We start from the raw sequence: 72,089 nt of genomic DNA on the forward strand, positions 1-72,089 counted from the left end.
TGTTTCTTTGATTTCAATGTTTAATTTCAATACTCTTTGTTTTGTACGAATGAGGAATGGAAGAGAAGAGGGCCTAAACGTTCATACAATTCAAGTTTGAGTTGTTGGAATGTTTAGATGTTTCTTTGATTCCAATGTTTAAATTCAACTAAACCCCCCTTGGCTAGGGGGGGATTCGAAATATATGTTTATGCTTGCATTTTGATTTGATTACTTCTAATTGCGTTTCATAAGTTGTGGATTCAATTTGTTTAACCGTTTGATTGATAAATAAAATTTATGTATGTTTATTGAGAATGCGCGCTTAATTTTCATGCATGAATATGACGCTAGAATATAAGTGAGACTCCAAGTGCCGGCTGATTGCTTCTTTTACTTTGCCATGCAAGTAAGAACAAGGACAAAGAAAAAGACAGGGAAAGAGCATGATATGAGATACTTTTGTTTTTGACCTTGATGATATGAGATACCTTTGCTTTTGAATAAGCGGTGAATGAATCAGCACATGTATTTGTTGTGCCGTTTCCTCCTAGGTCATCTGTACTTGATGCAAGAATTATACGCACACAAATTAAACCCTCTTTTTGACAATTGTAGTATAAGTATAAGTAGGGATCGTTCTTAACCGGGGATTAGGAGGGATTGCACATCACTTGGAAACTGACTCAAAAACGTAAAAACACAATATAAAACACTATACTAGACTCAAAGAATGCAAAACTAAACTTTAAAACACTAAGACAAACCAAAAGACTCAAACATCACCCAAAACACTCAAAACTGCCTTAAAATCACTTTCTGGGCAGTTTTGAGCACTTTGGTGAATTTGGACGAATTTGTGTAACAAATTGAATCAAAACACTTATAAACACAAACTAAGACACTTTCTAACTAAATTGGACACTAAAGTAAAGGGGGATTAAGGTTTTGACGAAATTAAATTAAATGGACAGATTGTAATTAAGGCAGAATGTAAATATGAATATGATGAAAAGTATGGATGAATGCTAGCTAAGGGGTTCATCTCCACACATGTTACACTTGCATAATAAAACGATTTCCAATTGCATTTCAATAAACCATGAATTCTCAACACCCCGGGTTAATTAGGTCCGCTTAAATTAACCGTCAAGTTTTCCTTAAGTTAATGAATTGGATGATTGCATACGACAACCCAAAGCATTCCCCACAAGTTCCCTACATGAATTGCATAATAGAGATACAAGCAAGAATCATTAAGTTCTTTGAAAACTATAAGTGTTGACGAGGCATTCGTTACTATGATTGCATGAAACTTATGCCAAGAATTTATTTAACGCGATTGTTTATAAGCAACCTCCACTACTTGTGAATATAAGTTCATAACTATTAGGTGAAACTCACTTATATTCTAGCGTCATATTCATGCATGAAAATTAAGCGTGCACTCTCAATAAACATACATAAATAGGTTATCAATAAAACAGTTAAACAAATTGAATTCACAACTTATGAAACGTAATTAGAAGTAATCAAATCAAAATGCAAGTATAAACATATATTTCGAATCACCCCCTAGCTAAGGGGGGTTTAGTTCTTCATAACATTGAAATCAAAGAAACACCTAAACATTCCAACAACTCAAACTTGAATTGTATGAACGTTTAAGCACTCTTTTCTTCCATTCCTCAAACATACAAAACAAAGAGAATTGAATTTAAACATTGAAATCAAAGAAACACCTAAACATTCCAACAACTCAAACTTGAATTGTATGAACGTTTAGGCCCTCTTCTCTTCCTCTTTATTGTAGCACAAGGTCTAAGGATAGTTTGATGGTGTGAATGGTTTGGGGAGTGGTTGGAGTGGCTGCAATGGAGGAGAAAAGTGTTTTGGTGGCTGCTGCAAGGGTGTGGAGAGGTTTTGACGAATTTCTGGAATATGGAAGAGTGAATTGAGGTGTGAATGAGTGTGAATGAATGTTGTGTGAAGTGTGTATGGTTTTTATAGGGAGATGAATGGATGGGAGAGGGAACATGACAGCTAGGTTAAGTGAATGCATGTGCAAAACAGCTAGGATGGCTGAAATTGTAAGGGGAATGCATGTGCAATGTTGGAAATCTGATGGGAGAAAGGTGGATGCATGTGTTGGCTGATTTAAAGAATGTGAGGGAATGATGAAAGGGGAAACATGACAGCTAGGATGAATGCATGTGGAGTGCATGTGCAATGTTTTAAAGGATGGAATGCATGTGAATATGCTAGAAATCTGATGGGAATGAATGATTAAATGTGAATGGCTGATTAGAATCTAGGGTGCATGTGGGTTAGAAATGCATGTGGGTGAATGTTTGAATGATTAAAGGGGAAACATGACAGCTAGGTTGGTTGGTGGCTGCCATGGAGGTGTGGAATGATGGAATTGCACAAGGGGAATGCATGTGCACGGTTTTGGTGTGGAGAAATGATTATGGATGCATGCGTTGAATGATTTCTTGGTGAGGGAATGCATGTGCAAATGCATGTGGAATGTGGCTGCAATGATGAAAGAATAAAGGGTGCATGTGGGTTAATTAATGAAGGAAATGCATGTGCAATGACAATGTGTTAGAATGGATGTGTGTTATGCATGTTAAGTGATAAGTGATAAGTGATGATGATAAGTGATAAGTGATAAGTGATGATGATAAGTGATAAGTGATTATGATAAGTGATGATGATAAGTGATAAGTGATATGATATGTGGTTATGATATGATAAGTGGTGATGATAAGTAATGATATGTGGGAGTGTGGCTGAAATGAAGGAGTGGAATGTTGGAATGTTATGCACGGCTAAGGAAATTGGAAAGGTTTAAATGTCCTAAAACTAAAGGGAACAAGGTTCCAACACTTTGGTCTTCAATTAGGTCTTCAATTTCGTCCAACACTTTGGCGCCAAGCATAAACTATCCATCCTTAGCCCAAAAGTGCTCCAAAAGTCTCCAAAATGCATCTTTTTGCTCCTTTAGCCCTTTGGACCTACAAACACACGAAAATAGCTTAAAGTACTAAAATAACTAAAGAAACATAACGTAAATGCACGAGAACAAGCCATTTAAGTCGCATGAATATGCTCCTATCAAATACCCCCACACTTATCTTTTGCTAGTCCTCGAGCAAAACAAAACAACAAAAGAACACGAAACTAGACAAAACGAACAAAACACAACCTACACCTTCCAACAATCGTCTCACGGATTTCCAATGCACATGACAAGTTAAAAATCATTATTCCCACAGATTTTAGCCATCTTTACACTTAAGTACATTCTTAATCATAGTCACCACATACTAGTTCACAATTAAGCATTTAAAACACATTTCGAATGTAGTAACATGCCTTAGAGAATTTCCTCAATTCCTTACTAGAATGCACTCTATTTTCACACAGATTTTCTGACTACACACCCTACACTAGTTATATGTGAGAGATTGATGTAAACATGAAAGACTAGCATCTCACATATGTTATAACATAGAAAGCATTTTCTGGATTTACGATAATGACATGAATATGATCTCATGAATGGAATGCTACTACTTAGAATGAGAACCAGTGATTCCATAAGCTCATATCAATTCCAAACTCCACATATTGAACACATAACATCAAGATAGAAGTTGAGGGTTGTAACGGGGCTAAGGGTAATGGTTTAACAAAGAAAGGTAAAGTAAAACAAAGGTTCTTAAAGTAATAGGAAGCGAAGTAATGAAATTGACACTTAAACTCACTTTTAATGGCAGAAATCAACTTTTATTTCAATAACCAATGCTTGTGAGATCATTCTCACTTATTTTTCAACTCTTTTTTTTTTTCTTTCTTTTCAACAAATTTTTTTTTTTTTTATTTCATTCTTTGTCCGTGCCCTATTATCTTCCCCCACACTTATTTTCTGCAGTATATTGATCAAAAGGAGTTCATTCTAAGTCATGCTTCACCATCCTTTAAGTTCTAGCATTTAGTTCTATCATGATACAATTGCATTCTAAGTAGCAACCAAGCAAGGAATAATGAGATCATGCAACAACTTTAGAAAACAAAGAATCACAGAAAATAACTCTCCAAAGAAGGTAATGGCTCGAGTCTCACAGGGTCGTAGCGTTTGTTTGAGTTCCTTCCTTCAAGCATGTTACAAAAACGAATTTTTCTTTTATGATTGCATGTGAAGTCATACATTATAACCATAACCAAGCATATACCAAGAGTAAATCAAACTTTCATCTATGTTTATAACTCTTTTTAACAGTCATGCAATTACAAACCAAATCCTTATTATTGTGTTGGAAGGTACCCTAAGACACAAACACACAAAAACGACTCAAAACACTCTTTTTAGGCTTTTTAAAACATGTTTTTCAAATTTTTATGTGATTTTCGGAGTTATAAAAACAAAACACACTAAAACACTCTAAAACAACTTAAAAACACCTTAAAATAGCAAGGAACAACATTAGAAGTTATGGTGGATAAAACCCTACGAATTTGCATCAAAACACTTTAGTTACCCCCCCCACACTTAAATCAAACATTGTCCTCAATGTTTTAAGCATAGATTCACACAAAACATAAGTAAACACACAAAAAGCATTTAAACATACTAAACATGGCAAAATGTAATTAACAAAGAGAAGAGTTTAGGGACGCAAATCTGGTTATGGAGTGTAAATTCCCTCTTCTCCTTGGTGATTGCATTGAGGCATTGATCTTGGTGATTCCACAGGCATACTTTTGAACTGGTGATGCGAGAATTATACGCACACAAATTAAACCCTCTTTTTGACAATTGTAGTAATGATATAAGTAGGGATCGTTCTGGACCGGGGATTAGGAGGGATTGTTAATCACTTGGATTTGACTCAAAAACGTAAAAACACAATATAAAACACTATACTAGACTCAAAGAATTCAAAAATACTTTAAAACATAAACTAAATTGATTTCTAATTAAATTGAACAATAAAGTAAAGGGGGGATTGTGTTTGGACGAGATTAAATTAAATGGACAAATTGTAATTAAAGGCAAAACGTAAATATGAATGTGATGAAAATATGGATGATGGAATAGCCAAGGGGTTCTTCTCCACACATGTTACACTTGCATACAAGATTGATTCTCAGTTGGTCTTTCGATAAATTATGAAACTCAACGCCCCGGGTTAATTAGGTCCGCTTAAATTAACCGTCAAGTTTTCCTTAAGTTAATGAATTGGATGGGTTAGCGCAACGCAATTCACCACATTCTCCAAAAGTCCTTTACGTGAAAAGCACAATAAAGAAACAATCAAAGATCATTAAGCATTATGAAAACTATAAGTGTTGACGAGGCATTCGTTACTATGATGAGCATGAAACTCGTGCCAAGAATTCATTTAACGCGATTGTTTATAAGCAACCTCCACTACTTGTGAATATAAGTTCATAACGATTAGGTGAAATTCACTTATATTCTAGTGTCATATTCATGCATGAAAATTAAGCGCGCATTCTTAATAAACATTCATAAATAAGTTATCAATCAAACGGTTAAACAAATTGAATCCACAACTTATGAAATTCCAACGAAAGTTAATCAATTCATATTGCAAATATAAACATAGTTTCGAATCACCCCCTAGCTAAAGGGGGTTTAGTTCCTCATAACTTTGAAATCAAAGAAACACCTAAACATTCCAACAACTCAAACTTGAATTGTGTGAACGTTTAGGCACTCTTCTCTTCCATTCCTCATACGTACAAAACAAAGAGAATTAAATTTAAACTTTGAAATCAAAGAAACACCTAAACATTCCAACAACTCAAACTTGAATTGTATGAACGTTTAGGCCCTCTTCTCTTCCTCTTTATTGTAGCATAAGGTCTAAGGATAGTTGGTTTGGGGGAATGGAAGTGTGGAATGGAGTGAGGAGTGATGGAAATGGAAAGATGGTTTTTGGATTCTAAGGGAGACTCACGGCTAAGAGAGAAAGGGATGTGTTTGTGGTGTGTTGTGTATGAAATGAGATCTCCATGAATGAATGAATGCAAGGGTATTTATAGGAGTAGTGGAGGGAACATATGGCTATGTCATTTGTAGGTGAAGTAGGTGGATGTTGTAGGTGAAGTAGGTGGATGTTGTAGGTGAAGTAGGTGGATGTTGTAGGTGAAGTGGCATAAGCTATCCGTCCTTAGCCCAAAAGTGCTCCAAAAGTCTCCAAAATGCATCTTTTTGCTCCTTTAGCCCTTTGGACCTACAAACACACGAAAATAGCTTAAAGTACTAAAATAACTAAAGAAACATAACGTAAATGTACGAGAACAAGCCATTTAAGTCGCATAAATATGCTCCTATCAAATACCCCCACACTTAGCTTTTGCTAGTCCTCGAGCAAAACAGAAAAACAAAACAAAAAGAACAAAACACAACCTACACCTTCCAACAATCGTATCAGGGACTTCCAATGCACATGACAAGTTAAAAATCATTATTCTCACAGATTTGAGCCATCTTTACACTTAAGTACATTCTTAATCATAGTCACCACATACTAGTTCACAATTAAGCAATTAAAACACATTTCAAATGTAGTAACATGCCTTTAGAGAATTCCCTCAATTTCTTACTAGATGTACTCTCGTTTTTCACACAAATTTTCTGACTACACACCCTACACTAGGTATATGTGAGAAGATTGATGTAAACATGTAGACGAACACTCACATATGTTATAATAAGGAAAGCATTTTCTGGAGTTAATAAGCATGTTTAGATATGATCTCATGAATGGAATGCTACTACTTAGACGCGAGAACCAGTGACACCATAAGCTCATACCAAGTTCAAACTCCACAATTGAAATACATAACACTCAATATAGAAGTCAAAGGGTAGTAACGGGGCTAGGGTCTTGGCTAACAATGAAAGGTGAAGGATAAACAAACATTCTTAAAGCAATAGTGAGCAAAGTATTGAATTAGGCACTTAGAATTCCCTTAAGAACGCAGAAGTCAACTTTGAACACCCAAGGGAAAATCACACAAAACTTAGGGCCATATTCAACTTTTTGGACCCTTTCTTCAACCATCAACGCTCGTGAGTTCATTCTTACTTATTTTCACTCCTTTTTTTTTTTTTTTTTTTTTTTTTTTTTCTTCTTTTTCTTTTGAATCTCAAAACATACATATAAACGTAAGAACAAACTTTTACTCCCCCACACTCATTTTCTTGCATAATGTAACTCAAAAGGAATTCATTTAAGTCATGCTCACTAAACTTTAAGAACAAGGGTATAGGAAAGTCCTACTCTAAGCTAGGTAAGGGGTGATGTGGGTAAACAAGGAATAAAGGCAAAACGAGGCTCAACGGGGTTAAAACTTACAACATATACGAAGTATGGGAAGTAAGGCTATTTGGCTATGGTGGTGGTCACTACACAACTTGTTCTTGAATATGTGTTATGCAAATCAATAACATGCTTTGAATGAAATGGGCATGAGTTCTAGCATTTGGAACTATATGATGAAACGCCTTCTATGTAGTAACCAAGCAAAGAATAATGAGATCATGCAACGACTTTAGAAAACAAGAAATCACAGATTATACTCTCCAAAGAACGTTATAGGCTCAAGTCTCTCAGGGTTGTAGCGTTTGTTTGAGTTCCTTCCTTCAAGCATGTTACAAAAACGAATTTTTTTCTTTTATGATTGCATGTGAAGTCATACATTATAACGATAACCAAGCATATACCAAGAGTAAATCAAACTTTTCTCTATGTTTATAACTCTTTCTAACCGTCATGCAATTATAAACCAAATCCTTATCATTGTGTTGGAAGGTACCCTAAGACACAAACACACAAAAACGACTCTTAAAACAACTCTTTTTGGGTTTTTCAAAACAAAACACACTAAAACACTCTAAAACAACTTAAAAACACCTTAAAACAGCAAGGAACAACATTTGAAGTTATGGGTGATAAAATCCCACGAATTTGCATTAAATATACTTCGTTACCCCCCCCCCCCCCCCATACTTAAATCAAACATTGTCCTCAATGTTTTAAGCATATGGTTCACACAAAACATAAGTAAACACACAAAAAGCAACTAAACATACTAAACATGGCAGAATGTAATTAACAAAGAGAAGAGTTTAGGGACGCAAATCTGGTTATGGAGTGTAAATTCCCTCTTCTCCTTGGTGATTGTATTGAGGCATGATCTTGGTGATTCCACAGGCTTACTCTTGAACTGGTTTCCGCCCATCATTGATTTTCCTTTGTGCTACTCTTGAACTGGGCAGCAGGATTCCCTTTAGTGTCTCCCCCGAAGGTCTGAGCTTCCTCCTGCTATCTGTTTCTTTGTTCAATCTTTGCAGGAGTGGTCCCTTCTCTGGAAGTGTATCAACCGTTGAAGATGACTACTCGAGAGCAACGCTAGGTAAGCAATCAGGAATAGATTCCAGGCAGTTGGCTCCAGATCGGTAGACTGACTCCAAGTGCCGGCTGATTGCTTCTTTTACTTTGCCATGCAAGTAAGAACAAGAACAAAGAAAAAGACAGGGAAAGAGCATGATATGAGATATTTTTGCTTTTGACCTTGATGATATGAGATACCTTTGCTTTGAAGAAGCGGTGAATGAATCAGCACATGCTTCAATCCGCCGTTTTCTCCTGGGTCATATGTACTCCAGGCATCTGGTATCATCTTTGGGGAAGAAGAAAGAATTGAGTATTTCGAAAGGCTTTGCTGGGAGTGCGCCCTCAGAGGTGAGGGAGAGTTGGGCATTTTCTTCAGGTTTGCCCTGCCATAAAAGACGAAGGTCGACATATATAGAGATAATATCAAGTGGTGGTACTTTTTACCCTTGTCGACAAACGTTTTGATCCCGCAAATCCGGCTTTTTGAAATAGTGGCGCCTCTTCGATCTTTGAATACGCCTCTTCGATTTCTGAACGACGCCCCTTCGCTTTCTGAACGACACGTGGTAGTGCAGATGCGGCTCCTTTTGACAAAGCTGCACACGTCTTCTGAAAAGCAGAGAAAGCGTCGCCGAACTTTGCGCTTGTCGGCTAAAGATGTGTAGTTGCGATGATGGCCTCCACGTGTTTTCAGCTTTGTCAGAAATCTTTTGACAAAGTTGAACGCGTCTTCTGAAAAGCCGAGAACGCGTCGCCTAAATTACGCCGGAAATTCCGGCTTCTTGAATCGGTGGACGCGTCGCCTTGGCTTTTATAGAGCTATCGATCACCATAACAAACACACTCTGAAGAATTCCCATTCTTGAAAATCGACTCCGGCCCTTTGAGAATTAACTCCATCCGCCCCTCTCTTTGAACACTTTTGAAAAATGGCAAACCCATCGAACCTTAGCTTGGAATTGAGCCTTAGCAGTGATACGGGCGCGCCGCGTCAAGGTAACGTATGGCGGCCTTCTTTCTTATCTTCTAACGGTCCTCTCACAGGTGAAGACTCCGTGATGCAGGACGCCACAACAGCTACAATAGTAGCTAGGAACCTCCTCACTCCAAAAGATAGTAGGCTGCTGTCAGGACGGTCCGATGAGTTGGCCGTTCAAGAGTCCCTCGCACTTAGTGTTCAGTGTGCAAGTTCTGTGTCCAACATGGGCCAACGCCTGCTTGCCCGCTCCCGTCAGGTGGAATCATTGATGGCAGAGGTGGAAAGTCTTAAGCAGGAGATCAAACTGCTTAAGCATGAGAATAGAAGTTTGCACGTGCTTGCCAACAACTATTCGACGGGCATGAAGAGGAAGCTTGATGAACTGCAAGAGTCTGAAGGTCGGATTCAAAGTGACCGTCAAAGGTTTTCGTCTTTCCTCCAGAGGCACCTTTTTCCTGGATCATCCAGCGTTTGGCCAAGTATTGAGGCCTCGAATGCTCTATCTTCGATGCCTCCAGCTCCGATGCCTTCCTCTCCTATGTCTTCTGCCCCGATGCCTTCCGTCTCGATGCCTTCTGCTTCAAGAGTTTTGCCACGTAGTGGGTCTTTAAGTAAACAACCTTTGTAAAGCCTCCATCGTTCTGCCATGTTTTTTTTTTTTTTTTTTTTTTTTTTAAATGCATTGGGTTGCCTCCCAAGTAGCGCTTTCTTTTACGTCTTGCAGCCGGACGAAGAACCCAATCACTCCAGGATACGTTCACGAATCGGATGAGAACTCCGAGTCATAAACTAGTACCTAGAACAAGAAACAAAATAACATAAGAATCTGGAATAAAATAAAAACAAACGAAAATAAAACAATCCAAGGGATTAGCAAATTTTCTAATCCCCGGCAACGGCGCCAAAATTTGATGCGAGAATTATACGCGCATAAATTAAACCCTCTTTTTGACAATTGTAGTATAAGTATAAGTAGGGATCGTTCTGGACCGGGGATTAGGAGGGATTGTTAATCACTTGGATTTGACTCAAAAACGTAAAAACGTAATAATAAACACTAAACTAGACTCAAAGAATGTAAAACTAAACTTTAAAACACTAAGACAAACCAAAGACTCAAAATGCTTTTAAAAACACAAACTAAAATGATTTCTAACTAAATTGACATTAAAGTAAAGGGGGAATTAAGTTTATACGAAATTAAATTAAATGAACAAATTAAAACAGAATGTAAATATGAAATTGATGAAATGAATGGATGGTATGGCTAGCTAAGGGGTTCATCTCCATACATGTTACACTTGCATAATAAAATGATTTCTAATTGTATTTCAATAAACCATGAATTCTCAACACCCCGGGTTAATTAGGTCCGCTTAAATTAACCGTCAAGTTTTCCTTAAGTTAATGAATTGGATGATTGCATACGACAACCTTGCATTCCTCACAAGTTCCCTACATGAATTGCATAATAGAGATACAAGCAAGAATCATTAAGCATCATGAAAACTATAAGTGTTGACGAGGCATTCGTTACTATGATTGCATGAAACTTGTGCCAAGAATTTGTTTAACGCGATTGTTTAAAAGCAACCTCCACTACTTGTGAATATAAGTTCATAACGATTAGGTGAAATTCACTTATATTCTAGTGTCATATTCATGCATGAAAATTAAGCGCGCATTCTTAATAAACATTCATAAATAAGTTATCAATCAAACGGTTAAACAAATTGAATCCACAACTTATGAAATTCCAACGAAAGTTAATCAATTCATATTGCAAATATAAACATAGTTTCGAATCACCCCCTAGCTAAAGGGGGTTTAGTTCCTCATAACTTTGAAATCAAAGAAACACCTAAACATTCCAACAACTCAAACTTGAATTGTATGAACGTTTAGGCACTCTTCTCTTCCATTCCTCATACGTACAAAACAAAGAGAATTAAATTTAAACTTTGAAATCAAAGAAACACCTAAACATTCCAACAACTCAAACTTGAATTGTATGAACGTTTAGGCCCTCTTCTCTTCCTCTTTATTGTAGCATAAGGTCTAAGGATAGTTGGTTTGGGGGAATGGAAGTGTGGAATGGAGTGAGGAGTGATGGAAATGGAAAGATGGTTTTTGGATTCTAAGGGAGACTCACGGCTAAGAGAGAAAGGGATGTGTTTGTGGTGTGTTGTGTATGAAATGAGATCTCCATGAATGAATGAATGCAAGGGTATTTATAGGAGTAGTGGAGGGAACATATGGCTATGTCATTTGTAGGTGAAGTAGGTGGATGTTGTAGGTGAAGTAGGTGGATGTTGTAGGTGAAGTGGATGGATGTTGTAGGTGAAGTAGGTGGATGTTGTAGGTGAAGTAGGTGGATGTTGTAGGTGAAGTGGGTGGATGATATGTTAAGTGATAAGTGATAAGTGATATGATATGTGGTTATGATATGATAAGTGGTTAAGTGGTGATGATAAGTGATAAGTGATTAAGTGATATGATATGTGGTGATGATAAGTGATAAGTGCATGTGGGTTAACTAATGAAGGAAATGCATGTGCAATGACAATGTGTTAGAATGGATGTGTGTTATGCATGGCATGATTGGGATTAGGAAAGGTTTAAATGTCCTAAAACTAAAGAGAACAAGGTTCCAACACTTTGGCTCCAATTAGGTCTTCAATTTCGTCCAACACTTTGGCTTCAAGCATAAGCTATCCGTCCTTAGCCCAAAAGTGCTCCAAAAGTCTCCAAAATGCATCTTTTTGCTCCTTTAGCCCTTTGGACCTACAAACACACGAAAATAGCTTAAAGTACTAAAATAACTAAAGAAACATAACGTAAATGTACGAGAACAAGCCATTTAAGTCGCATAAATATGCTCCTATCAACTGGGCTGCATGATTCTTTTGGTCTCCTCCACTTGTTGATTTTCCTTTGTGCTACTGGGCTGGAGGATTCTTTTGGTCTTCCCCGAAGGTCTGAGCTTACCCCTTTGGTCTGTTTCTTTGTTCAATCTTTCCAATTCGTATTGAAAAGGGTTGGAGGATAACTCAGCCTATGTTTGTCTCCACATGCTTCAATGTATCATTTTCACTTGCCTTACTCGCTCCCCTTTGCAGAAGTGGTCCCTTCTCCGGAAGTGTATCAACCGTTGAAGGTGACTACTCGAGAGCAACGCTAGGTAAGCAATCAGGAATAGGTTCCAGGCAGTTGGCTCTAGATCGGAAGACTGACTCCAAGTGCCGGCTGATTGCTTCTTTTACTTTGCCATGCGAGTAAGAACAAGGACAAAGAAAAAGACAGGGAAAGAGCATGATATGAGATACTTTTGCTTTTGACCTTGATGATATGAGATACCTTTGCTTTTGAAGAAGCGGTGAATGAATCAGCACATGTATTTGTTGTGCTGTTTCCTCCTGGGTCATCTGTACTCCAGGCATCTGGTATCATCTTTGGGGAAGAAGAAAAAAATGAGTATTTCGAAAGGCTTTGCTGGGAGTGCGCCCTCAGAGGTGAGGAAGAGTTGGGCATTTTCTTCAGATTTGCCTTGCCATAAAAGATGAAGGTCGACATATATAGAGATAATATCAAGTGGTGGTACTGTTCCTTTACCCTCGTCGACAAACGTTTTGATCCCGCAAATCCGGCTTTTTGAAATAGTGGCGCCTCTTCGATCTTTGAAGACGCCTCTTCGATTTCTGAGCAGGCGCCCCTTCGCTTTCTGAACGACACGTAGTAGTGCGGATGCGGCTCCTTTTGACAAAGCTGCACGCGTCTTCTGAAAAGCAGAGAAAGCGTCGCCGAACTTTGCGCTTGTCGGCTAAAGATGTGTAGTTGCGGTGATGGCCTCCACGTGTTGTCTGAAAAGAGGAAATCTTTTGACAAAGTTGAACGCGTCTTCTGAAAAGCCGAGAAAGCGTCGCCTAAATTACGCCGGAAATTCCGGCTTTTTGAATTGGTGGACGCGTCGCCTTGGTTTCTTATAGAGCTATCGATCACCACAACAAACACACTCTGAAGAATTCCCATTCTTGAAAATCGACTCCGACCCTTTGAGAATTAACTCCATCCACCCCATCTCTTTGAACACCTTTGAAAAATGGCAAACCCATCGAACCTTAGCTTAGAATTGAGTCTCAGCAATGATACGGGCGCGCCGCGTCAAGGTAACGTATGGCGCCCTTCTTTCTTATCTTCTAACGGTCCTCTCACAGGTGAACACTCCGTGATGCAGGACGCCACAACAGCTACAATAGTAGCTAGGAACCTCCTCACTCCAAAAGATAGTAGGCTGCTGATGCGAGAATTATACGCACACAAATTAAACCCTCTTTTTGTCAAATTGTAGTAAGTATGTAAGTAGGGATCGTTCTGGACCGAGGATTAGGAGGGATTGTTAATCACTTGGATTTGACTTAAAAACGTAAAAACACAATATAAAACACTATACTAGACTCAAAGAATGCAAAACTAAACTTTAAAACACTCAAACAAATCAAAAGACTCAAACATCACCCAAAACACTCAAAACTGCCTTAAAAACACTTTCTGGGCAGTTTTGAGCACTTTGTTGAATTTGGACGAATTTGTGTAATAAATTGAATCAAAACACTTAGAAACATAAACCAAGACACTTTCTAACTAAATTGGACAATAAAGTAAAGGGTGATTGAGTTTTGACGAAATTAAACTAAATGAACAAATTGTAATTAAAGCAGAATGTAAATATGAATATGATGAAAGTATGGATGAATGCTAGCTAAGGGGTTCATCTCCACACATGTTACACTTGCATAATAAAATGATTTCCAATTGCATTTCAATAAACCATGAATTCTCAATGCTCCAAGTTAATTAGGTCCGCTTAAATTAACTTTCAAATCTTCCTAACGTTATTGAATTGGATGATTGCATACGACAACCCAAAACATTCCCCACAAGTCCCCTACATGATTGCATAATAGAGATACAAGCAAGAATCATTACGCTCTATGAAAATTATAAGTGTTGACGAGGCATTCGTTACTATGGAATACGCATGAAACTTATGCCAAGAATTCGTTTAACGCGATTGTTTATAAGCAACCTCCACTACTTGTGAATATAAGTTCGTAACTATTAGGTGAAACTCACTTATATTCTAGCGTCATATTCATGCATGAAAATTAAGTGTGCACTCTCAATAAACATACATAAATAAGTTATCAATCAAACAGTTAAACGAATTGAATCCACAACTTATGAAACGCAATTAGAAGTAATCAAATCAAAATGCAAGCATAAACATATATTTCGAATTCCCCCCTAGCCAAGGGGGGTTTAGTTGAATTTAAACATTGGAATCAAAGAAACACCTAAACATTCCAATAACTCAAACTTGAATTGTATGAACGTTTAGGCACTCTTCTCTTCCATTCCTCATACGTACAAAACAAAGAGTATTGAAATTAAACATTGAAATCAAAGAAACGCCTAAACATTCCAACAACTCAAACTTGAATTGTATGAACGTTTAGGCACTCTTCTCTTCCTCTTCGTTGTAGCACAAGGTCTAAGGATAGTTTGATGGTGTGAATGGTTTGGGGAGTGGTTGGAGTGGCTGCAATGGAGGAGAAAAGTGTTTTGGTGGCTGCTGCAAGGGTGTGGAGAGGTTTTGACGAATTTCTGGAATATGGAAGAGTGTATGAGAATGAATGAATGCATTGCATGGTTTTATAGGGAGAGAAAGGGGTGAATGTGCATGTGGCTGATTTGTGGTGCAATGATGAAAGGCAAAGTGCATGTGGCTGATTTGTGGTGAGTGAATGTGAATGCAATCTGAAATGGGAGAGCATGTGGATTAAAGGGGGAATGCATGTGGGTGAATGTGTGGCTGCATGGTTGAATGATTAAGGGGTGCATGTGGGTTGGAAATGCATGTGGAATGGCTGGAATGAAGGGTGAATGTGCATGTGCTTTGACAACTAGGTTGAATTAATTAAAGGGAGTGCATGTGTTGGCTGTTTTATTTGTTGGGAAAACATGTGAATTAAAGCTAGGGTGAATGATGATGAATGCATGTGGATTAAAGAGTGAATGGTGGCTGCAAAGTGAATGAATAATGAAATGGGAAAGCATGTGCAAGGTTTTGGTGTGAATGATTGAATGTGCATGTGGCTGATTTATGAAGAGTGAATGCATGTGGCTGCAAGGTGTGAATGATTATGGGTGCATGTGGCTGCAATGGATTAGGAATCCTTCAATTTCGTCCATCCTCTTGGCTCCAAGCATATGATATCCATTCCAATCTCTAATTTGCTCCAAAATGCTCCAAAATGCATCTTTTTGCTTCCTTAGCCATATGAACCTAAAAACACACGAAAATGGCTTAAACTACTAAAACAACTATGAATTAACAATATAAATGCACGAAAACAAGCTAAGTAAGTCGCCTAAATATGCTCCTATCAGCTGCTGTCAGGACGGTCCGATGAGTTGGCCGTTCAAGAGTCCCTCGCACTTAGTGTTCAGTGTGCGAGTTCTGTGTCCAACATGGGCCAACGCCTGCTTGCCCGCTCCCGTCAGGTGGAATCATTGATGGCAGAGGTGGAAAGTCTTAAGCAGGAGATCAAACTGCTTAAGCATGAGAATAGAAGTTTGCACGTGCTTGCCAACAACTATTCGACGGGCATGAAAAGGAAGCTTGATGAACTGCAAGAGTCTGAAGGTCGGATTCAAGGTGACCGTCAAAGGCTTGCGGCTTATCTCCAGAGGCACCTTTTTCCTGGGTCATCTAGCATTTGGCCAAGTATTGAGGCCTGGAATGCTCTAGCTCCGATGCCTCCCGCTCCGACGCCTTCCGCTCCTCTGTCTTCTGCTCCGATGCCTTCCACTTCGATGCCTTCCGCTCCTACGCCTTCCGCTTTAAGAGTATTGCCACGTAGTGGGGCTTCAAGCAAACAACCTCTGTGAAGCCTACATCTGCTTTATTTTTCTTTTTATCTCTATTTTTTTTTTTTTTTTTTTTTTTTTTAAATCAAACGGCATGGAATTGGTCTTTGAATGGACGGTGATACTTGAAATGATCCGGTAATAGTTTAAATTCTAGAGTGGATGCCTGAATCATTAACGACATATTAGTATAAAAGAAAATTGAAATTCGGGGAGGCGTCTTACCTTTGTGTTCCGATAAGAACTTAAGAATAAACACCCCTTCGAAAGTTATGACTTGTCCCGTATCATAAAATCCAACTTCCTTGGGAATTGTGGTTGCAAATATGTCCTCTTTGATGCCTTCATGAAATTCCCTATTTTGCACCTTTGGAAGGGGTTCCAAGATGTCTTTTTCACCTTCTTCTTCCTTGGAAGTCATGAATCTGCAAGGAATAGGGATATTTGTTGGAACGGGGTTAAAAATAATGAAATTTGGAACAACCATACCTGAATTAGATGGCATAGGAGCAATAGGTGCCTCCGGTAAAGGTGTTTCCACCCTTTCCGTGGGTTGGGTGTATTCCTCTTCCTTGTGATTTGATTTTGATGGTTGAGGGTCCGTTCCAACCTCTTTGTCACTTCTCAACATGATTTCCTTGGCAGTTTCAAAATCTCCCATCGGATTTGCAATGGTTGAACTAGGGAGTTCGCCTTGGTCTCGAAACTGTCCTACGAACTCCGCGATCTGCCCAATTTGCATTTCCAAGTGGTCCAACCTTTTGTCTTGATTTTGGCCCTCCTTGATTTGATTTTGTGAGCCCTGCACCAAACAAATTAATTCATTAAGCTTTTGATTATAATCTATTGACAAACTTGAGTTTGGTTGGGCATATTGAATATGAGGTGGTTGCCAATATCCTTCTTGTTGAACATTTTGAGGTTCCCACCACATAGAAGTTGAATGATCACTCCAATCCGAATTGTAAGTATTGGAAAACACGTTATTCCTTGATTGAAGATCAAATATATCAATGCTTTGCATTTGGGACCTTTCCATGAGCTGTGACAAAAGAGAAGCATTATCAAGTGCCATGTTATGCTTCTCTAGTACTTGAATTCAATAAACAAAACACAAATCACAAACTAAAACTAAAATATATAACAGAAACGAAAACTAAAACTAATAAGAAAACGAAAATAACAATCCAAAGGATTAGCAAAGTTGCTAATCCCCGGCAACGGCGCCAAAATTTGATGCGAGAATTATACGCACACAAATTAAACCTTCTTTTTGACAATTGTAGTATAAGTATAAGTAGGGATCGTTCTTAACCAGGGATTAGGAGGGATTGCAAATCACTTGGAAACTGACTCAAAAACGTAAAAACACAATATAAAACACTATACTAGACTCAAAGAATGCAAAACTAAACTTTAAAACACTAAGACAAACCAAAAGACTCAAACATCACCCAAAACACTCAAAACTGCCTTAAAATCACTTTCTGGGCAATTTTGAGCACTTTGGTGAATTTGGACGAATTTGTGTAACAAATTGAATCAAAACACTTATAAACACAAACTAAGACACTTTCTAACTAAATTGGACACTAAAGTAAAGGGGGATTAAGGTTTTGACGAAATTAAATTAAATGGACAGATTGTAATTAAGGCAGAATGTAAATATGAATATGATGAAAAGTATGGATGAATGCTAGCTAAGGGGTTCATCTCCACACATGTTACACTTGCATAATAAAACGATTTCCAATTGCATTTCAATAAACCATGAATTCTCAACACCCCGGGTTAATTAGGTCCGCTTAAATTAACCGTCAAGTTTTCCTTAAGTTAATGAATTGGATGATTGCATACGACAACCCAAAGCATTCCCCACAAGTTCCCTACATGAATTGCATAATAGAGATACAAGCAAGAATCATTAAGTTCTTTGAAAACTATAAGTGTTGACGAGGCATTCGTTACTATGATTGCATGAAACTTATGCCAAGAATTTATTTAACGCGATTGTTTATAAGCAACCTCCACTACTTGTGAATATAAGTTCATAACTATTAGGTGAAACTCACTTATATTCTAGCGTCATATTCATGCATGAAAATTAAGCGTGCACTCTCAATAAACATACATAAATAGGTTATCAATAAAACAGTTAAACAAATTGAATTCACAACTTATGAAACGTAATTAGAAGTAATCAAATCAAAATGCAAGTATAAACATATATTTCGAATCACCCCCTAGCTAAGGGGGGTTTAGTTCTTCATAACATTGAAATCAAAGAAACACCTAAACATTCCAACAACTCAAACTTGAATTGTATGAACGTTTAAGCACTCTTTTCTTCCATTCCTCAAACATACAAAACAAAGAGAATTGAATTTAAACATTGAAATCAAAGAAACACCTAAACATTCCAACAACTCAAACTTGAATTGTATGAACGTTTAGGCCCTCTTCTCTTCCTCTTTATTGTAGCACAAGGTCTAAGGATAGTTTGATGGTGTGAATGGTTTGGGGAGTGGTTGGAGTGGCTGCAATGGAGGAGAAAAGTGTTTTGGTGGCTGCTGCAAGGGTGTGGAGAGGTTTTGACGAATTTCTGGAATATGGAAGAGTGAATTGAGGTGTGAATGAGTGTGAATGAATGTTGTGTGAAATGTGTATGGTTTTTATAGGGAGATGAATGGATGGGAGAGGGAACATGACAATTAGGTTAAGTGAATGCATGTGCAAAACAGCTAGGATGGCTGAAATTGTAAGGGGAATGCATGTGCAATGTTGGAAATCTGATGGGAGAAAGGTGGATGCATGTGTTGGCTGATTTAAAGAATGTGAGGGAATGATGAAAGGGGAAACATGACAGCTAGGATGAATGCATGTGGAGTGCATGTGCAATGTTTTAAAGGATGGAATGCATGTGAATATGCTAGAAATCTGATGGGAATGAATGATTAAATGTGAATGGCTGATTAGAATCTAGGGTGCATGTGGGTTAGAAATGCATGTGGGTGAATGTTTGAATGATTAAAGGGGAAACATGACAACTAGGTTGGTTGGTGGCTGCCATGGAGGTGTGGAATGATGGAATTGCACAAGGGGAATGCATGTGCACGGTTTTGGTGTGGAGAAATGATTATGGATGCATGTGTTGAATGATTTCTTGGTGAGGGAATGCATGTGCAAATGCATGTGGAATGTGGCTGCAATGATGAAAGAATAAAGGGTGCATGTGGGTTAATTAATGAAGGAAATGCATGTGCAATGACAATGTGTTAGAATGGATGTGTGTTATGCATGTTAAGTGATAAGTGATAAGTGATGATGATAAGTGATAAGTGATAAGTGATGATGATAAGTGATAAGTGATAAGTGATGATGATAAGTGATAAGTGATAAGTGATGATGATAAGTGATAAGTGATTATGATAAGTGATGATGATAAGTGATAAGTGATAAGTGATATGATATGTGGTTATGATATGATAAGTGATGATGATAAGTAATGATATGTGGGAGTGTGGCTGAAATGAAGGAGTGGAATGTTGGAATGTTATGCACGGCTAAGGAAATTGGAAAGGTTTAAATGTCCTAAAACTAAAGGGAACAAGGTTCCAACACTTTGGTCTTCAATTAGGTCTTCAATTTCGTCCAACACTTTGGCGCCAAGCATAAACTATCCATCCTTAGCCCAAAAGTGCTCCAAAAGTCTCCAAAATGCATCATTTTGCTCCTTTAGCCCTTTGGACCTACAAACACACGAAAATAGCTTAAAGTACTAAAATAACTAAAGAAACATAACGTAAATGCACGAGAACAAGCCATTTAAGTCGCATGAATATGCTCCTATCAGTACTCCAGGCATCTGGTATCATCTTTGGGGAAGAAGAAAAACAATGAGTATTTCGAAAGGCTTTGCTGGGAGTGCGCCCTCAGAAGTGAGGGAGAGTTGGGCATTTTCTTCAGGTCTGCCTTGCCATAAAAAAAATGAAGGTCGACATATAGAGATAAGAACAAGTGGTGGTACTTTTTACCCTTGTCGACAAACGTTTTGATCCCGCAAATCCGGCTTTTTGAAATAGTGGCGCCTCTTCGATTTCTGAGCAGGCGCCCCTTCGATTTCTGAACGACGCCCCTTCGCTTTCTGAACGACACGTGGTAGTGCAGATGCGGCTCCTTTTGACAAAGCTGCACGCGTCTTCTGAAAAGCAGAGAAAGCGTCGCCGAACTTTGCGCTTGTCGGCTAAAGATGTGTAGTTGCGATGATGGCCTCCACGTGTTTTCTGAAAAGAAGAAATCTTTTGACAAAGTTGAACACGTCTTCTGAAAAGCTGAGAACGCGTCGCCTAACTTACGCCGGAAAATCCGGCTCTTTGAATCGGTGGACGCGTCGCCTTGGCTTTTTATAGAGCTATCGATCACCGCCAACATACACACTCTGAAGATTTCCCATTCTTGAACATCGTCTCCGGCCCCTTGAAATTTAACTCCATCCGCCCCTTCTCTTTGAACACTTTTGAAAAATGGCAAACCCATCGAACCTTAGCTTAGAATTGAGTCTCAGCAGTGATACGGGCGCGCCGCGTCAAGGTAACGTATGGCGCCCTTCTTTTTTATCTTCTAACGGTCTTCTTACAGGTGAAGACTCCGTGATGCAGGACGCCACAACAGCTACAATAGTAGCTAGGAACCTCCTCACTCCAAAAGATAGTAGGCTGCTGTCAGGACGATCCAATGAGTTGGCCGTTCAAGAGTCCCTCGCACTTAGTGTTCAGTGTGCGAGCTCTGTGTCCAACATGGGCCAACGCCTGCTTGCCCGGTCTCGCCAAGTGGAATCGTTGATGGGAGAGGTGGAAAGTCTTAAGCAGGAGATCAAACAGCTTAAGTACGAGAATAGAAGTTTGCATGTGCTTGCAAATAACTATTCGGCGGGCATGAAGAGGAAGCTTGATGAGCTGCAAGAATCTGAAGGTCGGATTCAAAGTGACCGTCAAAAGCTTGCTGCTTATCTCCAGAGGCACCTTTTTCCTGGGTCATCCAGCGCTTGGCCAAGTATTGAGGCCTGGAATGCTCTAGCTCCGATGCCTTCCGCTCCGATGTCTCCCGCTTCTATGCCTCCCGCTTCTATGCCTTCCGCTTCTATGCCTTCTGCTTCTATGCCTTCTGCTTCGACGCCTTGATGCGTGATTTATACGCACACAAATTAAACCCTCTTTTCGTCAAATTATAGTATATGTATAAGTAGGGATCGTTCTGGACCGGGGATTAGGAGGGATTGTTAATCACTTGGATTTGACTCAAAAACGTAAAAACACAATATAAAACACTAAACTAGACTCAAAGAATGTAAAACTAAACTTTAAAACACTAAGACAAACCAAAGACTCAAAATGCTTTTAAAAACACAAACTAAAATGATTTCTAACTAAATTGACATTAAAGTAAAGGGGGATTTAAGTTTATACGAAAATTGAAATAACGAAACAAGTTAAATAAACTAGACAGAATGTAAATATGAAATTGATGAAATGGAATGAATGGATGATAGAATAGCTAAGGGGGTCATCTCCACATATGTTACACTTGCATAATAAAAAGATTTCCAGTTGATCTTTCGATAAATTATGAAACTCATCACCCCGGGTTAATTAGGTCCGCTTAAATTAACCGTCAAGTTTTCCTTAAGTTAATGAATTGGATGGGTTAGCGCAACGCAATTCACAGCATTCTCCAAAAGTCCTTTACGTGAACAGCACAATAAAGATACAATCAAAGATCATTAAGCATTATGAAAACTATAAGTGTTGACGAGGCATTCGTTACTATGATGAGCATGAAACTCGTGCCAAGAATTCATTTAACGCGATTGTTTATAAGCAACCTCCACTACTTGTGAATATAAGTTCATAACGATTAGGTGAAAATCACTTATATTCTAGCGTCATATTCATGCATGAAAATTAAGCGCGCATTCTTAATAAACATACATAAATAAGTTATCAATCAAACGGTTAAACAAATTGAATCAACAACTTATGAAATGCAATTAGAAGTAATCAAATCAAAATGCAAGCATAAACATATATTTCGAATCACCCCCTAGCTAAGGGGGGGTTTAGTTCCTCATACAAAACAAAGAGAATTAAAATTAAACATTGAAATCAAAGAAACACCTAAACATTCCAACAACTCAAACTTGAATTGTATGAACGTTTAGGCCCTCTTCTCTTCCTCTTTATTGTAGCATAAGGTCTAAGGATAGTTGGTTTGGGGGAATGGAAGTGTGGAATGGAGTGAGGAGTGATGGAAATGGAAAGATGGTTTTTGGATTCTAAGGGAGACTCACGGCTAAGAGAGAAAGGGATGTGTTTGTGGTGTGTTGTGTATGAAAATGAGATGTCCATGAATGAATGAATGCAAGGGTATTTATAGGAGTAGTGGAGGGAACATATGGCTATGTCATTTGTAGGTGAAGTAAGTGTGTGAGGTTGGTGAAGTAAGTGTTGGTTGTAGGTGAAGTAGGTGGATGTTGTAGGTGAAGTACATGTGTTTAAATGGTTGAAATGTGTAGATGATTATGAGTGATAAGTGATAAGTGTATGATATGTTAAGTGATAAGTGAATGATTATGATAAGTGATAAATGAATGTATGATATGATAAGTGGTGAATGATAAGTGGTAAGTGATATGTGATAAGTGATATGTGGTGTGTGATAAGTGATATGTGATAAGTGATTGAGTGTATGATATGATAAGTGGTGAATGATATGTGATAAGTGATATGTGGTGTATGATATGTGATAGTGTGGAGTGTTGGAATGTTATGCACGGCTAAGGATAAAGGAAAGGTTTAAATGTCCTAAAACTAAAGGGAACAAGGTTCCAACACTTTGGTCTTTAATTAGGTCTTCAATTTCATCCAACACTTTGGCTTCAAGCATAAGCTATCCGTCCTTAGCCCAAAAGTGCTCCAAAAGTCTCCAAAATGCATCTTTTTGCTCCTTTAGCCCTTTGGACCTACAAACACACGAAAATAGCTTAAAGTACTAAAATAACTAAAGAAACATAACGTAAATGCACGAGAACAAGCTATTTAAGTCGCATGAATATGCTCCTATCACGCCTCGTAGTGGGGCTTCACGTAAACAACCTCTGTGAAGGCTCCATCTTTCTCCATGTTTAGTATTTTATTTAATAAATATTTTTTTTTTTTTTTTTTTTTTTTTTTTTTATCAAATCAAACGGCATGGAATTGGTCCTTGAATGGAAGGTGATACTTGAAGTGAACCGGCATTGGTTTGAATTCTAATGTAGGTGCCTGATGCGTGATTTATACGCACACAAATTAAACCCTCTTTTTGACAATTGTAGTAAGTATGTAAGTAAGGATCGTTCTAGACCGGGGATTAGGAGGGATTGTTAACCACTTGGATTTGACTCAAAAACGTAAAATAACAATATGAAACACTATACTAGACTCAAAGAATGCAAAAATAAACTTTAAAACACTAAAACAAAGGAAAAGACTCAAACATCACCCAAAACACTCAAAACTGCCTTAAAAACACTTTCTGGGCAGTTTTGAGCACTTTGGTGGATTTGGACGAAATTATGTAATAACTTGAATCAAAACACTTAGAAACATAAACTAAGACACTTTCTAACTAAATTGGACAATAAAGTAAAAGGGGATTGAGGTTTATACGAAATTAAATTAAATGAACAAATTGCAATTAAAACAGAATGTAAATATGAATATGATGAAATGGAATGAATGGATGATAGAATAGCTAAGGGGTTCATCTCCATGCATGTTACACTTGCATAATAAAACGATTTCCAATTGCATTTCAATAAACCATGAATTCTCAATGCTCCAAGTTAATTAGGTCCGCTTAAATTAACTTTCAGATTTCCCTAGATTCATTGGATTGAATGGAATACGCATTACAACCAAATTATTCCTAATCAAAGTCCCTAACTATGGAATACGCATGATAGAGACATTCAACAAAGATCATTAAGTTCAACGGAAATCATAAACATCGACGAGGCATTCGTTACTATGGAATATGCATGAAACTTATGCCAAGAATTCGTTTAACGCGATTGTTTATAAGCAACCTCCACTACTTGTGAATATAAGTTCATAACGATTAGGTGAAACTCACTTATATTCTAGCGTCATATTCATGCATGAAAATTAAGCGCGCATTCTCAATAAACATACATAAATAAGTTATCAATCAAACGGTTAAACAAATTGAATCCACAACTTATGAAACGCAATTAGAAGTAATCAAATCAAAATGCAAGCATAACTTTGAAATCAAAGAAACACCTAAACATTCCAACAACTCAAACTTGAATTGTATGAACGTTTAGGCACTCTTCTCTTCCATTCCTCATACGTACAAAACAAAGAGAATTGAATTTAAACATTGAGATCAAAGAAACACCTAAACATTTCAACAACTCAAACTTGAATTGTATGAACGTTTAGGCACTCTTCTCTTCCTCGTTGTTGTATCACAAGGTCTAAGGTGAGTTTTGGGATAGTGTGAAGTGTTTTGGAGGGATGGGGAGTGGTTGGATTTCTGGTGGTGTTTGGATTAATAGGGACTCACGGCCAAAGGGCAGTTTTGATGTGGGAATGGGTGAATTTCTGAAATGGAAGAATGAATGAGAATGAATGAATGTTGTGTGAAGTGTGTATGGTATTTATAGGGAGAAATAGAGGGAACATGACAGCTAGGAACTTGGTGGAAATCTGAAATGGTGATGGGAGATGCATGTGGCTGATTTATGCATGTGATTAAAGGGTGGGAATGCATGTGCTTTGATAGAAATGAAAGGGAATGCATGTGCAATGAGTGTGGAGTGAATGATTGAATGCATGTGGCTGATTTATGAAGAGTGAATGCATGTGGCTGATAGGTATGAATGATTATGGTTGTATGTGGGTGGAAATGCATGTGGAATTAAAACTAGAGTGAATGATGATGAATGCATGTGGATTAAAGAGAGAGAATGTGGTGTAATGATGAAGTGGAATAAGTGCATGTGGATGTGGCTGATTTGATTTATGGAAGATGCATGTGGATTAAAGATGAGTGAATGATTATGGGTGCATGTGGATGAATGTGCATGTGCAAGGTTGTTGTTGTGATAAGTGATAAGTGTATGATATGATAAGTGAATGATATGATAAGTGAATGATAAGATAAGTGAATGATATGATAAGTGGATGATAAGATAAGTGAATGATATGATAAGTGGATGATATGATAAGTGGTGAATGATAAGTGGCGAATGATATGTAATGATATGTGGGAGTGTGGCTGAAATGAAGGAGTGGAATGTTGGAATGTTATGCACGGCTAAGGATATAGGAAAGGTTTAAATGTCCTAAAACTAAAGGGAACAAGGTTCCAACACTTTGGTCTTCAATTAGGTCTTCAATTTCGTCCAACACTTTGGCTCCAAGCATAAGCTATCCATCCTAAGCCCAAAAGTGCTCCAAAAGTCTCCAAAATGCATCTTTTTGCTCCTTTAGCCCTTTGGACCTACAAACACACGAAAATAGCTTAAAGTACTAAAATAACTAAAGAAACATAACGTAAATGCACGAGAACAAGCCATTTAAGTCGCATGAATATGCTCCTATCAAATACCCCCACACTTAGCTTTTGCTAGTCCTCGAGCAAAACAAAACAAAAGAAACCAAAAACAAATCAAAACGAACAAAACACAACCTACACCTTCCAACAATCGTCTCAGATTTCCAATGCACATGACATGTTAAAAATCATTATTCCCACATATTTTAGCCATCTTTACACTTAAGTACATTCTTACTCATAGTCACCACATACTAGTTCACAATTAAGCATTTAAAACCATGATTTGAATGTAGTAACATGCCTTTAGAGAAATTGCTCAAATCCTTACAAGATATGCACTCGTTTTTCACACAGATTTTCTGACTACACACCCTACACTAGTTATATGTGAGAAGATTGATGTAAACATGAATTCTAACACTCACATATGTTATATCAAAGAAAGCATTTTCTGGATTTACGACAATGACATGAATATGATCTCATGAATGGAATGCTACTACTTAGAACGAGAACCAGTGATTCCATAAGCTTATATCAATTCCAAACTCCACATTATTGAACACATAACGATCAAGATAGAAGTCAAAGGTTGTAACGGGGCTTGGGGAGTTGGCTAACAATGAAAGGATAGGGAAAACAAACGTTCTTTAAGCAATAGTGAGCAAAGTATTGAATTAGGCACTTAGAATTCCCTTTAGAACGCAGAAGTCAACTTTGAACACCCAAGGGGAAGTCACACAAAACTTAGGGCCATATTCAAACTTTTTGGGCCCTTTCTTCAACAATCACACTTGTGAGTTGATAGGAGCATATTTATGCGACTTAAATGGCTTGTTCTCGTACATTTACGTTATGTTTCTTTAGTTATTTTAGTTCTTTATGCTTCTTTTGTGTGTTTTCAGGTTCTAAGGGCAAAGTATGCAAAAGGATGCCTTTTGGAGCCTTTTGGAGCAAATTAGAGATTGGAATGGATATCATATGCTTGGAGCCAAAAGGATGGACGAAATTGAAGACTTGAAGTAGGAAAGTTAAATCCTAAAAAGACCTCATGTTTGAGCATCATTGAAAACTCCTACGCATTTTAGAACACAAAAAAACAACATTCCTAGCAACCTTAGGACATTGTCGTGTGTTTCCTTGTGTCTCCCTTCCTTGCCATGCAAGGAAGGGCTTTGTTCCCTATTTTAAATACTTAAACACTACCACTTATCATTCACCACTTATCATATCATACATTCATTTATCACTTATCACTCATAATCATCTACACATTTCAACCATTTAAACACATGTACTCCACCTACTTCACCTACAACATCCACCTACTTCACCTACAACCTCCACTTACTTCACCAACCTCACACACTTACTTCACCTACAAATGACATAGCCATATGTTCCCTCCACTACTCCTATAAATACCCTTGCATTCATTCATTCAGGGACATCTCATTTTCATACACAACACACCACAAACACTTCCATTCCCTCATTGCCGTGAGTCCCCCTTCCCTTATAATCCAAACACCAATCCTCTTCCAATTACACCACTCCTCATCCACTTCCATACTTCCCCAATCCATTCAACACACCAACAACATTCCTTAGACCTTGTGCTACAATAAAGAGGAAGATAAGAGGGTCTAAACGTTCATACAATTCAAGTTTGAGTTGTTGGAATGTTTAGGCGTTTCTTTGATTTCAATGTTTAATTTCAATTCTCTTTGTTTTATACGTATGAGGAACTAAACCCCCCTTAGCTAGGGGGTGATTCGAAATATATGTTTATGTTTGCATTTTGATTTGATTACTTCTAATTGCGTTTCATAAGTTGTGGATTCAATTTGTTTAACCGTTTGATTGATAACTTATTTATGTATGTTTATTGAGAGTGCACACTTAATTTTCATGCATGAATATGACGCTAGAATACAAGTGAGTTTCACCTAATAGTTACGAACTTATATTCACAAGTAGTGGAGGTTGCTTATAAACAATCGCGTTAAACGAATTCTTGGCATAAGTTTCATGCGTATTCCATAGTAACGAATGCCTCGTCAAAACTTATCGTCAAAACTTATAATCTTCATAGAGCGTAATGATTCTTGCTTGTATCTCTATTATGCAATCATGTAGGGGACTTGTGGGGAATGTTTTGGGTTGTCGTATGCAATCATCCAATTCAATAACGTTAGGAAGATTTGAAGGTTAATTTAAGCGGATCTAATTAACTTGGAGTGTTGAGAATTAATGATTTATTGAAACGCAATTGGAAATCATTTTATTATGCAAGTGTAACATGTGTGGAGATGAACCCCTTGGCTAGCATCCATTCATCCATACTTTCATCATATTCATATTTACATTCTGTCTAGTTTATTAACTTGTTTTGTTATTTCAATTTTCGTCAAGTCTTAAACCCCCCTTTACTTTCTTGTTCTTTAATGCTTAGAATCTGTTTAGTTTATGTTTTAAAGTATTTTTGAATTCTTTGAGTCTAGTATAGTGTTTTATATTGTGTTTTTACGTTTTTGAGTCAAATCCAAGTGATTAACAATCCCTCCTAATCCCCGGTCCAGAACGATCCCTACTTATACATATACTATAATTTGACGAAAAGAGGGTTTAATTTGTGTGCGTATAAATCACGCATCAAATTTTGGCGCCGTTGCCGGGGATTAGAAAATTTGCTAATCCCTTGGATTGTTTGTTTCTGTATTGTCTTTTAGATTTAGTTTTTTTTTTTTTTTTTTTTTTTATTTGTGTTTTGTTTAAGAACAACATGGCACTTGATAACGCTTCTCTTTGGTCACAGCTCATGGAAAGGTCCCAAATGCAAGAGTTGATATATTTAATCTTCAATCAAGGAATAACGTGTTTTCCAATACTTACAATTCGGATTGGAGTGATCATTCAAACTCTATGTGGTGGGAACCTCAAAATGCTCAACAAGGAGGATATTGGCAGCCACCACAACCTCATATTCAATATGCCCAACCAAATTTAAGTTCGTCAATAGATTATAATCAAAAGCTTAACGAATTAATTTGTTTGGTGCAGGGCTCACAAAATCAAGACAATGAGGCTCGACAAGAAGACAAAAGGTTGGATCACTTGGAAAAGCAAATTGGGCAGATAGCGGAGTTCGTAGGACAATTTAGCGACCAAGGCAAACTCCCTAGTTCAACCATTGTAAATCCGAAGGGAGGATTTGAAGCACCTTTGCCGGAAGCACTTATTGCTCCTACGCCATCTAATTCAAGTAAGGTTGTTCCAATTAGTTCTAACCCCATTCCACCTAATATCCCTATTCCTTGCAGGTTCATGAATTCCAAGGAAGAAGAAAGTGAAAAAGACATCTTGGAAGACCTTCCAAAGGTGCAAAGTAGGGAATTTCATGAATTCATCAAAGGGGATATACTTGAGACAACAATGCCCAAAGAAGTTGAATTTGATGACATTGGACAAGTCATAACCATCACATGCAATCTGGCCAAGTCCAATATCCCTGAAACTTTCAAAGGAGTGGTGTTTGTCATTGAGTTCTTGTCAGACAAAACAAGTAAGTCATTTTTTTCAAATTCCATTACATTTTATACTAACTTGTTGTTTTTTATGAATCAGGCACCTACATTAGAATTCAAACTAATGCCGGTTCACTTCAAGTATCACCTTCCATTGAAGGACCAATTCCATGCCATTTGCTTTTATTTATGTTAAAAAAAAAAAAAAAAAGAAAAAAAAAAAAGAAAGATACTAAACATGGAGAAAGATAGAGCCTTCACAGAGGATGTTTACGTGAAGCCCCACTACGAGGCGTCGAAGCAGAAGGAATAGAAGCGGAAGGCATAGGAGCAGAAGGCATAGAAGCAGGAGGCATAGAAGCGGAAGGCATCGGAGCTAAAGCATTCGAGGCCTCAATACTTGGCCAAACGCTAGATGATCCAGGAAAAAGGTGCCTCTGGAGGAAAGACGAAAACCTTTGACGGTCACTTTGAATCCGACCTTCAGACTCTTGCAGTTCATCAAGCTTCCTCTTCATGCCCGTCGAATAGTTGTTGGCAAGCACGTGCAAACTTCTATTCTCATGCTTAAGCAGTTTGATCTCCTGCTTAAGACTTTCCACCTCTGCCATCAATGATTCCACCTGACGGGAGCGGGCAAGCAGGCGTTGGCCCATGTTGGACACAGAACTCGCACACTGAACACTAAGTGCGAGGGACTCTTGAACGGCCAACTCATCGGACCGTCCTGACAGCAGCCTACTATCTTTTGGAGTGAGGAGGTTCCTAGCTACTATTGTAGCTGTTGTGGCGTCCTGCATCACGGAGTCTTCACCTGTGAGAGGACCGTTAGAAGATAAGAAAGAAGGGCGCCATACGTTACCTTGACGCGGCGCGGCCGTATCACTGCTGAGACTCAATTCTAAGCTAAGGTTCGATGGGTTTGCCATTTTTCAAAAGTCTTCAAAGAGATGGGGTGGATAGAGTTAATTCTCAAAGGGCCGGAGTCGATTTTCAAGAATGGGAATTCTTCAGAGTGTGTTTGTTGTGGTGATTGATAGCTCTATAAGAAGCCAAGGCGACGCGTCCACCAATTCAAAAAGCCGGAATTTCCGGCGTAATTTAGGCGACGCTTTCTCGGCTTTTCAGAAGACGCGTTCAACTTTGTCAAAAGATTTATTCTTTTCAGACAACACGTGGAGGCCATCATCGCAACTACACGTCTTTAGCCGACAAGCGCAAAGTTCGGCGACGCTTTCTCTGCTTTTCAGAAGACGTGTGCAGCTTTGTCAAAAGGAGCCGCATCTGCACTACCACGTGTCGTTCAGAAAGCGAAGGGGCGTCGTTCAGAAATCGAAGGGGCGCCTGCTCAGAAATCGAAGAGGCGTATTCAAAGATCGAAGAGGCGCCACTATTTCAAAAAGCCGGATTTGCGGGATCAAAACGTTTGTCGACAAGGGTAAAAAGTACCACCACTTGATATTATCTCTATATATGTCGACCTTCGTCTTTTATGGCAGGGCAAACCTGAAGAAAATGCCCAACTCTCTCTCACCTCTGAGGGCGCACTCCCAGCAAAGCCTTTCGAAATACTCAATTCTTTCTTCTTCCCCAAAGATGATACCAGATGCCTGGAGTACATATGACCCAGGAGGAAACGGCGGATTGAAGCATGTGCTGATTCATTCACCGCTTCTTCAAAGCAAAGGTATCTCATATCATCAAGGTCAAAAGCAAAACTATCTCATATCATGCTCTTTCCCTGTCTTTTTCTTTGTCCTTGTTCTTACTTGCATGGCAAAGTAAAAGAAGCAATCAGCCGGCACTTGGAGTCAGTCTACCGATCTGGAGCCAACTGCCTGGAATCTATTCCTGATTGCTTACCTAGCGTTGCTCTCGAGTAGTCATCTTCAACGGTTGATACACTTCCAGAGAAGGGACCACTCCTGCAAAGATTGAACAAAGAAACAGATAACAGGAGGAAGCTCAGACCTTCGGGGGAGACCCTAAAAGGAATCCTGCTGCCCAGTTCAAGAGTAGCACAAAGGAAAATCAACGATGGGCGGAAACCAGTTCAAGAGTAAGCCTGTGGAATCACAAAGATCAAAGCCTCAATGCAATCACCAAGGAGAAGAGGGAATTTACACTCCATAACCAGATTTGCATCCCTAAACTCTTCTCTTTGTTAATTACATTCTGCCATGTTTAGTATGTTTAAGTGATTTTTGTGTGTTACTTATGTTTTGTGTGAATCTATGCTTAAAACATTGAGGACAATGTTTAATTTAAGTGTGGGGGGGGGGGGTAACTAAGTATATTTGATGCGAGATTTATACACGCACAAATTAAACCCTCTTTTTGTCAAATTATAGTATAAGTATAAGTAGGGATCGTTCTGGACCGGGGATTAGGAGGGATTGCAAATCTCTTGGAAACTGACTCAAAAACGTAAAATAAAGTTTAAAACACTAAACTAGACTCAAAGAATGAAAAATTAAAGTTTAAAACACTAAGACAAACCAAAAACAAAAAAATACTTTAAAACATAAACTAAACAGATTCTAAGCACTAAAGAACAGGAAAGTAAAGGGGGGGTTTGATTTGACGAAATTAGCTAAATTGCACAAATTGTAATTAAAGGCAAAACGTAAATAGAAATGTGATGAAAATATGGATGATGGAATAGCCAAGGGGTTCTTCTCCACACATGTTACACTTGCATACAAGATTGATTCTCAGTTGGTCTTTCGATAAATTATGAAACTCAACACTCCGGGTTAATTAGGTCCGCTTAAATTAACCGTCAAGTTTTCCTTAAGTTAATGAATTGGATGGGTTAGCGCAACGCAATTCACAACATTTTCCAAAAGTCCTTTACGTGAACAACACAATAAAGATACAATCAAAGATCATTAAGCAACATGAAAACTATAAGTGTTGACGAGGCATTCGTTACTATGGAATACGCATGAAACTTATGCCAAGAATTCGTTTAACGCGATTGTTTATAAGCAACCTCCACTACTTGTGAATATAAGTTCATAACGATTAGGTGAAATTCACTTATATTCTAGCGTCATATTCATGCATGAAAATTAAGCGCGCATTCTTAATAAACATACATAAATAAGTTATCAATCAAACGGTTAAACAAATTGAATCAACAACTTATGAAATTCCAACGAAAGTTAATCAATTCATATTGCAAATATAAACATAGTTTCGAATCACCCCTAGCTAAAGGGGGTTTATTTCCTCATAACTTTGAAATTAAAGAAACACCTAAACATTCCAACAACTCAAACTTGAATTGTATGAACGTTTAGGCACTCTTCTCTTCCATTCCTCATACGTACAAAACAAAGAGAATTGAATTTAAACTTTGAAATCAAAGAAACACCTAAACATTCCAACAACTCAAACTTGAATTGTATGAACGTTTAGGCCCTCTTATCTTCCTCGTTATTGTAGCACAAGGTCTAAGGTGAGGTTTGGGGGATTATGGAAATGGTAGAGGAGTGGTGGAAATGGAAGCAATGGAGGAGAAGTGGAAGGGGGACTCACGGTTTGGATTCTAAGGGGAAGATGGGAAGCTCACGGCTAGGGAATAATGGAAGTGTTTGAGGGGTGTTGTGTTGTGAATGAGATGTCCATGAATTAATGAATGCAAGGGTATTTATAGGAGTAGTGGAGGGAACATATGGCTTATGTCATTTGTAGGTGAAGTAAGTGTGTGAGGTTGGTGAAGTAAGTGGAGGTTGTAGGTGAAGTAGGTGGATGTTGTAGGTGAAGTAGGTGGATGATATGTTAAGTGATAAGTGATAAGTGATATGATATGTGGTTATGATATGATAAGTGGTTAAGTGGTGATGATAAGTGATAAGTGCATGTGGGTTAACTAATGAAGGAAATGCATGTGCAATGACAATGTGTTAGAATGGATGTGTGTTATGCATGGCATGATTGGGATTAGGAAAGGTTTAAATGTCCTAAAACTAAAGAGAACAAGGTTCCAACACTTTGGCTCCAATTAGGTCTTCAATTTCGTCCAACACTTTGGCTTCAAGCATAAGCTATCCGTCCTTAGCCCAAAAGTGCTCCAAAAGTCTCCAAAATGCATCTTTTTGCTCCTTTAGCCCTTTGGACCTACAAACACACGAAAATAGCTTAAAGTACTAAAATAACTAAAGAAACATAACGTAAATGTACGAGAACAAGCCATTTAAGTCGCATAAATATGCTCCTATCAAATACCCCCACACTTAGCTTTTGCTAGTCCTCGAGCAAAACAGAAAAACAAAACAAAAAGAACAAAACACAACCTACACCTTCCAACAATCGTATCATGGACTTCCAATGCACATGACAAGTTAAAAATCATTATTCTCACAGATTTGAGCCATCTTTACACTTAAGTACATTCTTAATCATAGTCACCACATACTAGTTCACAATTAAGCAATTAAAACACATTTCAAATGTAGTAACATGCCTTTAGAGAATTCCCTCAATTTCTTACTAGATGTACTCTCGTTTTTCACACAGATTTTCTGACTACACACCCTACACTAGGTATATGTGAGAAGATTGATGTAAACATGTAGACGAACACTCACATATGTTATAATAAGGAAAGCATTTTCTGGAGTTAATAAGCATGTTTAGATATGATCTCATGAATGGAATGCTACTACTTAGACGCGAGAACCAGTGACACCATAAGCTCATACCAAGTTCAAACTCCACAATTGAAATACATAACACTCAATATAGAAGTCAAAGGGTAGTAACGGGGCTAGGGTCTTGGCTAACAATGAAAGGTGAAGGATAAACAAACATTCTTAAAGCAATAGTGAGCAAAGTATTGAATTAGGCACTTAGAATTCCCTTAAGAACGCAGAAGTCAACTTTGAACACCCAAGGGAAAATCACACAAAACTTAGGGCCATATTCAACTTTTTGGACCCTTTCTTCAACCATCAACGCTCGTGAGTTCATTCTTACTTATTTTCACTCCTTTTTTTTTTTTTTTTTTTTTTTGTTTTTTTCTTTTCTTCTTCTTTTTCTTTTGAATCTCAAAACATACATATAAACGTAAGAACAAACTTTTACTCCCCCACACTCATTTTCTTGCATAATGTAACTCAAAAGGAATTCATTTAAGTCATGCTCACTAAACTTTAAGAACAAGGGTATAGGAAAGTCCTACTCTAAGCTAGGTAAGGGGTGATGTGGGTAAACAAGGAATAAAGGCAAAACGAGGCTCAACGGGGTTAAAACTTACAACATATACGAAGTATGGGAAGTAAGGCTATTTGGCTATGGTGGTGGTCACTACACAACTTCTTCTTGAATATGTGTTATGCAAATCAATAACATGCTTTGAATGAAATGGGCATGAGTTCTAGCATTTGGAACTATATGATGAAACGCCTTCTAAGTAGTAACCAAGCAAAGAATAATGAGATCATGCAACGACTTTAGAAAACAAGAAATCACAGATTATACTCTCCAAAGAACGTTATAGGCTCAAGTCTCTCAGGGTTGTAGCGTTTGTTTGAGTTCCTTCCTTCAAGCATGTTACAAAAACGAATTTTTTTCTTTTATGATTGCATGTGAAGTCATACATTATAACCATAACCAAGCATATACCAAGAGTAAATCAAACTTTTCTCTATGTTTATAACTCTTTCTAACCGTCATGCAATTATAAACCAAATCCTTATCATTGTGTTGGAAGGTACCCTAAGACACAAACACACAAAAACGACTCTTAAAACAATTCTTTTTGGGTTTTTCAAAACAATTTTTCAAATTTTTATGGGATTTTCGAATTATAAAACAAAACACACTAAAACACTCTAAAACAACTTAAAAACACCTTAAAACAGCAAGGAACAACATTTGAAGTTATGGGTGATAAAATCCCACGAATTTGCATTAAATATACTTAGTTACCCCCCCATACTTAAATCAAACATTGTCCTCAATGTTTTAAGCATATGGTTCACACAAAACATAAGTAAACACACAAAAAGCAACTAAACATACCAAACATGGCAGAATGTAATTAACAAAGAGAAGAGTTTAGGGACGCAAATCTGGTTATGAAGTGTAAATTCCCTCTTCTCCTTGGTGATTGTATTGAGGCATGATTTTGGTGATTCCACAGGCTTACTCTTGAACTGGTTTCCGCCCATCATTGATTTTCCTTTGTGCTACTCTTGAACTGGGCAGCAGGATTCCCTTTAGTGTCTCCCCCGAAGGTCTGAGCTTCCTCCTGCTATCTGTTTCTTTGTTCAATCTTTGCAGGAGTGGTCCCTTCTCTGGAAGTGTATCAACCGTTGAAGATGACTACTCGAGAGCAACGCTAGGTAAGCAATCAGGAATAGATTCCAGGCAGTTGGCTCCAGATCGGTAGACTGACTCCAAGTGCCGGCTGATTGCTTCTTTTACTTTGCCATGCAAGTAAGAACAAGAACAAAGAAAAAGACAGGGAAAGAGCATGATATGAGATATTTTTGCTTTTGACCTTGATGATATGAGATACCTTTGCTTTGAAGAAGCGGTGAATGAATCAGCACATGCTTCAATCCGCCGTTTTCTCCTGGGTCATATGTACTCCAGGCATCTGGTATCATCTTTGGGGAAGAAGAAAGAATTGAGTATTTCGAAAGGCTTTGCTGGGAGTGCGCCCTCAGAGGTGAGGGAGAGTTGGGCATTTTTCTTCAGGTTTGCCTTGCCATAAAAGACGAAGGTCGACATATATAGAGATAATATCAAATGGTGGTATTGTTCTTTTACCTTTGTCGACAAACGTTTTGATCCCGCAAATCCGGCTTTTTGAAATAGTGGCGCCTCTTCGATCTTTGAAAACGCCTCTTCGATTTCTGAGCAGGCGCCCATTCGATTTCTGAACGACGCCCCTTCGCTTTCTGAACGACACGTGGTAGTGCAGATGCGGCTCCTTTTGACAAAGCTGCACGCGTCTTCTGAAAAGCAGAGAAAGCGTCGCCGAACTTTGCGCTTGTCGGCTAAAGATGTGTAGATGCGATGATGGCCTCCACGTGTTTTCAGCTTTGTCAGAAATCTTTTGACAAAGTTGAACGCGTTTTCTTGAAAAGCCGAGGGGGCGTCGCCTAAATTACGCCGGAAAATCCGGCTCTTTGAATCGGTGGACGCGTCGTCTTGGCTTTTTATAGAGCTATCAATCACCCCAACACACACACTCTGAAGATTTCCCATTCCTGAAACTCGACTCCGGCCCTTTGTGAAATTTTAACTCCATTCACCCCTTTTCTTTGAACATCGTTGAAAAAAAAAATGGCGAACTCATCGAACCTTAGCTTAGATTTGAGTCTCAGCAGCGATCCGGTTGCGCCCCGTCAAGGTAATGTATGGCGCCCTTCTTTTTTATCTTCTAACGGTCCTCTTTTAGGTGAAGACTCTGTGATGCAGGACGCCACAACAGCTACAATAGTAGCTAAAAACCTCCTCACTCCAAAAGATAGTACGCTGCTGTCAGGACGGTCCGATGAGTTGGCCGTTCAAGAGTCCCTCGCACTTAGTGTTCAGTGTGCGAGTTCTGTGTCCAACATGGGCCAACGCCTGCTTGCTCGGTCCCGCCAAGTGGAATCGTTGATGGCAGAGGTGGAAAGACTTAAGCAAGAGATCCAGCAGCTTAAGTACGAGAATAGAAGTTTGCATGTGCTTGCAAATAACTATTCGTCAGGGATGAAGAGGAAGCTTGATGAGCTGCAAGAATCTGAGGGTCGAATTCACAGTGACCGTCAAAGGCTTGCGTCTTATCTCCAGAGGCACCTTTTTCCTGGGTCATCCAGCGCTTGGCCAAGTATTGAGGCCTCGAATGCTTTATCTTCGATGCCTCCAGCTCCGATGCCTTCCGCTCCTATGTCTTCTGCTTCTATGCCTTCCGCTTCTGCACCTCGTAGTGGGGCTTCACGCAAACAACCTTTGTGAAGCTCCACCTTTCTCCATGTTTAATATCTTTCTTTCTCTCTTTTTTTATTTTTTTTATTTTTTTTTATTTTTTTATTTTATTAACATAAATAAAATCAAACGGCATGGAATTGGTCCTTGAATGGAAGGTGATACTTGAAGTGAACCGGCAATGGTTTGAATTCTAGTGTAGGTGCCTGATTCATAAAAAACAGCAAGTTAGTATAAAATGTAAAGGAATTTGAAAAAAACTTACTTGTTTTGTCCGACAAGAACTCAATGACAAACACCACTCCTTTGAAAGTTTCAGGGATATTGGACTTGGGCAGATTGCAAGTGATGGTTATGACTTGTCCAATGTCATCAAATTTAACTTCTTTGGATTTTGTGGTTTCAAGAACGTCCTCTTTGATGAATTCATGACATTCCCTACTTGTCACCTTTGAAAGGGCTTCCAAGATGTCTTTTTCACTTTCTTCTTCCTTGGAAGTCATGAATCTGCAAGGAATAGGGATTCTTGTTGGAACGGGGTTAAAAATAATGAAATTTGGAACAACCATACCTGTATTAGATGGCATAGGAGCAATAGGTGCCTCCGGTAAAGGTGTTTCCACCCTTTCCGTGGGTTGGGTGTATTCCTCTTCCTTGTGATTTGATTTTGATGGTTGAGGGTCCGTTCCAACCTCCTTGTCACTTCTCAACATGATAGCATTGGTGTTTTCAAATTCTCCCTTCTGATTTGCAATGGTTGAACTAGGGAGTTCGCCTTGGTCTCGAAACTGTCCTACGAACTCCGCGATCTGCCCAATTTGCTTATCCAAGTGGTCCAACCTTTGTGGTGGCTGCATAGGCGTTGAATAGAACTCCTCATATGGCTGCCAATATCCTTCTTGTTGAGCCTCATTGTCTTGATTTTGTGAGCCCTGCACCAAACAAATTAATTCATTAAGCTTTTGATTATAATCTATTGACGAACTTGAGTTTGGTTGGGCATATTGAATATGAGGTTGTGGTGGCTGCCAATATCCTCCTTGTTGAGCATTTTGAGGTTCCCACCACATAGAGTTTGAATGATCACTCCAATCCGAATTGTAAGTATTCGAAAACACGTTATTCCTTGATTGAAGATTAGATATATCAACTCTTTGCATTTGGGACCTTTCCATGAGCTGTGACAAAAGAGAAGCGTTATCAAGTGCCATGTTGTTCTTAACAAACAAAACACAAATAAAAACTAAATCTAAAAGACAATACAGAAACAAACAATCCAAGGGATTAGCAAATTTTCTAATCCCCGGCAACGGCGCCAAAATTTGATGCGTGATTTATACGCACACAAATTAAACCCTCTTTTTGACAATTGTAGTAATGATATAAGTAGGGATCGTTCTGGACCGGGGATTAGGAGGGATTGTTAATCACTTGGATTTGACTCAAAAACGTAAAAACACAATATAAAACACTATACTAGACTCAAAGAATTCAAAAATACTTTAAAACATAAACTAAATTGATTTCTAATTAAATTGAACAATAAAGTAAAGGGGGGATTGTGTTTGGACGAGATTAAATTAAATGGACAAATTGTAATTAAAGGCAAAACGTAAATATGAATGTGATGAAAATATGGATGATGGAATAGCCAAGGGGTTCTTCTCCACACATGTTACACTTGCATACAAGATTGATTCTCAGTTGGTCTTTCGATAAATTATGAAACTCAACGCCCCGGGTTAATTAGGTCCGCTTAAATTAACCGTCAAGTTTTCCTTAAGTTAATGAATTGGATGGGTTAGCGCAATGCAATTCACCACATTCTCCAAAAGTCCTTTACGTGAAAAGCACAATAAAGATACAATCAAAGATCATTAAGCATTATGAAAACTATAAGTGTTGACGAGGCATTCGTTACTATGATGAGCATGAAACTCGTGCCAAGAATTCATTTAACACGATTGTTTATAAGCAACCTCCACTACTTGTGAATATAAGTTCATAACGATTAGGTGAAATTCACTTATATTCTAGTGTCATATTCATGCATGAAAATTAAGCGCGCATTCTTAATAAACATTCATAAATAAGTTATCAATCAAACGGTTAAACAAATTGAATCCACAACTTATGAAATTCCAACGAAAGTTAATCAATTCATATTGCAAATATAAACATAGTTTCGAATCACCCCCTAGCTAAAGGGGGTTTAGTTCCTCATAACTTTGAAATCAAAGAAACACCTAAACATTCCAACAACTCAAACTTGAATTGTATGAACGTTTAGGCACTCTTCTCTTCCATTCCTCATACGTACAAAACAAAGAGAATTAAATTTAAACTTTGAAATCAAAGAAACACCTAAACATTCCAACAACTCACACTTGAATTGTATGAACGTTTAGGCCCTCTTATCTTCCTCGTTGTTGTAGCACAAGGTCTAAGGTGAGGTTTGGGGGATTATGGAAATGGATGAGGAGTGGTGTTTGGATTATAAGGGAATGGATGGGAAGCTCACGGCTAGGGAAGGGAGAATGTGTTTGTAATGTGTTGTGTATGAAATGAGATCTTCATGAATGAATGAATGCAAGGGTATTTATAGGAGTAGTGGAGGGAACATATGGCTTATGTCATTTGTAGGTGAAGTAAGTGTGTGAGGTTGGTGAAGTAAGTGGAGGTTGTAGGTGAAGTAGGTGGATGTTGTAGGTGAAGTAGGTGGATGATATGTTAAGTGATAAGTGATAAGTGATATGATATGTGGTTATGATATGATAAGTGGTTAAGTGGTGATGATAAGTGATAAGTGCATGTGGGTTAACTAATGAAGGAAATGCATGTGCAATGACAATGTGTTAGAATGGATGTGTGTTATGCATGGCATGATTGGGATTAGGAAAGGTTTAAATGTCCTAAAACTAAAGAGAACAAGGTTCCAACACTTTGGCTCCAATTAGGTCTTCAATTTCGTCCAACACTTTGGCTTCAAGCATAAGCTATCCGTCCTTAGCCCAAAAGTGCTCCAAAAGTCTCCAAAATGCATCTTTTTGCTCCTTTAGCCCTTTGGACCTACAAACACACGAAAATAGCTTAAAGTACTAAAATAACTAAAGAAACATAACGTAAATGTACGAGAACAAGCCATTTAAGTCGCATAAATATGCTCCTATCAATATTTAATGCAAATTTGTTGGATTTTATCACCCATTACTTCAAATGTTGTTCCTTGCTGTTTTAAGGTGTTTTTAAGATGTTTTAGAGTGTTTTTAGTGTGTTTTGTTTTATAACTCCGAAAATCACATAAAAATTTGAAAAACATGTTTTAAAAAAGCCTAAAAAGAGTGTTTTGAGTTGTTTTTGTGTGTTTGTGTCTTAGGGTACCTTCCAACACAATGATAAGGATTTGGTTTATAATTGCATGACAGTTAGAAAGAGTTATAAACATAGAGAAAAGTTTGATTTACTCTTGGTATATGCTTGGTTATGGTTATAATGTATGACTTCACATGCAATCATAAAAGAAAAAAAATTCGTTTTTGTAACATGCTTGAAGGAAGGAACTCAAACAAACTCTACAACCCTGAGAGACTTGAGCCTATAACGTTCTTTGGAGAGTATAATCTGTGATTTCTTGTTTTCTAAAGTCGTTGCATGATCTCATTATTCTTTGCTTGGTTACTACTTAGAAGGCGTTTCATCATATAGTTCGAAATGCTAGAACTCATGCCCATTTCATTCAAAGCATGTTATTGATTTGCATAACACATATTAAAGAAGAAGTTGTGTAGTGACCACCAGCATAGCCAAATAGCCTTACTTCCCATACTTCGTATATGTTGTAAGTTTTAACCCCGTTGAGCCTTGTTTAGCCTTTATTCTTTGTTTACCCACATTTTCCTCACCTAGCCTAGTTTAGGACAATCCCCACCCTTGTTCTTAAAAGATAGTGAGCATGACTTAATTGAATTCCTTTTGAGTTACATTATGAAAGAAAATAAGTGTGGGGGAGAGAATGTTTAAGTGTTGATGTTTTGAGATTCAAAAGAAAAGAAAAAAAAAGAGAAAAGAAAGAAAGAAAGAAAAAAGAGCTTGAAAAAAAAAAAAAATGGAAAGAATAAGTGATTGAAGAAAGGTTCCAAAACACCAATTCTGGGCGTAAATTGTCTAAATTCTCCCTTTTTGTTCAAAAGTTGAGTTTTCATTCAAAAGTGAATTCTAAGTTGATTCAAATGCTTTGCTCACTATTTCTTTAAGAACCTTTGTTTTCCATATCCCTTCTTTGTTATCCACACACCCCAAGCCCCATTACAACCCGTGACTTCTATCTTGAGTGTTATGTGTTTCAATTTGTGGAGTTTGAACTTGGTATGAGCTTATGGTGTCACTGGTTCTCGCGTCTAAGTAGTAGCATTCCATTCATGAGATCATATCTAAACATGCTTATTAACTCCAGAAAATGCTTTCCTTATTATAACATATGTGAGTGTTCGTCTACATGTTTACATCAATCTTCTCACATATACCTAGTGTAGGGTGTGTAGTCAGAAAATCTGTGTGAAAAACGAGAGTACATCTAGTAAGAAATTGAGGGAATTCTCTAAGGCATGTTACTACATTCAAAACATGGTTTTAAATGCTTAATTGTGAACTAGTATGTGGTGACTATGAGTAAGAATGTACTTAAGTGTAAAGATGGCTCAAATCTGTGAGAATAATGATTTTTAACTTGTCATGTGCATTGGAAGTCCCTGATACGATTGTTGGAAGGTGTAGGTTGTGTTTTGTTCTTTTTGTTTTGTTTTTCTGTTTTGCTCGAGGACTAGCAAAAGCTAAGTGTGGGGGTATTTGATAGGAGCATATTTATGCGACTTAAATGGCTTGTTCTCGTACATTTACGTTATGTTTCTTTAGTTATTTTAGTTCTTTATGCTTCTTTTGTGTGTTTTCAGGTTCTAAGGGCAAAGTATGCAAAAGGATGCCTTTTGGAGCCTTTTGGAGCAAATTAGAGATTGGAATGGATATCATATGCTTGGAGCCAAAGGGATGGACGAAATTGAAGACTTGAAGTAGGAAAGTTAAATCCTAAAAAGACCTCATGTTTGAGCATCATTGAAAACTCCTACGCATTTTAGAACACAAAAAAACAACATTCCTAGCAACCTTAGGACATTGTCGTGTGTTTCCTTGTGTCTCCCTTCCTTGCCATGCAAGGAAGGGCTTTGTTCCCTATTTTAAATACTTAAACACTACCACTTATCATTCACCACATATCATTCACCACTTATCATATCATACATTCATTTATCACTTATCATAATCATTCACTTATCACTTATCACTCATAATCATCTACACATTTCAACCATTTAAACACATGTACTCCACCTACTTCACCTACAACATCCACCTACTTCACCTACAACATCCACCTACTTCACCTACAACCTCCACTTACTTCACCAACCTCACACACTTACTTCACCTACAAATGACATAGCCATATGTTCCCTCCACTACTCCTATAAATACCCTTGCATTCATTCATTCAGGGACATCTCATTTTCATACACAACACACCACAAACACTTCCATTCCCTCATTGCCGTGAGTCCCCCTTCCCTTATAATCCAAACACCAATCCTCTTCCAATTACACCACTCCTCATCCACTTCCATACTTCCCCAATCCATTCAACACACCAACAACATTCCTTAGACCTTGTGCTACAATAAAGAGGAAGATAAGAGGGTCTAAACGTTCATATAATTCAAGTTTGAGTTGTTGGAATGTTTAGGCGTTTCTTTGATTTCAATGTTTAATTTCAATTCTCTTTGTTTTATACGTATGAGGAACTAAACCCCCCTTAGCTAGGGGGTGATTCGAAATATATGTTTATGTTTGCATTTTGATTTGATTACTTCTAATTGCGTTTCATAAGTTGTGGATTCAATTTGTTTAACCGTTTGATTGATAACTTATTTATGTATGTTTATTGAGAGTGCACACTTAATTTTCATGCATGAATATGACGCTAGAATACAAGTGAGTTTCACCTAATAGTTACGAACTTATATTCACAAGTAGTGGAGGTTGCTTATAAACAATCGCGTTAAACGAATTATTGGCATAAGTTTCATGCGTATTCCATAGTAACGAATGCCTCGTCAAAACTTATAATCTTCATAGAGCGTAATGATTCTTGCTTGTATCTCTATTATGCAATCATGTAGGGGACTTGTGGGGAATGTTTTGGGTTGTCGTTTGCAATCATCCAATTCAATAACGTTAGGAAGATTTGAAGGTTAATTTAAGCGGATCTAATTAACTTGGAGTGTTGAGAATTAATGATTTATTGAAACGCAATTGGAAATCATTTTATTATGCAAGTGTAACATGTGTGGAGATGAACCCCTTGGCTAGCATCCATTCATCCATACTTTCATCATATTCATATTTACATTCTGTCTAGTTTATTAACTTGTTTCGTTATTTCAATTTTCGTCAAGTCTTAAACCCCCCTTTACTTTCTTGTTCTTTAATGCTTAGAATCTGTTTATTTTATGTTTTAAAGTATTTTTGAATTCTTTGAGTCTAGTATAGTGTTTTATATTGTGTTTTTACGTTTTTGAGTCAAATCCAAGTGATTAACAATCCCTCCTAATCCCCGGTCCAGAACGATCCCTACTTATACATATACTATAATTTGACGAAAAGAGGGTTTAATTTGTGTGCGTATAAATCACGCATCATGAGTCCATTCTCACTTATTTTCATTCTTTTTCTTTCTTTTCTTCTTCTTTTTGGTTCTCATATGTTTTTCACAATTTTTTTTCTTCTCTTTTGACTCTCAAAACATACAAACTTAAGAACAAACTTTCCCTCCCCCACACTCATTTTCTTGCAAAATGTAACTCAAAAGGAATTCAATTAAGTCATGCTCACTATACTTCAAGAACAAGGGTACGGATGGTCCTACTCTAGGCTAGGTAAGGGGTGATGTGGTTAGCAAAGAAAATAGGCTAAACGAGGCTCAACAGGGTTAAAACTAATATATACGAAATATGGGAAGTAAGGCTATTTGGCTATGGTGGCAACTACACAACTTCATCTTGATATATGTTATGCAATTCAATGTCATGCTTTGAATGAAACGGATATAAGTTCTAGCGTTTAGTTCTATCATGATACAATTGCATTCTAAGTAGCAACCAAGCAAGGATAATGAGATCATACAACAACTTTAGAAAACAAAGAATCACAGAAAATAACTCTCCAAAGAAAGTAATGGCTCGAGTCTCACAGGGATGTAGCGTTATTATGAGTTTCTTCCTTCAAGCATGTTACAAAAACGATTTTTTTCTTTTATGATTGCATGTGAAGTCATACATTATAACCATAACCAAGCATATACCAAGAGTAAATCAAACTTTCATCCATGTTTATAACTCTCTTTAACAGTCATGCAATTACAAACCAAATCCTTATCATTGTGTTGGAAGGTACCCTAAGACACAAACACACAAAAACGACTCAAAACACTCTTTTTAGGCTTTTCAAAACATGTTTTTCAAATTTTTATGTGATTTTCGGAGTTATAAAATAAAACATACTAAAACACTCTAAAACAACTTAAAAACACCTTAAAACAACAAGGAACAACATTTGAAGTTATGGGTGATAAAATCCCACGAATTTGCATCAAAATATACTTAGTTAGCCCCCCACACTTAAATCAAACATTGTCCTCAATGTTCTAAGCATAGATTCACACAAAACATAAGTAAACACACAAAAACAACTAAACATACTAAACATGGCAGAATGTAATTAAAAAGAGAAGAGTTTAGGGACACAAATCTGGTTATGGAGTGTAAATTCCCTCTTCTCCTTGGTGATTGCATTGAGGCTTTGATCTTTGTGATTCCACAGGCTTACTCTTGAACTGGTTTCCGCCCATCGTTGATTTTCCTTTGTGCTACTCTTGAACTGGGCAGCAGGATTCCCTTTAGGGTCTCCCCCGAAGGTCTGAGCTTCCTCCTGTTATCTGTTTCTTTGTTCAATCTTTGCAGGAGTGGTCCCTTCTCTGGAAGTGTATCAACCGTTGAAGATGACTACTCGAGAGCAACGCTAGGTAAGCAACCAGGAATAAATTCCAGGCAGTCGGAACCAGATCGGAAGACTGACTCCAAGTGCCGGCTGATTGCTTCTTTCACTTTGCCATGCGAGTAAGAACAAAGACAAAGAAAAGGACAGGGAAAGAGCATGATATGAGATACTTTTGCTTTTGACCTTGATGATATGAGATACCTTTGCTTTGAAGAAGCGGGGAATGAATCAGCACATGCTTTAATCTGCCGTTTCCTCTTGGGTCATATGTACTCCAGGCATCTGGTATCATCTTTGGGGAAGAAGAAAGAATTGAGTATTTCGAAAGGCGTTCCTGGGAGTGCGCCCTCAGAGGTGAGGGAGAGTTGGGCATTTTTCTTCAGGTTTGCCTTGCCATAAAAGACGAAGGTCGACATATATAGAGATAATATCAAGTGGTGGTATTGTTCTTTTACCTTTGTCGACAAACGTTTTGATCCCGCAAATCCGGCTTTTTGAAATAGTGGCGCCTCTTCGATTTCTGAACGACGCCCCTTCGATTTCTGAGCAGGAACCCCTTTGCTTTCTGAACGACACGTAGTAGTGCGGATGCGGCACCTTTTGACAACGCTGCACGCGTTTTCTGTAAAGCAGAGAAAGCATCGCCGAACTTTGCGCTTGTCGGCTAAAGATGTGTAGTTGCGATGATGGCCTCCACGTGTTTTCTGAAAAGAAGAAATCTTTTGACAAAGTTGAACACGTCTTCTGAAAAGCCGAGAACGCGTCGCCTAAATTACGCCGGAAATTCCGGCTTTTTGAATCGGTGGACGCGTCGCCTTGGCTTCTTATAGAGGTATCGATCACCGCCAACATATACACTCTGAAGATTTCCCATTCTTGAACATCGTCTCCGGCCCTTTGAAATTTTAACTCCATCCACCCCTTCTCTTTGAACACTTTTGAAAAATGGCAAACCCATCGAACCTTAGCTTAGAATTGAGTCTCAGCAGTGATACGGGCGCGCCGCGTCAAGGTAACGTATGGCGCCCTTCTTTCTTATCTTCTAACGGTCCTCTTACAGGTGAAGACTCCGTGATGCAGGACGCCACAACAGCTACAATAGTAGCTAGGAACCTCCTCACTCCAAAAGATAGCAGGCTGCTGTCAGGACGGTCCGATGAGTTGGCCGTTCAAGAGTCCCTCGCACTTAGTGTTCAGTGTGCGAGCTCTGTGTCCAACATGGGCCAACGCCTGCTTGCCCGCTCCCGTCAGGTGGAATCATTGATGGCAGAGGTGGAAAGTCTCAAGCAGGAGATCCAGCAGCTTAAGTACGAGAATAGAAGTTTGCACGTGCTTGCAAACAACTATTCGACGGGCATGAAGAGGAAGCTTGATGAGCTGCAAGAGTTTGAAGGTCGGATTCAAAGCGACTGTCAGAGGTTTTCGGCTTATCTCCAGAGGCACCTTTTTCCTGGGTCATCCAGCGTTTGGCCAAGTATTGAGGCGTGGAATGCTCTAGCTCCGATGCCTCCCGCTCCGATGCCTTCCGCTCCTATGTCTTCTGCTCCGATGCCTTCCGTTCCTACGCCTTCTGTTCCGATGCCTTCTGTTCCTACGCCTTCCGCTTCAAGAGTAATGCCACGTAGTGGGGCTTCAAGCAAACAACCTCTGTGAAGGCTACATCTGCTTTATATTTTTTTTTTTTTTTTTTTTTTTTTTTGAATCAATCGGCATGGAATTTATCTTTGAATGGGCGGTGATACTTGAAATGATCTGGTAATGGTTTAAATTCAAGATTGGATGCCTGAATCATTAACAACATGTTAGAATAAAAGAAAATTGAAATTGGAGGAGGTGGCTTACTTATGTGCTCCGACATGAACTCAAGGATAAACACATCTTCTTTGAACATTTCAGGAACTTTGCTCTTGGACAGATTTGATGTGAGGATTGGTCCTTGTCTTGTGTCATAAAATTCAACTTCTTTGGGGTTGTTTGCCACAAGAACGTCCTCTTTGATGAATTCATGACATTCCCTACTTTGCACCTTTGGAAGGGCTTCCAAGATGTCTTTTTCACTTTCTTCTTCCTTGGAATTCATGAACCTGCAAGGAATAGGGATATTAGGTGGAATGGGGTCAGAATTAATTAAATTTGGAACAACCTTACTTGAATTAGATGGCGTAGGAGCAATAGGTGCCTCCGGCAAAGGTGTTTCCACCCTTGCCGTGGGTTGGGTGTATTCCTCTTTCTCAAATTGCAACTCCTCATCCACTTCTAGGCTATGTTTGGACATTTTTAGGTCAGCTCCAACCTCCATAGCACTTCCCAAAGTGATAGCATTATGGATTTCAAAATCTTCCTTCGAGTTTTCAATGGTTGAACTAGGGAGTTCGCCTTGGTCTCGAAACTGTGCTACGAACTCCGCGATCTGCCCAATTTGCTTTTCCAAGTGGTCCAACCTTTGTGGTGGCTGCATAGGCGTTGAATAGAACTCCTCATATGGCTGCCAATATCCTTCTTGTTGAGCCTCATTGTCTTGATTTTGTGAGCCCTGCACCAAACAAATTAATTCATTAAGCTTTTGATTATAATCTATTGACGAACTTGAATTTGGTTGGGCATATTGAATATGAGGTTGTGGTGGCTGCCAATATCCTTCTTCTTGAACATGTTGAGCTTCCCACCAGATAGAGTTTGAATGATCACTCCAATCTGAATTGTAAGTATTGGAAAACACGTTATTCCTTGATTGAAGATCAAATATGTCAACGCTTTGCATTTGGGACCTTTCCATGAACTGTGACAAAAGAGAAGCATTATCAAGTGCCATGTTGTTCTTCTCTAGTACTTGAATTCAACAAACAAAACACAAATCAAAAACTAAAACTAAAATACATAACAGAAACGAACAATCCAAGAGATTAGCAAATTTGCTAATCCCCGGCAACGGCGCCAAAATTTGATGCGTGATTTATACGCACACAAATTAAACCCTCTTTTTGACAATTGTAGTAAGTATGTAAGTAGGGATCGTTCTAGACCGGGGATTAGGAGGGATTGTTAACCACTTGGATTTGACTCAAAAACGTAAAATAACAATATGAAACACTATACTAGACTCAAAGAATGCAAAACTAAACTTTAAAACACTAAAACAAACGAAAAGACTCAAACATCACCCAAAACACTCAAAACTGCCTTAAAAACACTTTCTGGGCAGTTTTGAGCACTTTGGTGGATTTGGACGAAATTATGTAATAACTTGAATCAAAACACTTAGAAACATAAACTAAGACACTTTCTAACTAAATTGGACAATAAAGTAAAGGGGGATTGAGGTTTATACGAAATTAAATTAAATGAACAAATTGCAATTAAAACAGAATGTAAATATGAATATGATGAAATGGAATGAATGGATGATAGAATAGCTAAGGGGTTCATCTCCATGCATGTTACACTTGCATAATAAAACGATTTCCAATTGCATTTCAATAAACCATGAATTCTCAATGCTCCAAGTTAATTAGGTCCGCTTAAATTAACTTTCAGATTTCCCTAGATTCATTGGATTGAATGGAATACGCATTACAACCAAATTATTCCTAATCAAAGTCCCTAACTATGGAATACGCATGATAGAGACATTCAACAAAGATCATTAAGTTCAACGGAAATCATAAACATCGACGAGGCATTCGTTACTATGGAATACGCATGAAACTTATGCCAAGAATTCGTTTAACGCGATTGTTTATAAGCAACCTCCACTACATGTGAATATAAGTTCATAACGATTAGGTGAAACTCACTTATATTCTAGCGTCATATTCATGCATGAAAATTAAGAGCGCATTCTCAATAAACATACATAAATAAGTTATCAATCAAACGGTTAAACAAATTGAATCCACAACTTATGAAACGCAATTAGAAGTAATCAAATCAAAATGCAAGCATAAACATATATTTCGAATCCCCCCCTAGCCAAGGGGGGGTTTAGTTCCTCATAACTTTGAAATCAAAGAAACACCTAAACATTCCAACAACTCAAACGTGAATTGTATGAACGTTTAGGCACTCTTCTCTTCCATTCCTCATACGTACAAAACAAAGAGAATTGAATTTAAACATTGAGATCAAAGAAACACCTAAACATTCCAACAACTCAAACTTGAATTGTATGAACGTTTAGGCACCCTTCTCTTCCTCGTTGTTGTATCACAAGGTCTAAGGTGAGTTTTGGGATAGTGTGAAGTGTTTTGGAGGGATGGGGAGTGGTTGGATTTCTGGTGGTGTTTGGATTAATAGGGACTCACGGCCAAAGGGCAGTTTTGATGTGGGAATGGGTGAATTTCTGAAATGGAAGAATGAATGAGAATGAATGAATGTTGTGTGAAGTGTGTATGGTATTTATAGGGAGAAAGAGAGGGAACATGACAGATAGGAACTTGGTGGAAATCTGAAATGGTGATGGGAGATGCATGTGGCTGATTTATGCATGTGATTAAAGGGTGGGAATGCATGTGCTTTGACAGAAATGAAAGGGAATGCATGTGCAATGAGTGTGGAGTGAATGATTGAATGCATGTGGCTGATAGGTATGAATGATTATGGTTGTATGTGGGTGGAAATGCATGTGGAATTAAAACTAGAGTGAATGATGATGAATGCATGTGGATTAAAGAGAGAGAATGTGGTGTAATGATGAAGTGGAATAAGTGCATGTGGATGTGGCTGATTTGATTTATGGAAGATGCATGTGGATTAAAGATGAGTGAATGATTATGGGTGCATGTGGATGAATGTGCATGTGCAAGGTTGTTGTTGTGATAAGTGATAAGTGTATGATATGATAAGTGAATGATATGATAAGTGAATGATAAGATAAGTGAATGATATGATAAGTGGATGAGAAGATAAGTGAATGATAAGATAACTGAATGATATGATAAGTGGATGATAAGATAAGTGAATGATATGATAAGTGGATGATATGATAAGTGGTGAATGATAAGTGGCGAATGATATGTAATGATATGTGGGAGTGTGGCTGAAATGAAGGAGTGGAATGTTGGAATGTTATGCACGGCTAAGGATATAGGAAAGGTTTAAATGTCCTAAAACTAAAGGGAACAAGGTTCCAACACTTTGGTCTTCAATTAGGTCTTCAATTTCGTCCAACACTTTGGCTCCAAGCATAAGCTATCCATCCTAAGCCCAAAAGTGCTCCAAAAGTCTCCAAAATGCATCTTTTTGCTCCTTTAGCCCTTTGGACCTACAAACACACGAAAATAGCTTAAAGTACTAAAATAACTAAAGAAACATAACGTAAATGCACGAGAACAAGCCATTTAAGTCGCATGAATATGCTCCTATCAGTGCCTGATTCATAAAAAACAACAAGTTAGTATAAAATGTAATGGAATTTGAAAAAAATGACTTACTTGTTTTGTCTGACAAGAACTCAATGACAAACACCACTCCTTTGAAAGTTTCAGGGATATTGGACTTGGCCAGATTGCATGTGATGGTTATGACTTGTCCAATGTCATCAAATTCAACTTCTTTGGGCATTGTTGTCTCAAGTATATCCCCTTTGATGAATTCATGAAATTCCCTACTTTGCACCTTTGGAAGGTCTTCCAAGATGTCTTTTTCACTTTCTTCTTCCTTGGAATTCATGAACCTGCAAGGAATAAGGATATTAGGTGGAATGGGGTTAGAACTAATTGGAACAACCTTACTTGAATTAGAAGGCGTAGGAGCAATAAGTGCTTCCGGCAAAGGTGCTTCAAATCCTCCCTTCGGATTTACAATGGTTGAACTAGGGAGTTTGCCTTGGTCGCAAAATTGTCCTACGAACTCCGCTATCTGCCCAATTTGCTTTTCCAAGTGGTCCAACCTTTTGTCTTCTTGTCGAGCCTCATTGTCTTGATTTTGTGAGCCCTGCACCAAACAAATTAATTCGTTAAGCTTTTGATTATAATCTATTGACGAACTTAAATTTGGTTGGGCATATTGAATATGAGGTTGTGGTGGGTGCATAGGTCTTGAATAGAACTCCTCATATGGCTGCCAATATCCTTCTTCTTGAACATGTTGAGGTTCCCACCACATAGAGTTTGAATGATCACTCCAATCTGAACTGTAAGTATTGGAAAACACGTTATTCCTTGATTGAAGATCAAATATATCAACACTTTGCATTTGAGACCTTTCCATGAGCTGTGACAAAAGAGAAGCATTATCCAGTGCCATGTTGTCCTTCTCTAGTATTTGAATTCAACAAACAAAACACAAATAAAAAACTAAAACTAAAATACATAACAGAAACAAACAATCCAAGAGATTAGCAAATTTGCTAATCCCCGGCAACGGCGCCAAAATTTGATGCGTGATTTATACGCACACAAATTAAACCTTCTTTTTGTCAATTGTAGTATATGTATAAGTACGGATCGTTCTGGACCGGGGATTAGGAGGGATTGTTAATCACTTGGAAACTGACTCAAAAACATAAAAACAAAGTTAAAAACATTCACAAAGACTCAAAGGACTCAAAACAAGTTCAAAAGACTCAAAACTGCCTAAAAACACTAACTAGGCAGTTTCTGACCTTAAACCCAATGTTGGACGAATTTAAGATTATGGCTTGATTCAAACGTAAAATAACAATATAAAACACTATACTAGACTCAAAGAATGCAAAACTAAACTTTAAAACACTAAAACAAACCAAAAGACTCAAACACTCAAAACTGCCTTAAAATCACTTTCTGGGCAGTTTTGAGCACTTTGGTGAATTTGGACGAATTTGTGTAATAAATTGAATCAAAACACTTAGAAACATAAACTAAGATACTTTCTAACTAAATTGGACAATAAAGTAAAGGGGGATTGAGTTTTGGACGAAATTAAAATAAATGAACAAATTCTAATTAAAACAGAATGTAAATATGAAAATGATAAAATGGAATGAATGGATGATAGAATAGCTAAGGGGTTCATCTCCATGATAGGAGCATATTCATGCGACTTAAATGGCTTGTTCTCGTGCATTTACATTATGTTTCTTTAGTTATTTTAGTACTTTAAGCTATTTTCGTGTGTTTGTAGGTCCAAAGGGCTAAAGGAGCAAAAAGATGCATTTTGGAGACTTTTGGAGCACTTTTGGGCTAAGGATGAATAGCTTATGCTTGGAGCCAAAGTGTTGGACGAAATTGAAGACCTAATTGAAGACCAAAGTGTTGGAACCTTGTTCCCTTTAGTTTTAGGACATTTAAACCTTTCCTAATCTCATTCATCCACCACACATTCCAGCCCATTCCTACACATGTGCCATACATCTCCACAATCCCATTCATCAACACATGCATTTACATGCTTTCACATGCATTTTTCACATGCATTCCCTTGCACACTCCAACCATTGTCGTCCACATTCACATCAACACATGCACCACAGAAAACTCCTTTTGTGCCGTGCCTAATTCCATGCATTCCATCCATATTTCAGCCATGCACATTTAATCATTTCACTCCACTTAATGCCGTGAGTTTCCATCAGATTTTCAACCTAATTCACATGCATTCCATCCTTTAATTCATCCACATGCAACCATAATCATTCATACCTATCAGCCACATGCATTCACTCTTCATAAATCAGCCACATGCATTCAATCATTCACTCCACACTCATTGCACATGCATTCCCTTTCATTTCTGTCAAAGCACATGCATTCCCACCCTTTAATCACATGCATAAATCAGCCACATGCATCTCCCATCACCATTTCAGATTTCCACCAAGTTCCTAGCTGTTATGTTCCCTCTCTTTCTCCCTATAAATACCATACACACTTCACACAACATTCATTCATTCTCATTCACTCTTCCATATTCCAGAAATTCGTCAAAACCTCTCCACACCCTTGCAGTAGCCACCAAAACACTTTTCTCCTCCATTGCAGCCACTCCAACCACTCCCCAAACCATTCACACCATCAAACTATCCTTAGACCTTGTGCTACAACGAAGAGGAAGATAAGAGGGCCTAAACGTTCATACAATTCAAGTTTGAGTTGTTGGAATGTTTAGGTGTTTCTTTGATTTCAATGTTTAATTTCAATACTCTTTGTTTTGTACGAATGAGGAATGGAAGAGAAGAGGGCCTAAACGTTCATACAATTCAAGTTTGAGTTGTTGGAATGTTTAGGTGTTTCTTTGATTCCAATGTTTAAATTCAACTAAACCCCCCTTGGCTAGGGGGGGATTCGAAATATATGTTTATGCTTGCATTTTGATTTGATTACTTCTAATTGCGTTTCATAAGTTGTGGATTCAATTTATTTAACTGTTTGATTGATAACTTATTTATGTATGTTTATTGAGAATGCACGCTTAATTTTCATGCATGAATATGACGCTAGAATATAAGTGAGTTTCACCTAATAGTTACGAACTTATATTCACAAGTAGTGGAGGTTGCTTATAAACAATCGCGTTAAACAAATTCTTGGCATAAGTTTCATGCAATCATAGTAACGAATGCCTCGTCAACACTTATAATTTTCATAGAGCGTAATGATTCTTGCTTGTACCTCTTCTATGCATTCATGTTGAGGACTTGTGGGGAATGTTTTGAATTGTCGCATGCATCATCCAATTCAATAACGTTAGGAAGATTTGAAGGTTAATTAGTGCATCACGGTTAACTTGGGGTGTTGAGTATCATAGTTTATTGAAATGCAATTGGAAATCATTTTATTATGCAAGTATAACATGTATGGAGATGAACCCCTTAGCTAGGTTCCCATCCATTCAATTCCATCAAATTCATCTTTACATTCTGTCTAGTTTATTAACTTGTTTCGTTATTTCAATTCTCGTCAATTTAAAACCCCCCTTTACTTTCTTGTTCTTTAGTGTTTAGACTTTGTTTAGTTTATGTTTTAAAGTGTTTTGATTCAATTTATTCCCCAAAATTCGTCCAAATTCACCAAAGTGCTCAAAACTGCCCAGAAAGTGATTTTAAGGCTGTTTTGAGTGTTTTGGGTGATGTTTGAGTCTTTTGGTTTGTTTTAGTGTTTTAAAGTTTAGTTTTGCATTCTTCGAGTCTAGTATAGTGTTTTATATTGTGTTTTTACGTTTGAATCAAACCATAATCATAAATTCGTCCAACATTGGGTTTAAGGTCAGAAACTGCCTAGTTAGTGTTTTTAGGCAGTTTTGAGTCCTTTGAGTCTTTGTGAACGTTTTTAACTTTATTTTACGTTTTTGAGTCAGTTTCCAAGTGATTTGCAATCCCTCCTAATCCCCGATTAAGAACGATCCCTACAAACTTATACTACAATTTGACGAAAAGAGGGTTTAATTTGTGTGCGTATAAATCTCGCATCAAATTTTGGCGTAATGGCTCGAGTCTCACAGGGTTGTAGCGTTTGTTTGAGTTCCTTCCTTCAAGCATGTTACAAAAACGAATTTTTCTTTTATGATTGCATGTGAAGTCATACATTATAACCATAACCAAGCATATACCAAGAGTAAATCAAACTTTCATCTATGTTTATAACTCTTTCTAACAGTCATGCAATTACAAACCAAATCCTTATTATTGTGTTGGAAGGTACCCTAAGACACAAACACACAAAAACGACTCAAAACACTCTTTTTAGGCTTTTTAAAACATGTTTTTCAAATTTTTATGTGATTTTCGGAGTTATAAAAACAAAACACACTAACACACTCGGTTGCTTATAAACAATCTGATGCGAGATTTATACGCACACAAATTAAACCCTCTTTTCGTCAAATTGTAGTATATGTATAAGTAGGGATCGTTCTAGACCGGGGATTAGGAGGGATTGTTAACCACTTGGATTTGACTCAAAAACGTAAAATAACAATATGAAACACTATACTAGACTCAAGGAATGCAAAACTAAACTTTAAAACACTAAAACAAACCAAAAAAACTCAAAACAGCACCAAAACACTCAAAACTGCCTTAAAATCACTTTCTGGGCAGTTTTGAGCACCTTGAGTACTTTGGACGAATTTGGGAAACGAAATGAATCAAAACACTTACAAACACAAACTAAATGTATTTCTAACTAATCTAACACTTTAAAAGAAATGGGGGATTGGTTTTGAATGAAACTTGAAATAAAAACAGAAACTTGGAAACAAACAGATTGTAAATTAAAGCATAAGGAAATGAAGTAAACACAAGATGAATGAATCAACAACTAATAAAATAAGATAGTACCAATGAAGATGAAGCTAGAGATTCGATTTCACCATTGCTAAGCCAAGTCCATGCTTGTTAAGTCAGATTATACTCATCCCTCTACTTATTTCTTGGGTTTGTTTCACTTAGATATGATCAGCCATATGATGTGTGGATTTGATCAAATGTCTCTAATTATGAGCCTAATTGTGATGTGCAACTTTGGTTCCTAATCAAGACTATGTAGTGCACAAGAAACTTTCACAAAACCAAAGGGAACACTCGGTAGGATGTTTGCAAAACATTCCCTTCATTCATTCACATATCTACCAAGATTATGCATGATGTGTGCTTTAATCTTGGCTAAACAACCTGTGGTTAATTCAAATGATGATCAAGCATTAAAATCAACACACTAAGTCACAATTAAATCGGAGAATGAAGCAAGAAATAGATAGATTAAATGAGAATTCCGAATTAACTACATGGCAAACTTTGCAAGGCTACATCGAATCCCTAGAGGAGGATTAGTTACAATTCATGTTTGCAAAGGATTTAACATAAAAATATAAAACATGAATGAACATAGAATTAATAAGAAGAAAGAACCCTTGAAGCAAAACTGATGTAGAATCAAAGAAACACCTAAACATTCCAACAACTCAAACTTGAATTGTATGAACGTTTAGGCCCTCTTATCTTCCTCTTCGTCGTAACACAAGGTCTAAGGGATGTTGTTGGTGTGTTGAATGGATTGGGGAATTATGGAAATGGAAGGATGATGTTTGGATTGTAAGGGAGAGTCACGGCAAGGGTGGTGTTATGGACTACATTTCTGCAATGGATGAGTTTATGAATGGAATGGATGGACTTTGTGAAGGGCACGGCCCCAAGGGACCAATTTCTGTTGTGAAATGAATTGTGTATCTTGATGTGTGAAGTGTGCCTAGTTTTATAGGAAGGAATGTGGCTGCCAACATTCAGATTGGATCTTGGATCTGCACATGTGAGATGGAAGTGCATAAATGAGCTGGAATTGATGGGTTTCTGAGGTAGTGGACTCACGGCACTAGGGAAGTATGCATGCATTTGGCATTTGGCTATTTTGGTTGAATCATGCATGTGTATTGGCTGCAAAGGCTGAAATGACAACCTGGAAAGGGTATCAAAGTGCACGGCATAGACAAAGAGGAGCTGGAATCACATGGAATGATGGGATGAATGGTTTTCTGGAATAATGGGTGCATGGCAAAAGGGAAATGTGCAAGCATGGGGTTTATTTAATTGAGATGCATGTGGATTTCTGCAAAGATGAAGTGGAGAAAGGTAATGGAATGCACGGCAATGATGGTGATTGTTTGAATGATTTCAGATTGTGTGGGTGAGTGATTAGGTTGGAAATGCATGTGAATGCAAGGTGTGAATGATTATGAGTGCATGTGGGTGAATTAAAGGATGGAATGCATGTGAATTAGGTTGAAAATCTGATGGAAACTCACGGCATTAAGTGGAGTGAAATGATTAAATGTGCATGGCTGAAATATGGATGGAATGCATGGAATTAGGCACGGCACAAAAGGAGTTTTCTGTGGTGCATGTGTTGATGTGAATGTGGACGACAATGGTTGGAGTGTGCAAGGGAATGCATGTGAAAAATGCATGTGAAAGCATGTAAATGCATGTGTTGATGAATGGGATTGTGGAGATGTATGGCACATGTGTAGGAATGGGCTGGAATGTGTGGTGGATCAATGAGATTAGGAAAGGTTTAAATGTCCTAAAACTAAAGGGAACAAGGTTCCAACACTTTGGTCTTCAATTTCGTCCAACACTTTGGCTCCAAGCATAAGCTATCCATCCTTAGCCCAAAAGTGCTCCAAAAGTCCCCAAAATGCATCTTTTTGCTCCTTTAGCCCTTTGGACCTACAAACACACGAAAATAGCTTAAAGTACTAAAATAACTAAAGAAACATAACGTAAATGCACGAGAACAAGCCATTTAAGTCGCATGAATATGCTCCTATCACAATCGCGTTAAACAAATTCTTGGCATAAGTTTCATGCAATCATAGTAACGAATGCCTCGTCAACACTTATAATTTTCATAGAGCGTAATGATTCTTGCTTGTACCTCTTCTATGCATTCATGTTGAGGACTTGTGGGGAATGTTTTGAATTGTCGCATGCATCGTCCAATTCAATAACGTTAGGAAGATTTGAAGGTTAATTAGTGTATCACGGTTAACTTGGGGTGTTGAGTATCATAGTTTATTGAAATGCAATTGGAAATCATTTTATTATGCAAGTATAACATGTATGGAGATGAACCCCTTAGCTAGGTTCCCATCCATTCAATTCCATCAAATTCATCTTTACATTCTGTCTAGTTTATTAACTTGTTTCGTTATTTCAATTCTCGTCAATTTAAAACCCCCCTTTACTTTCTTGTTCTTTAGTGTTTAGACTTTGTTTAGTTTATGTTTTAAAGTGTTTTGATTCAATTTATTTCCCAAAATTCGTCCAAATTCACCAAAGTGCTCAAAACTGCCCAGAAAGTGATTTTAAGGCTGTTTTGAGTGTTTTGGGTGATGTTTGAGTCTTTTGGTTTGTTTTAGTGTTTTAAAGTTTAGTTTTGCATTCTTTGAGTCTAGTATAGTGTTTTATATTGTGTTTTTACGTTTGAATCAAACCATAATCTTAAATTCGTCCAACATTGGGTTTAAGGTCAGAAACTGCCTAGTTAGTGTTTTTAGGCAGTTTTGAGTCTTTTGAACTTGTTTTGAGTCCTTTGAGTCTTTGTGAACGTTTTTAACTTTATTTTACGTTTTTGAGTCAGTTTCCAAGTGATTTGCAATCCCTCCTAATCCCCGGTTAAGCACGATCCCTACTTATACTTATACTACAATTTGACGAAAAGAGGGTTTAATTTGTGTGCGTATAAATCTCGCATCAAATTTTGGCGCCGTTGCCAGGGATTAGCAAATTTGCTAATCTCTTGGATTGTTTGTTTCTGTTATGTATTTTGGTTTTTAGTTTTTGATTTGTGTTTTGTTTGTTGAATTCAGAGAAGAACAACATGGCACTTGATAATGCATCTCTTTTGTCACAGCTCATGGAAAGGTCTCAAATGCAAAGTGTTGATATATTTGATCTTCAATCAAGGAATAACGTGTTTTCCAATACTTACAGTTCAGATTGGAGTGATCATTCAAACTCTATGTGGTGGGAACCTCAACATGTTCAAGAAGAAGGATATTGGCAGCCATATGAGGAGTTCTATTCAAGACCTATACACCCACCACAACCTCATATTCAATATGCCCAACCAAATTTAAGTTCGTCAATAGATTATAATCAAAAGCTTAACGAATTAATTTGTTTGGTGCAGGGCTCACAAAATCAAGACAATGAGGCTCGACAAGAAGACAAAAGGTTGGACCACTTGGAAAAGCAAATTGGGCAGATAGCGGAGTTTGTAGGACAATTTTGCAACCAAGGCAAACTCCCTAGTTCAACCATTGTAAATCCGAAGGGTGGATTTGAAGCACCTTTGTCAGAAGCACTTATTGCTCCTACGCCATCTAATTCAAGTAAGGTTGTTCCAATTAGTTCTAACCCCATTCCAACAAATATCCCTATTCCTTGCAGGTTCATGAATTCCAAGGAAGAAGAAAGTGAAAAAGACATCTTGGAAGCCCTTCCAAAGGTGCAAAGTAGGGAATGTCATGAATTCATCAAAGAGGACGTTCTTGAAACCACAAAATCCAAAGAAGTTGAATTTGATGACATTGGACAAGTCATAACCATCACTTGCAATCTGGCCAAGTCCAATATCCCTGAAACTTTCAAAGGAGTGGTGTTTGTCATTGAGTTGTTATCGGACAAAACAAGTAAGTTTTTTTTTCCAAATTCCATTACATTTTATACTAACTTGTTGTTTTTTTATGAATCAGGCACCTACACTAGAATTCAAACCAATGCCGGTTCACTTCAAGTATCACCTTCCATTCAAGGACCAATTCCATGCCGTTTGATTTTATTTATGTTAAAAAAAAAAAAAAAAAAAAAAAAAAAAATTATTTATTAAATAAAATACTAAAGATGGAGCTTCACAAAGGTTGTTTACGTGAAGCCCCACTACGAGGCTTTGAAGCAGAAGGCATCGGAGCGGAAGGCATTGGAGCGGAAGGCATCGGAGCGGAAGGCACTGGAGCGGAAGGCATCGGAGCGGGAGCATTCCAGGCCTCAATACTTGGCCAAACGCTGGATGATCCAGGAAAAAGGTGCCTCTGGAGAAAAGACGAAAACCTTTGACGGTCACTGTGAATCCGACCTTCAGACTCTTGCAGCTCATCAAGCTTCCTCTTCATGCCCGTCGAATAGTTGTTTGCAAGCACGTGCAAACTTCTATTCTCGTACTTAAACTGCTGGATCTCCTGCTTGAGACTTTCCACCTCTGCCATCAATGATTCCACCTGACGGGAGCGGGCAAGCAGGCGTTGGCCCATGTTGGACACAGAACTCACACACTGAACACTAAGTGCGAGGGACTCTTGAACGGCCAACTCATCGGACCGTCCTGACAGCAGCCTACTATCTTTTGGAGTGAGGAGGTTCCTAGCTACTATTGTAGCTGTTGTGGCGACCTGCATCACGAAGTCTTCACCTGTAAGAAGACCGTTAGAAGATAAGAAAGAAGGGCGCCATACGTTACCTTGACGCGGCGCGCCCGTATCACTGCTAAGGCTCAATTCCAAGCTAAGGTTCGATGAGTTTGCCATTTTTTTCAAAAGTGTTCAAAGAGAAGGGATGGAGTTAAATTTCAAAGGGCCGGAGTCGATTTTCAAGAATGGGAATTCTTCAGAGTGTGTTTGTTGTGGTGATCGATAGCTCTATAAAAAGCCAAGGCGCGTCGTCCACCAATTCAAAAAGCCGGAATTTCCGGCGTAATTTAGGCGACGTTTTCTCGGCTTTTCAGAAGACGCGTTCAACTTTGTCAAAAGATTTCTTCTTTTCAGACAACACGTGGAGGCCATCATCGCAACTACACATCTTTAGCCGACAAGCGCAAAGTTCGGCGACGCTTTCTCTGCTTTTCAGAAAACGCGTGCAGCTTTGTCAAAAGGAGCCGCATCCGCACTACTACGTGTCGTTCAGAAAGCAAAGGGGCGTCGTTCAGAAATCGAATGGGCGCCTACTCAGAAATCGAAGAGGCGTCGTTCAGAAATCGAAGAGACATTTGTCGACAAGGGTAAAAGAACAGTACCACCACTTGATATTATCTCTATTTATGTCGACCTTCGTCTTTTATGGCAAGGCAAACCTGAAGAAAATGTCCAACTCTCCCTCACCTCTGAGGGCGCACTCCCTGCAAAGCCTTTCGAAATACTCAATTTTTTCTTCTTCCCCAAAGATGATACCAGATGCCTGGAGTACAGATGACCCAGGAGGAAACGGCGGATTGAAGTGTGTTGATTCATTCACCGCTTCTTCAAAAGCAAAGGTATCTCATATCATCAAGGTCAAAAGCAAAAGTATCTCATATCATGCTCTTTCCCTGTCTTTTTCTTTGTCCTTGTTCTTACTCGCATGGCAAAGTAAAAGAAGCAATCAGCCGGCACTTAGAGTCAGTCTTCCGATCTGGAGCCAACTGCCTGGAACCTATTCCTGATTGCTTACCTAGCGTTGCTCTCGAGTAGTCATCTTCAACGGTTGATACACTTCCGGAGAAGGGACCACTTCTGCAAAGGGGAGCGAGTAAGGCAAGTGAAAATGATACATTGAAGCATGTGGAGACAAACATAGGCTGAGTTATCCTCCAACCCTTTTCAATACGAATTGGAAAGATTGAACAAAGAAACAGACCAAAGGGGTAAGCTCAGACCTTCGTGGAAGACCAAAAGAATCCTCCAGCCCAGTAGCACAAAGGAAAATCAACAAGTGGAGGAGACCAAAAGAATCATGCAGCCCAGTTCAAGAGTATGCCTGTGGAATCACCAAGATCAATGCCTCAATGCAATCACTAAGGAGAAGAGGGAATTTACACTCCATAACCAGATTTGCGTCCCTAAACTCTTCTCTTTGTTAATTACATTCTGCCATGTTTAGTATGTTTAAATGCTTTTTGTGTGTTTACTTATGTTTTGTGTGAATCTATGCTTAAAACATTGAGGACAATGTTTGATTTAAGTGTGGGGGGGGGTAACTAAAGTGTTTTGATGCAAATTCGTAGGGTTTTATCCACCATAACTTCTAATGTTGTTCCTTGCTATTTTAAGGTGTTTTTAAGTTGTTTTAGAGTGTTTTAGTGTGTTTTGTTTTTATAACTCCGAAAATCACATAAAAATTTGAAAAACATGTTTTAAAAAGCCTAAAAAGAGTGTTTTGAGTCGTTTTTGTGTGTTTGTGTCTTAGGGTACCTTCCAACACAATAATAAGGATTTGGTTTGCAATTGCATGACTGTTAAAAAGAGTTATAAACATAGATGAAAGTTTGATTTACTCTTGGTATATGCTTGGTTATGGTTATAATGTATGACTTCACATGCAATCATAAAAGAAAAATTCGTTTTTGTAACATGCTTGAAGGAAGGAACTCAAACAAACGCTACAACCCTGTGAGACTCGAGCCATTACCTTCTTTGGAGAGTTATTTTCTGTGATTCTTTGTTTTCTAAAGTTGTTGCATGATCTCATTATCCTTGCTTGGTTGCTACTTAGAATGCAATTGTATCATGATAGAACTAAATGCTAGAACTTATATCCGTTTCATTCAAAGCATGACATTGAATTGCATAACATATATCAAGATGAAGTTGTGTAGTTGCCACCATAGCCAAATAGCCTTACTTCCCATATTTCGTACTTGTTGTAAGTTTTAACCCCGTCGAGCCTTGTTTAGCCCATGTTCTTTGTTAACCCATATCATCCTCACCTAGCCTAGATTAGGACCATCCGTACCCTTGTTCTTGAAGCATAGTAAGCATGACGAATAATGAATTCCTTTTGATTAATATGTTGCAGAAAATAAGTGTGGGGGAAGGGATTTTTGTGTGTATGTATGTGCCTAAGTCTTAAAGGAGGCACGGGAAAAAGAAGAAAAAAAAATGTGAGAAAAAGAAGAAGAAAAGAAAGAAAAAGAGTGAAAATAAGTGAGAATGGACTCACAAGTGTGATTGTTGAAGAAAGGGCCCAAAAAGTTTGAATATGGCCCTAAGTTTTGTGACTTCCCCTTGGGTGTTCAAAGTTAACTTCTGCGTTCTAAAGGGAATTCTAAGTGCCTAATTCAATACTTTGCTCACTATTGCTTTAAGAATGTTTGTTTATCCTTCACCTTTCATTGTTAGCCAATACCTGATAGGAGCATATTTATGCGACTTAAATGGCTTGTTCTCGTACATTTACGTTATGTTTCTTTAGTTATTTTAGTACTTTAAGCTATTTTCGTGTGTTTGTAGGTCCAAAGGGCTAAAGGAGCAAAAAGATGCATTTTGGAGACTTTTGGAGCACTTTTGGGCTAAGGACGGATAGCTTATGCTTGAAGCCAAAGTGTTGGACGAAATTGAAGACCTAATTGGAGCCAAAGTGTTGGAACCTTGTTCTCTTTAGTTTTAGGACATTTAAACCTTTCCTAATCCCAATCATGCCATGCATAACACACATCCATTCTAACACATTGTCATTGCACATGCATTTCCTTCATTAGTTAACCCACATGCACTTATCACTTATCATCACCACATATCATATCACTTAATCACTTATCACTTATCATCACCACTTAACCACTTATCATATCATAACCACATATCATATCACTTATCACTTACCTACTTCACCTACAACATCCACCTACTTCACCTACAACATCCACCTACTTCACCTACAACATCCACCTACTTCACCTACAACATCCACTTCACCTACAACATCCACCTACTTCACCTACAACATCCACCTACTTCACCTACAAATGACATAGCCATATGTTCCCTCCACTACTCCTATAAATACCCTTGCATTCATTCATTCATGGACATCTCATTTCATACACAACACACCATTTTTCCATTTCCCTTGTAATCCAAACACCACTCCCCAAACCATTCACACCATCAAACTATCCTTAGACCTTGTGCTACAACAACGAGGAAGAGAAGAGTGCCTAAACGTTCATACAATTCAAGTTTGAGTTGTTGGAATGTTTAGGTGTTTCTTTGATTTCAATGTTTAAATTCAATTCTCTTTGTTTGTACGTATGAGGAATGGAAGAGAAGAGTGCCTAAACGTTCATACAATTCAAGTTTGAGTTGTTGGAATGTTTAGGTATTTCTTTGATTTCAAAGTTATAATAAACTAAACCCCCTTTAGCTAGGGGGTGATTCGAAATATATGTTTATGTTTGCATTTTGATTTGATTACTTCTAATTGCGTTTCATAAGTTGTGGATTCAATTTGTTTAACCGTTTGATTGATAACTTATTTATGTATGTTTATTGAGAGTGCACACTTAATTTTGATGCATGAATATGACGCTAGAATACAAGTGAGTTTCACCTAATAGTTACGAACTTATATTCACAAGTAGTGGAGGTTGCTTATAAACAATCGCGTTAAACGAATTCTTGGCATAAGTTTCATGCGTATTCCATAGTAACGAATGCCTCGTCAAAACTTATAATCTTCATAGAGCGTAATGATTCTTGCTTGTATCTCTATTATGCAATCATGTAGGGGACTTGTGGGGAATGTTTTGGGTTGTCGTATGCAATCATCCAATTCAATAACATTAGGAAGATTTGAAGGTTAATTTAAGCGGATCTAATTAACTTGGAGTGTTGAGAATTAATGATTTATTGAAACGCAATTGGAAATCATTTTATTATGCAAGTGTAACATGTGTGGAGATGAACCCCTTGGCTAGCATCCATTCATCCATACTTTCATCATATTCATATTTACATATTTTTTATTCTGTCTAGTTTATTTAACTTGTTTCGTTATTTCAATTTTCGTATAAACTTAAATCCCCCTTTACTTTAATGTCAATTTAGTTAGAAATCATTTTAGTTTGTGTTTTTAAAAGCATTTTGAGTCTTTGGTTTGTCTTAGTGTTTTAAAGTTTAGTTTTACATTCTTTGAGTCTAGTTTAGTGTTTTATATTGTGTTTTTACGTTTTTGAGTCAAATCCAAGTGATTAACAATCCCTCCTAATCCCCGGTCCAGAACGATCCCTACTTACACTTATACTATAATTTGACGAAAAGAGGGTTTAATTTGTGTGCGTATAAATCACGCATCAAATTTTCTAATCCCCGGCAACGGCGCCAAAATTTGGTGCGAGATTTATACGCACACAAATTAAACCCTCTTTTTGACAATTGTAGTATAGATATAAGTAGGGATCGTTTTGGCGCCGTTGCCGGGGATTAGAAAATTTGCTAATCCCTTGGATTGTTTGTTTCTGTATTGTCTTTTAGATTTAGTTTTTATTTGTGTTTTGTTTGTTAAGAACAACATGGCACTTGATAACGCTTCTCTTTTGTCACAGCTCATGGAAAGGTCCCAAATGCAAAGAGTTGATATATCTAATCTTCAATCAAGGAATAACGTGTTTTCCAATACTTACAATTCGGATTGGAGTGATCATTCAAACTCTATGTGGTGGGAACCTCAAAATGCTCAACAAGGAGGATATTGGCAGCCACCACAACCTCATATTCAATATGCCCAACCAAACTCAAGTTCGTCAATAGATTATAATCAAAAGCTTAATGAATTAATTTGTTTGGTGCAGGGCTCACAAAATCAAGACAATGAGGCTCAACAAGAAGGATATTGGCAGCCATATGAGGAGTTCTATTCAACGCCTATGCAGCCACCACAAAGGTTGGACCACTTGGATAAGCAAATTGGGCAGATCGCGGAGTTCGTAGGACAGTTTCGAGACCAAGGCGAACTCCCTAGTTCAACAATTGTAAATCCGAAGGGAGGATTTGAAGCACCTTTGCCGGAAGCACTTATTACTCCTACGCCATCTAATTCAAGTAAGGTTGTTCCAATTAGTTCTAACCCCATTCCACCTAATATCCCTATTCCTTGCAGGTTCATGAATTCCAAGGAAGAAGAAAGTGAAAAAGACATCTTGGAAGACCTTCCAAAGGTGCAAAGTAGGGAATTTCATGAATTCATCAAAGGGGATATACTTGAGACAACAATGCCCAAAGAAGTTGAATTTGATGACATTGGACAAGTCATAACCATCACATGCAATCTGGCCAAGTCCAATATCCCTGAAACTTTCAAAGGAGTGGTGTTTGTCATTGAGTTCTTGTCAGACAAAACAAGTAAGTCATTTTTTTCAAATTCCATTACATTTTATACTAACTTGTTGTTTTTTATGAATCAGGCACCTACATTAGAATTGAAACCAATGCCGGTTCACTTCAAGTATCACCTTCCATTCAAGGACCAATTCCATGCCGTTTGATTTTATTTATGTTAAAAAAAAAAAAAAAAAAAAAAAGAAAGATACTAAACATGGAGAAAGATGGAGCCTTCACAGAGGATGTTTACGTGAAGCCCCACTACGAGGCGTCGAAGCAGAAGGAATAGAAGCGGAAGGCATAGGAGCAGAAGGCATAGAAGCAGGAGGCATAGAAGCGGAAGGCATCGGAGCGGAAGGCATCGGAGCTAGAGCATTCCAGGCCTCAATACTTGGCCAAGCGCTGGATGACCCAGGAAAAAGGTGCCTCTGGAGATAAGACGCAAGCCTTTGACGGTCACTGTGAATTCGACCCTCAGATTCTTGCAGCTCATCAAGCTTCCTCTTCATCCCCGACGAATAGTTATTTGCAAGCACATGCAAACTTCTATTCTCGTACTTAAGCTACTGGATCTCTTGCTTAAGTCTTTCCACCTCTGCCATCAACGATTCCACTTGGCGGGACCGAGCAAGCAGGCGTTGGCCCATGTTGGACACAGAACTCGCACACTGAACACTAAGTGCGAGGGACTCTTGAACGGCCAACTCATCGGACCGTCCTGACAGCAGCCTACTATCTTTTGGAGTGAGGAGGTTTTTAGCTACTATTGTAGCTATTGTGGCGTCCTGCATCACAGAGTCTTCACCTGAAAGAGGACCGTTAGAAGATAAAAAAGAAGGGCGCCATACATTACCTTGACGGGGCGCAACCGGATCGCTGCTGAGACTCAAATCTAAGCTAAGGTTCGATGAGTTTGCCATTTTTTTCAAAAGTGTTCAAAGAGAAGGGGTGGATGGAGTTAAAATTTCACAAAGGGCCGGAGTCGAGTTTCAGGAATGGGAAATCTTCAGAGTGTGTGTGTTGGGGTGATTGATAGCTCTATAAAAAGCCAAGACGACGCGTCCACCGATTCAAAGAGCCGGATTTTCCGGCGTAATTTAGGCGACGCTCCCTCGGCTTTTAAAGAAAACGCGTTCAACTTTGTCAAAAGATTTCTGACAAAGCTGAAAACACGTGGAGGCCATCATCGCATCTACACATCTTTAGCCGACAAGCGCAAAGTTCGGCGACGCTTTCTCTGCTTTTCAGAAGACGCGTGCAGCTTTGTCAAAAGGAGCCGCATCTGCACTACCACGTGTCGTTCAGAAAGCGAAGGGGCGTCGTTCAGAAATCGAAGGGGCGCCTGCTCAGAAATCGAAGAGGCGTATTCAAAGATCGAAGAGGCGCCACTATTTCAAAGAGCCGGATTTGCGGGATCAAAACGTTTGTCGACAAGGGTAAAAAGTACCACCACTTGATATTATCTCTATATATGTCGACCTTCGTCTTTTATGGCAGGGCAAACCTGAAGAAAATGCCCAACTCTCCCTCACCTCTGAGGGCGCACTCCCAGCAAAGCCTTTCAAAATACTCAATTTTTTCTTCTTCCCCAAAGATGATACCAGATGCCTGGAGTACATATGACCCAAGAGGAAACGGCGGATTGAAGCATGTGCTGATTCATTCACCGCTTCTTCAAAGCAAAGGTATCTCATATCATCAAGGTCAAAAGCAAAAGTATCTCATATCATGCTCTTTCCCTGTCTTTTTCTTTGTCCTTGTTCTTACTTGCATGGCAAAGTAAAAGAAGCAATCAGCCGGCACTTGGAGTCAGTCTTCCGATCTGGAGCCAACTGCCTGGAATCTATTCCTGATTGCTTACCTAGCGTTGCTCTCGAGTAGTCATCTTCAACGGTTGATACACTTCCAGAGAAGGGACCACTCCTGCAAAGATTGAACAAAGAAACAGATAACAGGAGGAAGCTCAGACCTTCGGGGGAAACCAAAAGAACCATCCTGCTGCCCAGTTCAAGAAGTAGCACAAAGGAAAATCAACGATGGGCAGAAACCAGTTCAAGAGTAAGCCTGTGGAATCACAAAGATCAAAGCCTCAATGCAATCACCAAGGAGAAGAGGGAATTTACACTCCATAACCAGATTTGCGTCCCTAAACTCTTCTCTTTGTTAATTACATTCTGCCATGTTTAGTATGTTTAGTTGCTTTTTGTGTGTTTACTTATGTTTTGTGTGAACCATATGCTTAAAACATTGAGGACAATGTTTGATTTAAGTATGGGGGGGGGGGGGGGGGGGGGCGTAACTAAGTATATTTAATGCAAATTCGTGGGATTTTATCACCCATAACTTCAAATGTTGTTCCTTGCTGTTTTAAGGTGTTTTTAAGTTGTTTTAGAGTGTTTTAGTGTGTTTTGTTTTATAATTCGAAAATCTCATAAAAATTTGAAAAATTGTTTTGAAAAACCCAAAAAAGAGTTGTTTTAAGAGTCGTTTTTGTGTGTTTGTGTCTTAGGGTACCTTCCAACACAATGATAAGGATTTGGTTTATAATTGCATGACGGTTAGGAAGAGTTATAAACATAGAGAAAAGTTTGATTTACTCTTGGTATATGCTTGGTTATGGTTATAATGTATGACTTCACATGCAATCATAAAAGAAAAAAATTCGTTTTTGTAACATGCTTGAAGGAAGGAACTCAAACAAACGCTACAACCCTGAGAGACTTAAGCCTATAACATTCTTTGGAGAGTATAATCTGTGATTTCTTGTTTTCTAAAGTCGTTGCATGATCTCATTATTCTTTGCTTGGTTACTACTTAGAAGGCGTTTCATCATATAGTTCCAAATGCTAGAACTCATGCCCATTTCATTCAAAGCATGTTATTGATTTGCATAACACATATTCAAGAAGAAGTTGTGTAGTGACCACCACCATAGCCAAATAGCCTTACTTCCCATACTTCGTATATGTTGTAAGTTTTAACCCTGTTGAGCCTCGTTTTGCCTTTATTCCTTGTTTACCCACATCACCCCTTACCTAGCTTAGAGTAGGACTTTCCTATACCCTTGTTCTTAAAGTTTAGTGAGCATGACTTAAATGAATTCCTTTTGAGTTACATTATGCAAGAAAATGAGTGTGGGGGAGTAAAAGTTTGTTCTTACGTTTATATGTATGTTTTGAGATTCAAAAGAAAAAGAAGAAAAAAAAAAAAAAAAAAAAAAGGAGTGAAAATAAGTAAGAATGAACTCACGAGCGTTGATGGTTGAAGAAATAGTCCAAAAAGTTGAATATGGCCCTAAGTTTTGTGTGATTTTCCCTTGGGTGTTCAAAGTTGACTTCTGCGTTCTTAAGGGAATTCTAAGTGTCTAATTCAATACTTTGCTCACTATTGCTTTAAGAATGTTTGTTTATCCTTCACCTTTCATTGTTAGCCAATACCCTAGCCCCGTTACTACCCTTTGACTTCTATATTGAGTGTTATGTATTTCAATTGTGGAGTTTGAACTTGGTATGAGCTTATGGTGTCACTGGTTCTCGCGTCTAAGTAGTAGCATTCCATTCATGAGATCATATCTAAACATGCTTATTAACTCCAGAAAATGCTTTCCTTATTATAACATATGTGAGTGTTCGTCTACATGTTTACATCAATCTTCTCACATATACCTAGTGTAGGGTGTGTAGTCAGAAAATCTGTGTGAAAAACGAGAGTACATCTAGTAAGAAATTGAGGGAATTCTCTAAAGGCATGTTACTACATTTGAAATGTGTTTTAATTGCTTAATTGTGAACTAGTATGTGGTGACTATGATTAAGAATGTACTTAAGTGTAAAGATGGCTCAAATCTGTGAGAATAATGATTTTTAACTTGTCATGTGCATTGGAAGTCCCTGATACGATTGTTGGAAGGTGTAGGTTGTGTTTTGTTCTTTTTGTTTTGTTTTTCTGTTTTGCTCGAGGACTAGCAAAAGCTAAGTGTGGGGGTATTTGATAGGAGCATATTTATGCGACTTAAATGGCTTGTTCTCGTACATTTACGTTATGTTTCTTTAGTTATTTTAGTACTTTAAGCTATTTTCGTGTGTTTGTAGGTCCAAAGGGCTAAAGGAGCAAAAAGATGCATTTTGGAGACTTTTGGAGCACTTTTGGGCTAAGGACGGATAGCTTATGCTTGAAGCCAAAGTGTTGGACGAAATTGAAGACCTAATTGGAGCCAAAGTGTTGGAACCTTGTTCTCTTTAGTTTTAGGACATTTAAACCTTTCCTAATCCCAATCATGCCATGCATAACACACATCCATTCTAACACATTGTCATTGCACATGCATTTCCTTCATTAGTTAACCCACATGCACTTATCACTTATCATCACCACATATCATATCACTTAATCACTTATCACTTATCATCACCACTTAACCACTTATCATATCATAACCACATATCATATCACTTATCACTTACCTACTTCACCTACAACATCCACCTACTTCACCTACAACATCCACTTCACCTACAACATCCACCTACTTCACCTACAACATCCACCTACTTCACCTACAAATGACATAGCCATATGTTCCCTCCACTACTCCTATAAATACCCTTGCATTCATTCATTCATGGACATCTCATTTCATACACAACACACCATTTTTCCATTTCCCTTGTAATCCAAACACCATTTTTCCATTTCCCTATTAATCCAAACACCACTCCCCAAACCATTCACACCATCAAACTATCCTTAGACCTTGTGCTACAACAACGAGGAAGAGAAGAGTGCCTAAACGTTCATACAATTCAAGTTTGAGTTGTTGGAATGTTTAGGTGTTTCTTTGATTTCAATGTTTAAATTCAATTCTCTTTGTTTGTACGAATGAGGAATGGAAGAGAAGAGTGCCTAAACGTTCATACAATTCAAGTTTGAGTTGTTGGAATGTTTAGGTATTTCTTTGATTTCAAAGTTATAATAAACTAAACCCCCTTTAGCTAGGGGGTGATTCGAAATATATGTTTATGTTTGCATTTTGATTTGATTACTTCTAATTGCGTTTCATAAGTTGTGGATTCAATTTGTTTAACCGTTTGATTGATAACTTATTTATGTATGTTTATTGAGAGTGCACACTTAATTTTGATGCATGAATATGACGCTAGAATACAAGTGAGTTTCACCTAATAGTTACGAACTTATATTCACAAGTAGTGGAGGTTGCTTATAAACAATCGCGTTAAACGAATTCTTGGCATAAGTTTCATGCGTATTCCATAGTAACGAATGCCTCGTCAAAACTTATAATCTTCATAGAGCGTAATGATTCTTGCTTGTATCTCTATTATGCAATCATGTAGGGGACTTGTGGGGAATGTTTTGGGTTGTCGTATGCAATCATCCAATTCAATAACGTTAGGAAGATTTGAAGGTTAATTTAAGCGGATCTAATTAACTTGGAGTGTTGAGAATTAATGATTTATTGAAACGCAATTGGAAATCATTTTATTATGCAAGTGTAACATGTGTGGAGATGAACCCCTTGGCTAGCATCCATTCATCCATACTTTCATCATATTCATATTTACATATTTTTTATTCTGTCTAGTTTATTTAACTTGTTTCGTTATTTCAATTTTCGTATAAACTTAAATCCCCCTTTACTTTAATGTCAATTTAGTTAGAAATCATTTTAGTTTGTGTTTTTAAAAGCATTTTGAGTCTTTGGTTTGTCTTAGTGTTTTAAAGTTTAGTTTTACATTCTTTGAGTCTAGTTTAGTGTTTTATATTGTGTTTTTACGTTTTTGAGTCAAATCCAAGTGATTAACAATCCCTCCTAATCCCCGGTCCAGAACGATCCCTACTTACACTTATACTATAATTTGACGAAAAGAGGGTTTAATTTGTGTGCGTATAAATCACGCATCAATACCCTAGCCCCGTTACAACTCTTTGACTTCTATCTTGAGTGTTATGTGTTTCAATTTGTGGAGTTTGAACTTGGTATGAGCGTATGGTGTCACTGGTTCTCGCATCTAAGTA

This window comes from Pyrus communis, chromosome 4 (genome assembly GCF_963583255.1).
Source record: "Pyrus communis chromosome 4, drPyrComm1.1, whole genome shotgun sequence".
Classification (NCBI taxonomy): Eukaryota; Viridiplantae; Streptophyta; class Magnoliopsida; order Rosales; family Rosaceae; genus Pyrus; species Pyrus communis.